This window comes from Primulina huaijiensis, chromosome 2 (genome assembly GCF_012295235.1).
Source record: "Primulina huaijiensis isolate GDHJ02 chromosome 2, ASM1229523v2, whole genome shotgun sequence".
Lineage (NCBI taxonomy): Eukaryota > Viridiplantae > Streptophyta > Magnoliopsida > Lamiales > Gesneriaceae > Primulina > Primulina huaijiensis.
Window position 1 is genome coordinate 30,380,477 of NC_133307.1, and position 70,048 is coordinate 30,450,524.

Genomic DNA, 70,048 nt, shown 5'->3' on the forward strand with positions numbered 1-70,048 from the left:
TGCTGGAGAAATCTAAACCATCAGTTGCATTGCCTAAGAATCGACCATCTATGCCCCCTCCTGGTTTTTTTGATAATCATGAGCCAAAAAGGCGGAAAAATGGTAACAATCTGATTTAATATTACCATTTAATTTTTTTGGTATCATATTGTTGGATGGGCTCATCGTTTGTTTGATTTTTTATATACTTGTGCCAATTTGTGACTGTAATGAAGTCAAATGAACCATAGTTTATCAATTATAAATTTCTTGAATGTCTTGCACATTGGCTTCTCAATCCCCTCTATTTACTGCCTGATCGTATATTTTTCAATGCTGTATGTTTGACGTTAGGGATTTCATTCCAATCCTTTGTGTGAAAACATTGTAGGAACCTTCAATCTTTTGTGCATAGGGTGTAGATGAGAAGTTGATCTGGGAGAGTTGTTAAATGGACGGGCTTCTGTTTTCCAAAAGAAGATGTATGATCATGTCCACCTGGTGAATAAACTAGTATTAACTAGGGGCAGCTTGCTGACAGTGATGGAAGACTTCGAATTTTTGTTGGTGTTCCACAATGTTCCAGTGGTACAGGATGAGCTAATCAATGTGGGAAATAATTTTTAATAGTATAACAGATATTAAAAGTACACGACACAGTCTGACATAATAAATGGCAGCACCATTTGTCTGAACGCTCACCTTTGTCACCTTGATCTATTAGCCAGCCCTATAATGAATTCTGTTTCCAAAATTTCTTGAGTAGTTTGTGTTATAATGTGGAGTGCTATCACAGTTCGAGAAATCCGTTATATACTTTTTCATTTAACATTTGCAATCCTAATGAACAAGCGTTATCTTTTGTGGTTTTATTCATTCAAGTAAACCCGTGTTTGAGTTTGTTCTATTCTTGTAGAAAGGGATTCGGGAAAGTTGAGAGACCGTGAGTCACACAAAGAATCGGTTGCTGCAAAAAGTCAAATAGTGGAGCCATTTGTCCTAGCTAGTGGGATAGACAATGTATCAGCTATGGCTCCGTATGAGAGTGAACACGATCCTGAATTTCAATCTTCCAAAGATTTAAGGCGGGGTTCAAAAATAGCTGTTGGCATTGAAGACAAACAAGTCAGAGGAGCTCTTCCTGAAGGGTTTTTTGATGACAAAGATTCTGATTTACGTGCGCGAGGCATTACTCCTGTGAAGCCAGATGTCAAGTGAGTTGCCTCTCACTTTTCCTTTATTTATTTTTTCACATGCACATAATGCATCTTTATTTTCATTTAGTTTCGCGGGTGACAACATGTTAACCGCTGTTAGAGGAGTGTGACAATATAAGCATGCTACTTGTTTGTGGAACGTATATTTATTTATTTTTGAGAAACAAATAATATAATAATGTGGTGGACCTTGGGATTTAAATATACAAATTAGATCAATACATTTAAGTGAGCTCGAGAATGGTTTTTATAGTTGTTCAACTAGTGTTGAGAGGAAATGGGCTCTACAATTTCATGTTCTCATTTAATATCTGATGTGGAGTGTTTGGGAATATTATGGCTTTTATGGATTGGACGGTGGTAGTTGATCCACAATTTTTGATGCTAGAGACTTTTCATTTTCTTGTCAAGGACAATGCAGAGAAATGCTTTGCTCATATTAGCTGATATTAGTGATTTATATAAAAATATATCGACCGGCGGCGGCCTAAAGTTTGTCATGCAAATAGGTGTAGCTTTAACGATAATTATTACTGCTATAAATTGATTTCCGTGACCCGAAATTACGTTGAGGTATGATCTCATCTTTCTTCTTTCAGTTTGAATTAATACTCCATTTCTAATCCGGGCAGGGATGAATACAAGGAGTTCGAAAAGTTAATCCAAGATGATTTGCAGGAGATAGACAATCGTTTGGAAGAAGAAGAGGTGCGACTCATCTTACATATTACCAACCGTTTGATTCATATACTAATATTGTATGTCATATAAAAGTACGGGTGTTCATCTTGCAGTTTGATGCTGCCGAGATGATCGAAGAGGCAGAATCTGTAGAACAAAGGTAACTTGTCAATGTGAAACACTATACATGCATGTATATATGAATTTTTATTTTATCAGGATCTCACTGCATTCGAGCATCTCTACTCAGATACTTATGTCACCTTTCATCTCGAGTCTGCAGGTCTTATAGGGATAGGGTGGAAATATTGAGAAGGAAGAAAATGGAGCTTAAAGTTTCTAAGACTGTTGCTCAAGTTAGAGATCCCAAAGTTGCATCTGAGGATTCTATTCGGGAAAATTCATCAAGTGATGAAGAAAACGATGAGAACTTCACAGTCGATTGGAGAGCAAAGCGTCTTTGAACACGTTTATTTGTGGGGTGCTGTACCTCCATCCAGTCTAAGAAAAAGGACTTCATGATGCGGCAGATTGAAGAATTTGGAAAAATAAAATTCTGGTTGACATCAGGGTGCTTTTGCTGTTTTTCTTGATATAAAATGAAGCTCTGGGAAAGTTCGATGGTTGTGCCTTTACCCATCTGAAATGTTTATGTGGTATAAGAGTTTGAGAGAATGTTTGTGCAACGCATTTGAATTGGGACTTTTGATTGGTGCTATCCTAATTGCGAACAAAGTATACTTATGATACGTGAGTGTTACGAGAACACCCACTAATATTTCACAACACTAGAACCCTTTTTACAACATGAATGTGAGAGATATGGAGATATGAGATCTCTAGATGAATGTCTTATCTTATCATGTGATCTGATCAAAGCCCAGGTGGGTGATTATCAGTTGTTTTGAGGTTCAAGTATTTGGTTAAACTTGCTGAAAATATTTTATAAGCTTATTTAAAACAATTTATAAATTAAATAATTTTATTTTAAAAATAAGTTATTAATATGTTTGGACAAATTTATTTTAAATAACTTAAAAATTGTGTGTGAAGCATCATAAGATATTTATATTGTTAAAGTTATTGAAGTTGTGTTAACAGTTTTATGAATCTAAATTTATCCTTTACATTGAAAAACAATATTTTAAACATAAAATTAATATTTTTTATTCAAATCAAAATAAAAAAACAATATTTTTTACTTATATCAATATATATGATATAATATTTTTGGGGGTATATTCTTGGTTATGAATGCTGATGATTTTACACAATTTTAATTTTATCTTGATTTTTTAAAATCCATATTTGATGTTTTCCGGCTAAGCCTAGCAGTTGCATTCGAAGAGGATGACTAAGTTTGCTGCTTCAAGTCAAATGTTTTCGCAAATGTTCTTCAGCTTGGTGGTGGATCCGGAGGTGGTGGTGGTTCAAATATTTCAACTTCCACTTTGAAGCGGAAAACTCCCTCGGAGTTACGGGTAATATCTGTGTTGTGAAATTTAGACAGCATGTACAGGGTACAACAATGCTTTTTTTTTTTTCCTGGTAGGGAGAACTACTGAAGAGAGAATTTAGTGGAACTTGTTGATGAATCTCCAGCCCCAGTTCTTAGTTCCACGAGGTAAATTTTATTTCTTATTTTTATGGTTTTCTATGGATTTCTTTGCATTAGTATTGAATTCCTTGATTACTGTGGAAGTGCAGATGGAGGGCTTTCTGGGTCTAAGAAATCTGACTCATCTAAAGCACCACGATATATTGACACGCGAATGGACAAACCGTTTATAGTCATTAAAAACTATGTCATCCTTAAGCTGCTTTCCAGAAATAATATTAAGGTTACTTTGGCTGTGCCCCTTTTCACCTGCATTGCACACCCCTTTTTACTTGCATCATATACTTGTTATGAAACGAACACTGGCAGGAAACTGTTTGTAACGAGTATGTTGGCAGCCTGAAGACTTCCATTTTCCCCATGGATTCAAATGGCAATCATCAAGCTCAAAACTCATGGGACCTTTTGGTTTGGGTTAGCAGTATTGATTGGACTATGCCATTAGATTTATGATTAATAGATTAGTTTCTGTGTTTCCTCGAAGTTTGGATGATACCGTTGGCGGGAAAAACATCGTAACCATTAAGAGTGCACGGCCAAAAGTCTAGACACGTGCCTTTCAAAAGTAAGCCACAATGAGAAAAAACGAATGAAGAAGTTAAGCTCCCTAATTAAGATTGTAAGTGATTAATTATGCATTACACCAAAAGTTTGCCCCTACGATCAAAATTTTAACCAATAAAACCAAAATAATTTGCATAAAGTTTAATAAGGTAATAAATCGATCAATAGAATAATTAGAGATTTGGGTCTCAGGAGTTGCCAAACATATACAAATAGATGGAAGAAAAGAGAGAACCATAGAGCAAGCATCAAATGAACAGAATCCTAACTAGATTTCTTCCATTTCTCCATCAGATAAAGCAGTTTAATAATTTCTTGTTATTAAATTTTGGAGAGAAGAATAAAAAGCAAGCAGTGGAAGCCTTTTACAACCTTGATGGCAGAGGGAAACTGGGTAATTAAGCATTCATGATAATTAAAGGAGCCAAGCTGTGGGTGGGATTGACAATATTTTTCTTGGGCGAGGGAGAGAGGGAGATGGAAGATTCCTACTCATTCTATGAAACTTGTGTCATTTGGTAAAGAAGAAGCAATTTCTGGGGCAATAAGACTGGAAGTCATTTTTGAAATTATGTTAACCTGTTTCCCTGAGCTATAAATATGTTGTGTGCCACAATTTATGCGTTCATCCACTGTATTTCATGGTCCGAATGGACTTCACAGGTTAACGAATTGTGGTTCCTCCAATGGTTTGTCTCAATTTACATCAGTTGGCTGTAATAGTCAAAGCACAGGTTGCACATCTCAGCCTGCCTCTAACTGCCAATCAACTAATCCGCGGACTTCTCATTCTTAGGTTCACCCTCTATCAATCCTACCCCGTTCAGTTATGGCAGCATTGACCTCTGCTCCAGGAGGTATCACTGTTGAAACTCATTGAACTTCTGTTTTTAGATGTTCCCATCTTAATGTTGATTTTGTTTATCAAGGGAAAATGGACTTGCATAGCAATCGGCAGCAGGCATGGGAGGATTCATTTCGATGTTTTTACTACATGCTTTGGAAAAAACTGTGTAAAATATTTTACGGTAATTTACACCTGGTTCTGGTTCAGGAAAGGGTCAACGCAAGGATCTTACTTCGAAGCAATCTCTGGAGTTTTACCTTATCCGAACGGGTTTTGCAAGAAAAGAAAATTTCATATTGAGCTCCAAACATACGCTATTAGGATGGGATGGCTCGTACTAGCTCCCCGCCTAAGAACCGCACGTGCGAGTTGCAACATTATTTTAATATTTGTGAATATACTTTCAGGAACTCTACTTGTTAATTGTGATGTTCATTATTTCTTCATCAAATAAATGCTTTAAATAGACAATATTCATCTATATTATACACACACACACATTATATTAAAGTTAAATATCCTGTATGAAATATTTTTGTGTTGTGTTTAACATAGTTATAAATATTTTATACTCGCGTTTTTCTTCTTTCATTAAAATTAAATTAATTATATANTAATAGGACACTATTTCTTGTTCGGTCTATCCTATATAGGTGCAAGTCAAATTTTCGTAGACCAACTAGGAGGAAACATTTCCAACCCACTTTTTGTCTAAATTCCGAAAGCCTCAGCCTCGTTGCATGATCCTTCAGGAAAACCTGTTCGCCACGGATTCATAGGTTTTACCCCATAATTTAGTGAAAACTAGGTTCTTTGTTGGGGACAATCTGCTTCATTACGAAGATTGCTAAAAGTGACCTTTGATTTGCATGATGATTCTCCATGGGACCATGACTGCTTTCCGTCTTGTTATAATGTTTGCTTTGTGACAGTCATATGATCAAACTAGGAAGACGTATTTATTAGGTCAAAACAGTCGAAGGTGATCAGATTGTTTTTTGAAGTTTACTATATTTGAATTTCCTCGTCAGGGAGAAAAATCATGTTAATTTTGCCTTATCAGTTGTACTTTTGCAATGTGCACTGAGCAGTTTGTAGTTAGTCTGGGATAGACAACGGTCCACGATCTTTGCTGATGTTTACGGGAACAAGGGCGTTCATGCATTGTATGATTTTCTTTTGAACTATGGGTCAGTATCTGGTAGAATTTGTTTTCTTCAGTTATCATATGCAGTGAAAGGACAAGACGCACTGGGATTTGTCATAAGCGAACTGAAAAGAACTATTTTGTTCTATTACTCACCCAAATTTCTTGTTTTGTATGCTTGCAGATTCTTTTTGACCTCTTTGACTGGTGGTTATGTTCCCATGCTTTATTCACCTGTTGCTTTTGAAAATGCCGCTCTTTCTGCTCCAGAGATTGGTCTCACTGACATGTGGTTTTACTCGAGAAATAATAGAAATTTTTTTATCATAAGTAAAGCAGCATTGATTACATGCAATCAATCAATTGAAGTTGTAGTTGATTTAAGCCAATCTTCAGAGATTAGATGATATCCAAGTTTGTTTGAATGGATTGATACTTTCTGTAAAACCTCTTGAGAGCTTCACGTTTGGATCTATATAATAGTCTCGCCTTTTATTATTCAGGTGAGATGTAGACAACTGAGAAAAGCATACTACATATCTTTACAGCAAAAGGAATCTGAAATGGATAGTGCTCCTTATAGCGATTCATCTAGCGTCATCTGCTATAGTATTGAAATTAATGATGTCTATCTCCCACCATGGATGATCTCTGGCATCTGCAAAGCTATGCACTCTAGCGGGGTTGACTTTCTGGCAAGGTATACAAATTTTCATTGTTAAAATTTGACTGCTGAAAATTTATTCTTGTTGCTGTTTTGGTAATGTTATATTCTTAAATAACAACCTTGAATGAGGTCCATCTTACTTGAGAAGTAATTAATGTATGCTTATTATGTCTGCGTAAGCGTTTAGCTTCTGTTTTTGGTTAATTTCTGCAAAAATCAACGTATCTTAAGTGACGTTGCCCTACTTAAATGTCTTGAATACGAATCTATGTTCTCAAAGATAGAGCTTTACTTATTGCATGGAGTCAATTTCTTATTTAATTTTCTTTTTTCACCCATGAATTACAACAAGAGTTTATACCTTTACATCTCCCAAGGATCCCTACACTGACTTATCACCGAATGTTTGATTACATTTCATCTGATTGATATGCAGCTTTGTGACGGAATGGACGTCAATTGGCTTGAACATTGGTCTAGGCATAGCCAAGGACCAACCTGCTCAGCAAGCTGTAGCAGACGGACCATTACAAGAAAGCAGTCACTCTTCAATTTTCCTTATGCGACTCTTTCACCTCACACAAAATGCATTTTTAAAAAGATTGAAATACAGTGGCGCTTCGTATACAGCCTCTGTATCACCAGTTATATAGGTAAAAGAAATTGATATGTTTCTGGGTGTAGCTGGATCAATTTGCATCTTGTGTTAATCTTGTTTTATAAATTTGGACAAGACCCTTCTACTCCACTTAGATTTGACTTGTATAGTTCTTCAATTTTGCTCTATCTGGAAATGGAAGAGCTATTTTTTGGGGATATTGCACACAAGTCTCTTTGGCAGGCCACGGCTATCTTCCTTGACTAATGTAACTTTAGGCCACGTTTGGAGTGCATGATAAAAATGTGTTTGGAGTTGTGTATAAATAATATCTTAGGCTTTAATAGATGAAGTTTGATTAACTTCTTTTTTCCTATAATACCCTCAAATATAAAACAATGACTAATTAAAAACCAGTAATACGCACCATTGTTTTGACTGAGAAAATATGAACCATTGTTTTGACTGAGAATTCATACATAAAACCAGTAATACGCACAATGGAGACTAACTAAACATATACCTCGAACTAAATTATCAACAAGACATTGATGCCCGTAAGGATCTACAATATACAATCCACAGTGCTTCTCAACAGAATAAAGGTTTCACACTTGCATAAGATAAACGCAAACCCAACCCACATCAATTAGGAAGCCAGCGAAAGTACGCAAACATTCGAAGAAGAAAATGGCAATCAAAATCACTCAAGAGCACAAATTCAGTGGCATCAATGTTATTGACTGATAGAGGGCATTCATGTGCTAGATATGGATCTCCACTGCCCCACACGAGGACTTCGATCTAAAAGCATTAACAAGCCTGCATTGTTCGCTGACAGCCCGAGTGAGTACCTAAATATGATGAGATTAGTCATTGACTGCAACAAAGACTGTCTCTTAAGTAAAGGTCTCATAAATGTGGACAACAACATTCTATCACAATGTTTAAAGAACCAATGGCGAACGGCAGAAAGGGAGCCACTATGGATATCTATCTATTTCCTCGTAAATTTCAAAATACTTGTATGCTGTTCATATAAAATGTATAATGTAACATGCGTTTTCCTCCTGATTTTAACATTTTAATACGACCTCATGAGAATACATGACCCTGCAATTGTATATGATTTGCAGCTATCAAGTAACATAAATAAGGGGTAGCAAACATATGGATACAAGGGTAATCCACACAAAAATCGAAAATTTGAAGCAACGAACATGTAAAGGTATGTGGAATAGTAAAATAAATAGGTACTCACTTGCATCTGTGTGTTTTTCTTCTCCAGAAAATAAAAGAAAGTATCCACTGTACAAGAATGGGAGAAATGGTCAGTACTAATGAAACAGCTCGCTCTAGGGGTGATAGAAAATCAGCACATGCTATATCGACATTTAGCGGTGAAAATACAAATTTTTTGACGTGATAATTCAAGAAGATCGGCAATCTCAAGATGATGAGAAATGGAGAAGAATTTATAACATGGAGGTGTAAATGGAAAATTATATTAAAGATGAGTTCGGTTTAATCCCTCCATATTATTGAGATGAAAGGATGGTTATTAAGGTTATGATTCCGATCTTAAGATTGTCCAATCCTATAACTGAAGAATGATTTATATCACCCTAAGATTTGCATTGTGTAAAATCTTTATGATCTCATTCACACAAGGGGATTGGAATCTGGATGGATCCTACTTCTTAACAACAGGAACTTGAAATATTTCAAGTTTTACCTAAAAGAGATCTTTGTAATTACCTTGAATATTGATAGGAAGGAAAAAGTCCTATTCACCAATTGCTTCCTCACTGTCATTCTCCCTGCTGGTGACATTTCTTTACATAAGTTTTGAGCTATCTCCTTCAACAATACCAGTTGTGCGTTTTTGCTCCCAATGGATACAATTGCTTGCCTCATTGATTCTCTGTCAGCCTCAAGAGCATGAAGCCTGGCATAGAGCTTCTGGATCTCCAGGTCCCTGCCTTCAGAATGATTTGGTGACTCCTTAGACATAACCGATAAGTCATTACCGCAGATACCAGAAGCAGCCCTGTGATCCATGACACCTTCCACTGATGCCTGATGAATAGAATCAATAGTGTAAACCCTGTCGCTCATGTCATCTCCGACTTCTGATGCATTATCAACCTTCCCCAAATTCAAATTCTCCTCCACATGTAGAAAGTTCATCTCCTTAAAACTGCTACCAGAATTTGGAGAATCTGGGGTAAAATCTAGGCCCATGTCTTTACTCATCAGGTTTGAACAGTCAGTTGAGAACTCTCGGATATTCCCGGCCTCCCTACGAGAGTGATCATTCACTACCTTTTCAAGCACATCTATTTCTCCAATGTATTCCCCATCAGGCTGAATGGTCCTTGGACTTCTCTCCAATTGACCAATACGATATTCTAAATCCTTCAATTGATCCTTCGATCCAGGAGTTTCTCCAAATGCATATTTCTCAACATCAACAGTTTCATCATCACCATCAGGATAAACTTGGGACTCGTTCAATTTGCACTTGAGTGGAGGGTAGAAAATCTCATAAGGAGGAAACTCAAATTGGCCCTCAAAGTTCTCAGTCATGCTAGTGTTTCGGCTCATACCCTCATCTTCATAGGTCCCAACATCAGTGATCCCATAACTGGTCATCCTGTGTTTACAGGCCTGCACTTCATACGTAAGAGACTGAATGACCTGCTCTCTCTTATACAACAAATCATCCAATGTCAACAATTCCTCCTGATCATGAGCCATTTTCTCTTCAGCAAACCTCTTGAACTGCCTTGCTTCCATCTGAATATCTGCCTTCTCCCTTTGCAACTTCAGAATCATAGACATGGCCTCACTGGTAGCAGAAGACGAGGCATTTCTCTCCTCATCTAACTCAGAAATGAGATCCTGAATGGTCTGTTGCTGGTTGCTGACTGTTTCACGTAGTGCCATACATTCATTATCGATACCTATACGGGCATTCTGAGGAACAACAAAACCAGGGATAGTGAAAACGCTTGCCTCCTCTAGTTCTTCAATTTTTCGTTTCACAGACCTCGTGTATTCCCCCGCAAGATTCTTATCCGAGCAACTGCATCCGCAATCGTAACATTTGAATGATGCTTGATGGGAATCCTCCGACTCCATAGACCAAAAAACAACCCAAAATATCTCGACCCAGCAAATAAAAACTCGAGTCAAAAAGCAATCTTTACACCAACACTACTGAAATCTTGAACAAGTATCAATAATTAAGTCACAACCCACGAACACCTTCCTCAGCAATAACTAATAAAACTTTCCCCCTGTCTACCCATCATCAACACCCAACAACGAATTCAGATCAACATATTCACACCACAAAAGCTTACCTCGCAACTTGTATAAAGAAGGATGCAAATCCCGGGAAAACGTTTCCTATCGTCTATTTTTCGGGCATGGATAAATTTACAAGAGTTTATCGGCAGCAAATTCTGATCCGGAGAAAATAGTTAGCCCGTAAATTGAAGATTACGATTGGGATCGAAGGGAAATCGAGGGAAATCAGAGGATGTAACGTGGAGGGAAAGCTGGGAAAACAAAATTTGAAACCCTAGATGTCATATTCTGACTGCAGCACTGCCTCGTGCTTCCTGCCATGGTAGATTGGTGGGTTGGCTTTATGGTCAAGTGAAGACGGCAGTTGAATCAACTACTTTAGAAGAAAACTCTTTACTTTAAAATATTCATTTTATTTTAGCTTTAATTTTTGATATTAAAACACTAATTTCTGTACCAGAATAAAAATGTTTAATAGTTTAATATTAAATTTAAAACTTGATGTTATTTTATTTTCTAGAAAAAAATTTCAACAAAATAAAATTCAAATATCAATTTTTTTTAAAAAAAATGAAAAGAAAAACTAATGAACTCAATTAGATAGATCCATTCAAGTACAAGAAAACACAAAAATTCTCGTGAAACGGTCTCGCGATTCAATTTTGTGAAACTAATATTTTATTTGTGTCATCCATGAAAAAATATTAATTTTTATCTCAAAAATATTATTTTTTATTGTAAATATATATAAAATAAACATATGAACCAAAATTTTAATTTTTCTTATATTAAGTCATATTTTTATAGCGGATCTTTATATATGTAATTTTAATAATTTATATTATAAAATTTCAATTTTTGTTATGTATCTTTAATTTTTTTAAGTTTTATTTATTTTTCCACAATATTGTTAATGTGATACTGCAATTGTCGGCGGTATAACATCACTTTGTCAATCATATTAGTGTTACGTTGAAAAAAAAAAGAAACAAAAAAACACTAAACTAAAATTTAATAATACAGAAAATCAAAATCACGAAAACTCAATTAATAAATTACCAAAATTGCAAATAAAGTAAATGAGTTATAATACATTAACTCAAAAATCATTTTGAATTAAAGTGGCACCAAACGTCCAACCACCAAACAAGTCATTCCATACATCAAATTAAAAACACTTGGTAAAGATGAGGCCTACTTGTTAATCATGTTGGATGAATTGATGGCACTGTTTCCAAATTTTATTTAAAACTTATATTTTTAACCATACAACGATACAAACTATATAAATATAATGTTTCAATAACTCAACGACAATTATTATTATTATTGTTAAATAATTACTCTTTCAATAACTATACCGGCTTATAATTATTGAAGATTGAATACGTAATCTTGATTTTGATATAAATTATAGAATTCAGGAAAAACTGTATCAAAATTTTTGCACAATCATTTAAAAAAAATAGTTATGGACATTTACCAATCACACTTCCTGTAAAGTTCCTTGAGGGCAATTTAACAGATATATAGTATTTTTTTATATTAAAAAAAAATTGTGGCTCATTTGTTTGTTAAAATATCCCTTTATTACATTAATTAGTCCATTAAGCTCGTATTTGACGCGGTTTGGTCTCTTCTTTTCTAAATTTTAAAATATTTTTATTTAAATAATGGTCTCTCTAATTAAGTTATAAAACTATTAAATATTTTTTATGTCATAATCTTTAATATGTTGTTTTAATTGCAAAATCTCTCTTACAACGACAATAATATAACAAATTCACTTTCACAAAAACTCACGTGAGACGGTTTTATGAGTAAATTTTTTTAGACGAATATTCTATTTGAGTCATTCATTGAAAAATATTAATTTTTTTATTTCAAAAGTATTACTTTTTATTCTAAATATAGAAAAAATTTGATATGTCTCACGAATAAAGATACGTGATACCATAAACTTTTATGTATTAAAATACATTTGTGTTACACACGATTAATTTATACATGTTTATGCCGTATGCACATCACGTTGGTTTTATAATTAAAATTAGTACCATAATAGATGGGATTAGACTGTAAAGTTTGTTTGGCCTCACTTGGTATGAATTTTTTCAACCATCCCTTCTATAAAATTAACCCTAATAATTTATTCAATTTTTCAAGTATTTGTTTCAGTTAAAAGGACATATGATATATGAACAATTCGTTAACAATAAATACATGAAAATGAATTTTTATTGGGGAAAAGAAAGAGAGAAATTCAAAATTCATCGGTGCGTCAATTAGCGTGCTTCATTGGTTGGATTATTTAATAATAATTAATATCGCCTTGTTGAGTGGGTGACACGATCAACTAACTTCCAAGAAAATATCCATAAATTGCATTATCCTTGTGAGGGAATTTGGTTGAATTTGTACGGTTGCGTTGGGTCGATGAATTTTGAATAAATTTTGTGATTTGTTTGAATGAATAAAATTTAAAAATATTTTCATAGTAATCGTGATTGATATTAAATACACTCAAAATATGTATTATTTGATATTCATTCTTCAATCCTTCTGTTCAAATGCCACTAAATTTTTTCATCTGAATTAGAATAATTAAATAGAAAATAATGAACTTTGGTACTTACAATATTATTTTAAATTGTACAACTAATAAGCATTATAAATAAATAACTATAAAATAGTGAAAATACAATCAGAAAAATACAGATTTTGATAATCATCTATTTAAAAATTTACTGCACTAAAATAATAATAAAATTTAATATAAAAAAATATAAAAACATGGCGATAACTCTAATAATCATGTCGATCAAGCACGAACCGTGAGTAACTATCCACAGTGCCCTTCCACCAAAATTAGCGTTCGATATTAATTTCCTCCATTATATGTTTTTATCGTTTTTTTAAAGAACATAAAGTATGAAAATTAGTTTTAGTTGAAAACTAATTGAGTAGCTCTCTTGTGAGACGGTATCACGAATATTTATCTGTGAGACAGGTCAACCATACCGATATTCACAATAAAAAGTAATACTTTTAACATAAAAAATAATACTTTTTCATGGATGACCCAAATAAGATATCCGTCTCACAAAATACGACCCGTGAGACCGACCGTCTCACATAAGTTTTTGCCAAACTTAATCAGGCACATACACACAGGTTTAGGTTGCCTTTGTAAATCACAATAACTAAAGTGAAGCATTCCCACTTACTTAAAGGAAATTAGGGTTTGGCACATTGCAATTATTATTCTTGATGTTGAAAAAAAAAAAGAGAACAATGTCCCTTAGTACATAATCGGGCATGCCCAAATTACTCCAAAGTTGAGTTTGATAGCGACTTCTTGACCCATTTCTCATTTAGTGCCGCTTTTCAAGTATCAAGTCGCCAGAATTTTGATGCATGGATTATTAGCACACGAGTGTTAGAAAGTAAAACCTGGAACGATTATTCTTTTTCTTGGTAAAATAAACTTTTTAAAATCAATTAATAATACATACATAATACTCTGCAGGAGAAATATAATGCCAACCATCTAACTTTATCACCATTGACGTGTAGCTGAATTTTAACAAACTATGGATACCAGTAACAGTATCAATGTTGTTTTTAACTGCGAGCAGTCCAGGTGGAAACCTCTGTACACGAAAGATGAGAATCCAAAGGGATGATTGCCAATGATTCCCTGCCACTTGCCAGCCACCGTCCGGATTCTTTGACTTAAATTCTAAAAAAATTAGAGTTATAAATCATCATGTTAATCCATATAAAAACTAAATACTAACAAATCCCTCAAAGCATTAGATACTAATGATGTCAGCATCACGATCCTCATAGATTATACTTAGAACAAGGGAAATGTACCGTATGAGCCACCCGAAGAACCAACCGTAAATAATAGTTGGGTCAATGAGAAGATTTCCAGAACTCACTTGACAAAGTTCTAGACTTCACCTTCCATTGAAACACCTTGTCTCAAAAAGAGAATGGGTCGTAAATTGTGATGTGTAAAGGTAGAGTCTACATTGCATTCAACATAAGACAATGGACAAGTCTCCAGTACGACAATCCAACCTGCAGAGCGTACTCCAGTGGTGCTGCTCCTTCCTTAGAGGAGGGACTTGACAAGGAAAAGCTATTTGTCATCCACTCCCAAATGGCATGTTTAACAGATTTTTTTACCTAGAAAACAAAACATGTCATTTGCTAAAATTCTCATTACTACTCGTCAACTTGTCATTTTCAAGTGGAACAAATGTCTGAACTAGACAAGATACAATAATAAGATTCTCAACTGATAGGATTTATTTATAGCATGGATCTCTATGAGAACACTTATTTCATAATCACATTATTCCATTAGAAATCATGCATGGGCCATGGAGTATCCTGTAAAGTAACAGACATGGAACTTGAATGGGAGGCAAAGGATGTGTGGTAGTCGGTACTACTTTTCAAAAGTCCAAGATTAGCTTAAATACAAAATAACGGGAAATCCTTATGAAAAGTTCAGAAAAAGAAAGAAAAATTTCTCATACCATAATGAATTTAAAGTATGATGTGTCACACAAATGCATATACAGCAGCGGCATGATCATTATTTTCCCATCTTATATGTTGAATCAAGCCATCAATGAGAGAATAAATCAAGCATGCCTGCTGATGAGTTCTGTCTCGTGAGAGAAACAAGTGCACTCGCTTGTTTATTTCGATCCAACTATACCCAGCTTCTTTTAATACATTGTTTCTGTCCATCTTTTCCATCACCTTCATACCATCGGTCCACATGCTTTTAGATGCAAAAATATTTGAAAGTAAGGTATATGAACCACTGTCCTTTGGATCAGATAAAATTGCCATCTCACCAATGTGCTGACCCAATTCAAGATTGCCGGTATCTTTACATGCGCAAAGTAAGCTCTTCCAGATTATTGCCGTTGGTTGAATCGGCATATTCTCAATAAGTAATTTTGCTTCATCTAATTTACCTGCTCTGCCTAAGAGAGAAACTATGCAAGAATAGTGTTCTATTCCCGGCTCAATGCCAAATTTCGTCAGCAACTTAAAGTGACGAAATCCATCTTCAACAAGCCCCGCATGGGCGCATGCAGACAGTAATATAACAAAAGTGACATAGTCGGGTTTCACACCCTCTGAGTTCATTTCCTCGAATATTTGAAGAGCTTTTTCTGCATCTCCATGTTGTGCATATATTGATATCATTGAGTTCCAACACGGAATATCTCTATGGAGGATAGAATTAAATAATGAGCGAGCTGCATCCAGGCTTCCACACTTTGCATACATATCCATCAATGCATTTGCAACGAATGAGTTAAAGCCTAGACCTATCTTTATAGCTTGGTTGTGAAATTGGAGCCCATGTAATAAACTTGCCAAACTACTGGATACCGTAATGACGGCCACATAAGTGAAACCGTTTGGTCTTTCTCCCGTATGCAGTAACCTTAAGTACAGCCTAAGTGCCTCCTCATTTTCTGACTGAATTGCATATCCAGACAACATAGAATTCCACACCGCAATGTCTTTTTCTTCAATCTCCTCAAATACATGTCTCACATCTCTAATGGAGGAGAACTTCGAGTAAACATCTATTAAGGCACATCCACAAAATCTTTCCAAATTAAAACCAAATTTGATCATGAGTGAGTGAAGCTGCATGCTTACTCCCAGTGCAGCTAGTGAAGCAGATAAACGAAAAAGGCAGATGAATAATGATAAACTTGGTGGTGTGACATTATGATTCAATGCATTAAAAAGACTAATCGCCTCATCCAAACTTCCTTGTCTTGTGTATCCATCAATCATTGAATGGTAACAGAGGGCACTGCATTTTGCAGTGTCAAGAAACACTCTTCTGGCATCAATCAAGAAATTGCATTTACAATACATGTCAATCAAGCTGCTTGTCACAAACTCAACAGAGTCAAGATTGATCTTCACAGTGTAAGCATGCACTTGCATGCCCTGGTCTAGAGCCTCAACAGAACCACATGAATTTAGAACCCCTTTGCAAACAAATTCATTTGCCATCCACCCTAATCTATTCATATCCCTGAATAGATCCAAGGCTTCCCAATGAAAACAGTTCTGCATGCACCCAAAAATCATCATTGTCCAAGAAATAGCATTTTTAATCACCATATGATCAAAGATTATTCTCCCCACTTTCGGCTCTCCACACTTAACGTAGAAATCTATTAGCATGTTACTCACTGATACATCCCTGTCGGCATCCCTTCTCAGCACATAAGCATGAATTTGTTTCCCTTCTTCAATAAACTCAAGCATCGAACATGCACTCAAGGCTCCAGAAAGGGCATACACATCAAGAACAACATCACTACACACCATTTCCTTAAACAAACCCAGTGATACATCACTTCTTCCATTTAAGGTAAATCCCATAATTATCGCAGTCCATGTTACCACACTTTTCATTTCCAGCTCATCAAAAGCCAATTTTGCTGCATTTAAATCACCAGTTTTTGCATAAAAATCAATAAGAGAAGTACCCACATGGGAATTTCGATTATAAGCATCCTTAATCACTAGACCGTGCAAACCCAAACCATTTTCAAGACTAACCAATTGACTGCAAGATTGAATCACGCTGGCCAAAACAAACTCATTTGGATTCTCAAAGCCACCTTTCCTCAACTCAACAAACAACACCAAGGCTTCTTCATAACATCCATTTTGATTATACACGGAAATAATCGAAGACCAAGAAATTAAATTCCTCTCAGGCATTCTACCAAACAGGGTAGACGCGGACTTTAAATCGTCACATTTTGAGTAAGCTTTCATGAGGACGTTAATAAGAAAAATATTCGACTCAAATCCTGAGGTAATGATCTGGGCATGCGCTGTTTTAAAGTAGGAAATAGGATTAGCGATCTTTTGAGGTGGCGAAAGCAAAAGCTTGCCCAAGTATTGCCTATGCGTTTGTCTGTTGTGTGCCGTAATAATCCCATGGTTTTCCCACTGAAGAAGCCTAGAATCTTGAGATGATAACAGGCAAAGACTTCTATGTTGCAGCGGCTCGTGAGCATTAACACGAGATTTTCGGAGGTGAAGAAAGACGGATTGCCTCAACCATGCTATTCGCATAGCTCATTGTGGTTTCGTTAATGCTAAAAGTACGTGTCTTGTGACTCTTGTGAGACGATGTCACGAATTTTTACATGTATATTCATAATAAAAAATAATATTCTTAACATAAAAATTAATATTTTTTCATAGATGATCAAAATAAGAGATCCGTCTCACAAAATACGACATGTGAGACTGTCTCACACAAATTTTTGTTTAATGTTAATTAATGCACTATGAGTTTATTAGAATGATTTTTCAGTTGCCAATGTATTTAAAATATTTTAGGGAGAATTAGTATTTGGTTTCTTTCAAAATTTTCGGTTTGCATGACCTCTCACTCGATTGAGTAACCCAATAGGTTGTAGAAATCTTGATGTAAATTTATGGTATTAAGGAGAAGGAAAAAATAATTTGATATTTGATCATATAAATAAAGAGGTCTTTTGTTCAAATTTGAACTATTGCATTTGTTTTTGCGTTTTAATAATTAATCATGTGGATTTTTTTAGGTTTAATTTTTAAAACTTTACGTGTGAAATTTAAGATTAACTCACGTATACAAATAAATTGCTATCAAAACTGAACATTTTGATATAACATACTAAAAATGAGAAAGTAAACTCGCCTGCTCTTTTCGACTAACTTTCTCTTTTTAAAACATACCAATTTTATTCCAAAAATGTTGTTTGCCATATCCAAAAAGCAACATTCAAATGATATTTTAGATATAAGGTGAAATAGTTCTTAATTTATCACCATATATTAGATTTTTTTTATTAATAATTTTTATGACTTTTTTTATTAATCATTCAATAACCTGCCTAAGTACATTTTAATACATGCCACCCTCAATTCTGCAAGAATGTAATATTTAATAACCCATGAAAGAATCTAACATACCATTCATTTTTATAAACTGCAACGTGCAGCCATGCACTTATTCTTTGCAGTCAACCCTCATCCTACAAGCAAACTCAATCGATATATTTATAGGAGAAAACGAGGCTAGCGAGCCTAATAATGGCATCCAAACCCCCTAAATCAAAGCACTTCAATTTTTCCCTCATCCTCCTCTCCATTTGTTTCATATTTCTCACCATCACCTATATCAAGATAGTCCAAAAGGAGCTCCAAAATACAATTTCCTATTCTAACATAGCAAGAAATCCGGAATGGTTTGATGTCATTACAGGGGAGGTGGGAGCCAAAAACATAAAAGTCGGATTGGTGAACATGGATGAAATGTTAGATGAACTAGGAACAAAAGCCAAGCTGGTTGTGAAGGTAAGCTTCGAAAAGGTGGGGGACGATATTGGGTGGCAAGATTTGTTTCCCCAGTCGACCGATGAAAGCAAAGGTTCGAACTGTCCACAGATCCCGATGCCAAGATTCGAAGATTTTAAGGAGTTGGATGTGATAGTTGCCAAAGTTCCTTGTAAAGGATTTAAGGGTATGGAACCGAGGAACGTGTTGAGGTTGCAAGTGAATTTGGTGGCAGCTAACTTGTTAATAAAGAGCAGTAGCAGGCAACATAGAGATGTTTATGTTGTGTTTATAGGTTCTTGTCTTCCAATGTGGGAGATTTTCAAGTGTGATGACCTATTATGGCATGGAAAAGGTTGGAGGATTTATAAACCCGAGTTGAACAAGATCAAGCAAAATTTGCTGATGCCCGTCGGGACGTGCCAACTCGCGCCTCCATTTGCTCAAACAGGTTAGTTTTTTTTTTTTTAGCAATGTCGTTCGTGTTCCTCCAATATAAACACGTCCCTACCCTTTAAAAAAATTATTGTATGTATATAATTCCAATTGCGATTATATCTTTTTGACAAAAATATAATGTAATACAATAATAAAACATCAGAACTCATACACGCGAGAGGCATTAATATGTGGTCCTTTGACTTTCTGGGGTTAATGTTTTTTTATTTAGAAATAGAGGTCAAGCATGATTTTGGTTTGTTTGTTCCCATGTGCATGATTGTATACCTTATAATCACAATTTTAATTAATTAGTTTGTCAAATTTTGTATTATCAGCGATATTACTGAATTAAAAGAAATAATAGTATCTAATTAGAAGACAAAAAAAGGGATAGGATGAGTATAGTTTTAGATCGTAACTGATTCGACCAGTGTGTGAAAAACTAGGTCTAAAATTAGTTTTGCTCAAGTGTAATCCAATCGAATATCACAAAAAATTTAAGGTTAAAACTTGAGCTTGGCTCGAAATATTCTCACTTGTTTATGAGTTATATGAACTATTGCTTGAAAATATATTTATATAATACATAATTACATTATATTAATACAAAATAACTTAAACTTAAATTTGATTCAATAAAAAAATTCGAGTACGTTCGAGTTCAACCTAAAGTATACTTGATCAGTTCGTCAGCCGGCTTGATAATTAATTTGCATCCCTAAACCTACCCCATAACTTTGACACCCGTAATCTCATAAAATAAAGTTTTTTTAAGAAAGAAATTATTTAGCTGGTTTGGATCCAATCGACTATTTTATTCAATTTTAGGTGAAGAAATATGGAGAAGGGGGCAAAGTGACAATCACACCATTCCCCAGTCAAGAGAAGCTTATGTTACTATACTCCATTCTTCAGAGGCCTATGTTTGTGGCGCCATAGCTCTTGCCCAAAGCATCATCCTATCCAACTCAACCAAGGAACTCCTACTCTTAGCCGACGAACATATATCTCCAAAGTCCCTCGCCGCCCTCCGTCTAGCCGGCTGGAAAACCAAACAAATCCAACGAATCCGCAGCCCATTTTCTCAGAAAGACGCCTACAATGAATGGAACTACAGCAAACTCCGAGCTTGGCAACTCCAAGAATACAGCAAAGTCCTCTTCATCGACTCAGATTTCATCGTGTTGAAGAACTTGGATCACTTCTTCGTATACCCACAGCTCTCAGCTTCACTCAATGACAAGCATTTGTTCAATTCCGGGCTTATGTTACTCGAGCCATCTAAATGCACCTTCAAGACACTAATGAAGAAAAGATTGGTGGTGGCATCATATAATGGCGGTGATCAAGGGTTTCTAAATGAAATGTTCCCCTGGTGGCATCGCCTCCCGGACAAGTTGAATTACATGAAGTATTTTCCGGGTTTGACGGATGATTATATTCGTCGAATACCAGACGATGCTTATGCAGTACATTATCTTGGTTTGAAGCCATGGATGTGTTACAGGGACTACGACTGCAACTGGGATCAGGTGGTGTATCGAATTTTTGCGAGTGATTCGGCTAATGAAAAATGGTGGCGGATTTACGATACTTTACCGAAGAATCTAAAGGAATTTTGTTCGCTGAGTCCTGGGATGAATGCCAGGATTCGGCAGTGCAGAGATGCAGCAAAGAATGCTAGTTTTAGCGATGGACATTGGAAGATCAAAGTGAAAGACCCGAGGAGTCACGCGACATGATTTATCCGTAGATAAATTAAAATTATATACACCATTAAAAATTAAAATGAGTTGGTCTTTTAACGAGCTATTTTATTTTTTAACCAACACATGAAAAGTTATTTTTTTAAAAAGCAATGTTGACTTGGAGGTAGTGACAAAAACTTGTGTGAGACGGTCTCACAGGTCGTATTCGTGAGACGGATCTCTTATTTGGGTCATCCATGAAAAAATATTACTTTTTATGCTAAGAGTATTACTTTTTATTGTGAATATGGGTAGGGTTGACCCGTCTCACAGATTAAGATCCGTGAGACGGTCTCACATGAGACCCACTATGAAGTATTTTCTCAAATATCACGTCTTGTTTTAACTAGGATAAAATAACACGAAATAAATTTATTTTTTGTTAAATAATTTTTGTGAATTATATTCAAATTTAAAACTATATAAATTGTTTTTTAGTGGTGATTTATAATAATTTTTGAATGAATAGTGAATAGTGATATGGTGATTTACCAATTAAATATAGAATAGTATAGATTTACCAATTAATTTTGACAATATAAAATTTACTCGTTAATTAATTATATAATTAACGTTATGATATATGTATTTAGAGCATATAAAATACCCAATTAAAAAAGCCCTCGACCACAACAAACCCACATTGATCAGAGACACTGCGACTGTTCCTCCGCCATTGCCGCCTCCACCTGCCGGCAGTTGATCGCCTTTTACGACTCCTTGCGAGAAACTTTTTCGTTTTTCCAACTCTGCACACTCTTGCTGGGTACGTAGAAATACAGATCTTTGTCTGGGATTTTTTTTAATGTTTGTGCCAAAATATGAAAGTTAATTCAAACCCAGCTCTCACATCATAGCTTTGGGATTGTGGAACGTAGGAAATGGAAGAATCGAGATTTTCGTTGGGTCAATTAAGCCATTGTGGTAGACTGAGGAAGAACGATGTCATCTACCTCTAATTAGACAGAATACTGTATGAATTCAGTTATTGGAAAATTATTAAAAAAATTACCTTTTGTTTGCTGGTTTTTAATTCAAATTAGTTTGTCATAATTTTAACGATAGACCCAATTCCATGTTTTGAAAACATTACTGATTTGTTATTTTCAACTTAAATTATGTCATTCAATTCATGTTCAGACTCGTAGTTATTTTACAGGTTTTAAAAAATAAGTCAGTCACGAAGTTGAATGTTATATTTTTGATTAATTTAATTGTTTAAATTATAGTTTTGGAGTCCTTAATTGAATTCATGTTTTTAGGTGAAATTCCATCATTGAACTTCGAAGGTTTGGAATTGCAGGACTGAATTAAATTGTGGTAATGGGGAAAACCAGCTCAAGGTAAAATTGATGCAATGTCCTCCGTTTGGTTTATTTTAAAGGTAGTTCGGATTTTAGTTTACTTTTTTTCTTGTTGTTGATTTTTCAGCTCAGATACAATGACTCCTGCGGAACGCAAATTCAAGAAGAAAGTGCAGTTCTACGAATGTAAGAATATGCCTTTTTTATGCTGTCAATTTACGGCCTTCACCATTGATTGTGTTGTCAGCCTTGTCTATTTTCTTTTTCTACTGGTGTTAGCTTAGGAATTTTGATGAATGGTGCAGCTTCGTTAATTTTGCGTCAAATTCCAAGTAGTGCATCCATTCTACCTTGCATTTCCCTGCTTGGTTAACTAAATATTTTATGTGAAATAACATTGCTGGATGATTATTTTCGGCTAAATATTATAATATTAAATTCTTATCATGGTTTTATTGTGTTCGCAGCGGTTAGAAGTTCAGTTGTCCATAAAGCTATTACTAAGGTGCCGTTTTCCACCTGCTTTTTCCATGGATAAATTGGATATTCTGAAATTGATGTCATTGGTAGTTTGTTCGGTATTATTGGCTCCACATTGAGGTTGTAGTATCTTGATAATGACAATCCATTTTACTTTTAGTTATGGTATATCTAAATTAAGTTCTAAAGCTTTGGTGGGTTTTGTTGGTGGTATATCTGAAAATTATCTAGGTTTTTTTGGTCAATAGTGCAATAAAACCATTTTTTTTGTTTGACCCTGTGAATTTGTGTATAGACGAGTAAGGAACTATGTTCGGTTGTGTCAATTTCTGCAATAAACCTTAAAGTTTGTGGTTATTATGATCTAAATTTTGTATCTGGAATCAATATGTTAAATTGTAGCCAATCACTGATAGCTGAGACTAAGGCTTGTATCTGGTTGAGATATGAACAATCAATTGTCCGTTTTAGTAGTAATTTTTTTGCCATATTGGCTTATGTATGTTCTGCACTACAGGGAAAACAACAGAAGAGACGGAGTAGACAAAAAAAGATAAAGGCTTATGATATGTCATCCCTCTCAGAGTACCTTCCCGAGTTAAAGGCTCCCCGGGGGTCTAGGCCGACCGAATTCAAACTTAACAGTAAAAGAAGAAATAGCCTTGTGTAAGTGTATGCTGCCATGGTCTCTTTATATTCACTATGTTTTGACTTTTATTATGGTGATATTTCACAGGCTGAAAGAGAGTAATCAGTTGAAGGCGGTTATTAACAATCCATATTTCCAATCCGATCCCTTGGGTACCATTTTTCAACATTTGCTGAGTACACAGCCTGCGATGGATGAGAAGCCTAAGAGAAGGGACAGTAAAACTGGGAAAAAGAAAGCAAGAGCGAACAAGTTGAAAACCTCTCAATCCATGGAGATCTGAGTTCTGTACACTCATGTATGGAATTTTTGTCGCAGTTTCTAATATTTCATCACTCTCTCTTCATCGGTATTTTTGTTATTGATTACTTCAGAAATACCATACCTCAAGTTGGTTGTCATTGATCATGTGGAACCATATTAGTTCGACTTTTCTGCCTTTACACGTTTCTTCTCCCTTGCACCCTTGAGGTGCTATATATAAATACAATGGGGCTGGGGTCGTATCCAATCTAATATAATTCTATTTTATCCGCACAGTTTTGACTACGAGTTTTGGGGCATCACTTTTGTGCTAGACCTATAGATCCTTGGTAAGTTCTATATTCAGAGTTGTAATGGAACGGTACGCATTCAGCAAACGAAACAGGTTTTCAAGCCAGATGTGGAAAAATAAGTTTCGATGAATTTTGTACTGGTTGAATGATTATAATAGATTACTATACATGATGCGGATGTCTTAATAACAAGTAACAATTATGCCATAGTTATGCAGGTAATGTTGAAACGCTTAATTGTGGACATCCCATACCATTTAGCCAACTCTTTGATCGAACGCTTCTCACATGCGTGTTAATGATAATGATTTAAACCTGTAAATTCAATAAATAAGGTAGCATTTCCATTTATGCGTCGAAAGATGGAAAGAGGCATTCCCTCTCCGAAAGCACGATGGATTTTCTTTCATGCCTAACAATATTTGAGAAATGATCAAGGGGTACAATCCCACACGAAAACTTTTACATAATGGCAACATCCACTTAAAGAAATCCACCAGTCCCATCGCACAGCCATATTATTATTAATTCCCTTAAGACCACAAAAGCTATTGAGAACATAAGCAAACTGAATCAAAATTGGCACTCCATGCAACTAATACATGATATTTAAATAGTGCCCCATCTATAACTTAAGGTAAACAAACTCCTCAATAGCTGGGATATCTCCAATCTTTTTCAATGACTGCTTGCTTGGCTCCTCGTCGACTCCAATAGCCATTACAGCTTGCTTCCTCGGACCGATCCTTCCAACGCTCATGAAACTCACATTCACGTTCTCCTCGCCAAGAATGCTACCAACTTTTCCTATCATTCCAGGCTGATCAACTTGCCTGCAAAGTATGATACTTCCTTCTAAACTGACATCCACTTCAAAGGATCCCACCTTCGTTAAATGTGGAATTCCATCTTTAACTCGACCTTCTACTTTGATCTCCCCGGAATCGGTCATCGAACTTGCAAATTTTGACTCCACATCAGCTATCTGAACTTGGATTGACTCGAGTGGGCTCTCAGGGGAGCCATCAAGGATAACTCGTTCTTCAGTTATGCGGAGTCCTCTCTGTTTGGCAGTGAAATCAGCATTCACTAAATTCACAAAAAGGTTTGAGATAGGCTCGATTAGACCTTTGGTGATCATGGCACGAAGCACCCTCGTGTCAAGATCATCAGGAGCTCGTGCAGATGTGTACGTGACTTTCACCGATTTCACCCCACTCCCACCTGACACTAATTGGACAGCAAGCCTACTGAGTTTTTCGGAAAGGATAACATAAGGCTTCAGCTCGGTGAGAACCTGTGAAAAGAAAATGATACCACAAAACATTCAATAGATTCATATTGCTCATGTCTGGATAAATTTACTAGATCATGACCCTCCACATGCCCCAAAACCACATGTGAGAACACAGTGCCTTGTAAAGAACTTGTATCAGAAGGCAATACATGCATTATGTATACCATAAATTCACAAGTCAGAAACGAAAATGGGGAATAAAAATAATTGTGCATGAGAACAAGTAAAGTACCTGAGCAGGAACCATAGGTGCGTTGACAGCAGTGGCAGAAAGTTCCCCCTTCAATGCACCGACGACAGCTTCAGCAACTTCAATAGCCACCCCTTCCTGGAAAACGGATTAAAACAGAATGGTGCTGGAATTTAAACAATGCACAGAATCACATAAAAAAAAAAAAAAAGAGAGAATCATTCAGCAAACCTGAGCTTCCATTGTACTCGCACCAAGATGAGGCGTTGCAGTAACTTTCTCATGTTGCACCAACTTGCTGTCCTTTGCTGGAGGTTCTTCCATGAAGACATCAAGGGCCGCCTGATAATAACACTCCGAGAATTATTAAATGCGAATAAAACTGTTGTTCACTTCATTGTAGTTCCAAATAAAGTGGCATTTCATAAATCAATTATTCTTTAATCAAATTAGCAAAAACCTGGGCCACAATGCCGGCATCAAGGGCCTTCACCAATGCTTCTTCATCTATTACTCCTCCACGAGCAACATTAATGATTCGAACACCTTTTTTCATCTTCGCAAATGTTTCATCGTTCATAATTTTTGAAGTAGCCGCAGTCAGGGGCATGTGGAGGGAAATGAAGTCTGCTGATGCGATAGCTTCATCAAAGGTAACGAGCTCTACACCTATTGCACGGGCACGGTCAGCAGGAGCATAAGGATCGTGCGCAATGACATGCATACCAAGACCCTTGGCACGCCTAGCAACTTCAGATCCAACCTTCCCAAAACCCATCACTGCAAGCGTTTTGCCAACAAGAGATACACCAACATATTTGGTCCTCTCCCATTTACCTGCATTGGTCACAGTACATTAATTTGAGAATTTAGACGTTCGTGCAACAAACAAGAGTCCACAAGCTTCAGCATAACATAGGGAAGTATGATCTAACAATAAGAACATAATTACACTTGCCATAATGATGCATGAAGAATTCCATATTGAAGAACTAATTATTAGAGGGCAAAATTGGTAAGACGTGTATAGTTGGGTTTTGACTGTTTTTGCAGCAAGAGATACACGGGGTTATGGGAAGTCAAGATGCACAAGCAAATACCACAATTACGTGGATATGGAAAAAATTCATTGTCTTCGACAAGCTATCAGGAGAAGCACAAATAAGTAAAATGAAACATGAATAAAAAGAAAAATGATAACTTTAGAGCAGATACCCTAAATAATTAATAAATTGAATATTTTAAAAACTAGTACTGCTGTGAACCCAATCAAGATAGAACATTACTGGGCAAACAGAAGCATTGTGTAATTAGTTATCATAGTCCTCTGTATTGAAATTATATTATTAAATATATTAGGAGTCTATCGTACCCATACGAAAGTACAAATGTCAGAAGTGATAGCAACTTTTACAGTGAAAAGATTTACCAAAACAATATACATTATCATGCACAAGTATGAATAGGGAATAAAGCAAGTAAATACTGAGACTTTCGGAGAAAGATTTGCCAAAACAATATACAATATCATGCACAAGTATGAATAGGAAATAAAGCAAGTAAATAATGGGACTTCCGGAGAAATGTATTTCTTCCCAACTCTGTGTTCTTCTATTCTACCCTTCCCTATTTTTTTCCCAAAAAGTTTGAGCCCCAAAAGCGTATGTAAATCAATCAACAGAAATCAACTTCCAATTAGCGCTGCTTCCACTGAGAAATTATCATCGAAAACAAAAAAAAATTGAGGCATGTCGTTGGGAGAGTTCTGCAATGTTTAAAGAAATTTCCGAACAGAATTGAACACTTTCATTGTTCAGAAATTTTGTATCAAAAAAATTCAGTGTATCATTGTAAGATTTTCATCGAGATCACAAATTTATGAATGATTTGGATGGGTCTTTGGTTTCTGATATCACTTTGACAGTTCATCCTTCGTGATTTCAGATGTCAGAAAAGGTTAGTGAGGATGATAAATATGTCTAGATTAGATGGCAAATATCTGTAGCATTGAATCTTTAAAGATGATTAGATTTGTACTAATCACAATCCATGTCGGTAACAAAGCATGACAATTGCATCCCTGTGCATAAGCTGGTACCACAGGATGTGTCTCGATAATCAAGTTGATGATGCAATAAAATGGTCTGCACCTTTTTAGCAGATCATCCAATTGTTTGTGATGCAGGTGTAACATATTGTTCGTCAGATAGATCGTACTAGGTAAAAACTGATCAACCGTAAAAACCCAACATATAGAATTTAGCCAACAAACAAAGGCATATCAATTCTCATTCATCTTTGAGGACCAATGAAATACAAAAATGATGAATCACACGAATAATGTGCCTCAATTTTTTTTGGGGAGTTCATATTTACCCTCCGTCTTTTGTCATTTACACTCCATTTGTGAATAAATTTGACACATATTTTACACTTGAAGTGGAGTATATATAACACAAAATGGATTGTCAACTTTCTTTAACCCAGTTCTTCCCAAGACCATTTCTTTGTTTGCTTTATCCTCATTTATAATTGCAAGTGATATTATTCAATACTGTTTTGTAAAGATTACATCTGTATACATTTTCATCATTTTGCAATCAGCTTTTTCCGGTTATGCACCTTAATCGAACTGATGGAAATCATTTCTGAGGTCACTCCTTTCATTGCTTCTAAAATTAACAAAAGTATTAATGATAGGCCATAAGCGAAGCCAAAACCCAAAGGTATAGTTGGAGAACTTCCTGCACTTGTTAAACACTCAGCCAATTGTGCGTACGCTGTACATAACAGACAGACATTATCACAAGATCTTTACTTTCCACGTTAAAATTTTCCCTGTTTTGCAAATTTAAAGTTAGGCTGATTTTTAGAGTCAATTAGACCATCTTTAGTCCATGGAGAAGAAAAGGCTCCACCATCGTTATTCATGAACGAGGCAAAGATTTCAAGGCCGAAAAAATCTGATATCTAAAAAATGAATAATCTCAACCTTATCACATGAAAACAGCAAAGAACAAATTAAAAAATAAAGTACCCGTCGGAAGGAAGGAAAAAATTAAACATTAATTCAAATAGAAATTTAACCCAAAAAATGGAACAGATTGATATGTCAAAAATTGTTAATAAATCAATATGACAACTAACCAGCTTTAACAGAGGCATCAGCTTGAGCAATGTTCCTTGCCATGGCAGTTAGAAGTGCGATCCCATGCTCTGCGGCTGCAACAGTATTAGCCGTCGGCGCGTTTACCACAAGACACCCATTCTCAGTAGCTGCGGCCAGATCCACGTTATCTATACCAACACCAGCTCGTCCGACAACCTTCAGCCTCCCGCCGGAGGATTCAAATACGTCGCGAGTCACTTTGGTCCCACTCCTCACAATCAGCGCATCGCAAAGCGAGATTTTAGTGTTTAGCTCCTCCGGGCTGAGGTTATACGAGCAATCCACATTAGCAAATTCTTTAAGAAGCTTCAACCCCGAATCACCGAGTTTCTCAGCCACGAGGATCGTCGGCTTGGCGTCCATGGAGAGGACAACGAGCTGGCGTGGCGCGCGGGGACCGGTGTAGCGTAAAGAGAGAGTGGTGACGCCGAACGTGGCGGAGAGACTGCTTTGGCGAAGACATGAGATGGCGGCCGATGGCGTCGAGGGTTTAAGGCTGGTTGAAGATGCTGAAGCCGCCGCCATTTGAAAGATGCGAGATCCGGCCTTTTGTGATGAATCAAGAACGAGTGTGCAAATGCGATCGAATCAGTCTAATCGAAATATTTAATAAAATAATCTTAATCAAATATTATGTGTATTTGAAAACATTTAAATATATTTTAAAAAATTATTTTTAAAAATAATATTTTATTAAAATTATTTTTCCAAATATCCCGTCGTAATTGTCACTGTATATTCCACTTTGTTTTTTTAAGATTAAAAATACTAAGAAAACAAATTAAAGAGGTAAATTTTTAATGATATTGAGATTATCAATAATTATTTTATTAGTAAATAAGAATATATTAATAAAATTGTTTAATTGGTTTTTTTTAAGCCAAAATGGACAATTTAAGTTATTATATTTCTTTTATTAAAACATTTGTTATTCATATACAAAAATAAATTTTTCTGATGAGCTTGATGTGTGGAAATAAATACATAAAAGATATATAATACGATACTACATTAATTGTATTAAATCACCAAATACCGTCACACATGTAGCCTATCATTACAACGATATTTACAACCATTATATCGCGAGATTTTACTGTTATATCACGAAATTTTGTATCCTATAAATAATGAGATTTTGACAAATAGAATTTTTTGTTTTGTGTAAATTGATGTACATGTCAATTTATTCATGTTCTTACCTTCCAAGATCTCTTCTCTCTCTATCATTTTTATGTTTTTATAAAATATATATATATATATATATATATTTTATATGATTTGTTGGTCAAGGTTTTTCTTGCCCTTTTCATCCGAAATAAAAGAGGAAATATAAAAAAATTTCATGAGTGATAAAACCATCACACCCTCCTTCTATGATATTTTCTAAAAATTATATTAAATATGTTAGGTCAATGACTAAGCATATTCTCTTGATATTGCCAAAATTTTAATTATCAAAACAATTTTTTTGATACTGAGAATATCATGTGATACTATTAGGGTTGAAATTTTAATTTATTTTATTATTGTTATAAAGAAAAAAAATTGTAGTAATTTTTACATAAATTTACATAATATGGTTGCAATTATTAAAATTTATAATTAGAAACATAATATTATATTATTTCATGAATGGTTTGTAAATATGAAATTATGGATTTCAAAATATATAATCGTGTGATATTTATATTTGGAATAGTTAATTTGAAATTTAAGATAATATTTCGATTTAAATTTATAAAATTTGTAGAATTTTTATTTATATATAATTGATTATAAATGTATTTCAATTAAACTGAGGACACGAGATTTGATTTTTTTTTTTTTAAAAAAAAGATATACAATTAAGAATGTAAGATCGTTGTATAATATCAGATTTTGGATGTTGGCAATACTCAAGACTATTTAAGATTCGCATAATTGATGCAAAATAGTTAAAGAACATCGAGAGAAAGAACAAAATAGCACATCATCGGTCAAATGATCAAAGAAGCAATCGGTCAATCAAGAGTAGTATGCACAACAGTATATCAGAGTTCAAGTAATGTATCAAGAGTAGTTAAGCATATACAAGAGGATTAGAGCTGTACTTTTTATGAGGCCAATCAAAGGTTGCTTCAAAGCCCGGCCTAATAAGGGGCCCAAATATATATATATATATATAGTTTTGATATTCTGCACACCTACCGTGCACAATTATGTGAGCACCGATGAGATGTCACTCACCCATTCCAAATCTCAACTCTGATTTTTGTTCTCATTCAACAAATAAATTTTACGGTCCCCTACTTCTTTTAAGCATGAAGGTAAGTAATTTTCTTCATTAAATAATGTTTTATTTTCATTTCAAATCTTCTTTATAAATACACATTTATATTTATATTTGTAGATTATTCTATTAAAACATCCTTACTGAAAATGAAATTTACTTGTGATATGAGCACTATAATGTGCTTAGAGATCATGTTAATTAAATATATAACTAAAGCACACATCGTATGATTTAAATTTTTTAATGAGTTATAATTGAATTATGAGTTTTATATAAATTTTATGCGCGATTTTTGTAGTTTCTACAATTATTGGACTAAAAGTTTAGTTTCTACGATAATTATGTTCGATCAACAATGTCGCAAGATAGACTAAATGGGCTAACTATGTTGTCGATTGAGAAAGAAATGATCTGACAATTGGATTACACAGATTTGATAAATATTTTCGTCTCTAAAAAACTAGACGAGTAGTATTTATGTAGTTATTTTAAATATTTATTAAGTTGTTATTGATGTAATATTTTTGTTTTGATATATTTATGTATTTATTATTATATTTGTTATTTGGAAATTGAATTTTATATTTATTACTGCAACAAGAGGGCCCATTTTTCATTTTTTGTTTCAGGCCTCATTCAACACAGATACGACTCTGAAGAGGATCATAGTGGTTCGTTAACTCGATATATCAGACTTGAGAACGAAATAAGTGTCTCGATACTTTAGTATTTTAAAAAACTCTAGACATAATGGTAAAACAAATAATAAAGTCTGTATACAGACCATGTCTCAAATACAAAGTTAAATCAGAGAAGATCGTTGAATCCCAACAAACTTAAAAATCACGACTCTTAGGACTTTAAGTGTATTCAAGATTCATATCAAATAAGCAATCTGATAGGTTGCGGCGCTAAAGAAGTATCTTGTAATATTATGACTATCAGAAGAAAGAGGAATTAGTATACCATGAGCTGGAGCAAGGCATGAACGAAAATCTCCAAGGAAGCCAACAAGAAGCCCAAATGTGATCATCCCACGCAATGAACAAATAGAAAATCAAGTTGCAACTTGGTCGAAAAAGACGTTTTTTCAATGTATTACGCAATATTTTTCATAATATAACTAATAAAAATAATATTTTTACACTAAAAAATAATCAAACAGATATAAAAATTAATAATTTTAATGAGTTGGAGATTCATATCATAAAGTTGTACGTAAGATGGTGTCATTGAAATTTTTGCATTTAAAAAATAACCTTAATGTTTGGTTTTAAGAAAAATGAAGGATTTCTCTATTTCATGAGGGAGGCCCTCTTTTTTAACACACACACAAGGGTTACTTTTTTAAAAAAAAAAATACATACGCCCCTCCGAAACCCAAAACTAGGTTTCATGGTCATTTAATCTGGAATTTTGTAGCGTATTATTACGAAAAATAATATAGAATTTGCCCAAATATAAATTTAAAAATTAAAATCTGAAAAAGTGATTTTTCGATAAAATTTTTTATAAATACATTTTTGGAATATCAATTTTTTTTAAACTATGGGAAACCCTAAACGCTATATTTGGTGTGCTCTAGGTAAAGCCAAAAAATAAATACAATAACTTGTAAATCACGCTGATCAGGTAAACCACTGTGTGACAGATTCAAAGCTGGAAAGCATCGAGGGATTGAATCTCTAATCTTTTTTCAGAGGCTCACCATTATCTACTGTCCAAGCTACCTCTTGTGAGATGGAATATCAAATTCTTGATCCGATTAAGCAAATAGTAGGGGTAATTATCGGTGTTGGTGCTAGAGTTGGTGCTTCTGTGGTTCATAAAAGGTAGTATAATTCCATCGGTTCATGAGACACTGGATGAGAGAGTTGACTATTAAATCCAAAAGCAACGTACACTTTGGTTAGCCAACGGTCGAGTGGGCTCCAAATCCTGTTTTTTCCTATATGTCATCACTTGAACATAATCATAACCCAACCAAAACGAGAACAAATGAGTCATCCATTCCCATAATTTTTTTTTGAAACACGACATGTCCTTTTAACTAAATTATATATTTTTATTTATTTTTTCCGTATCGTCATCCTCTTAAAAAAAATACATAATAGTCCCATGGTCGGACAATATTTACACAAAAAGGAAACGAGGAGAAATTTTTTTTATAAATAAAAAAATTTGAATTTTGTAATCTGTCAAATTCTTGTGATTTATTTATCGATAGAAAAATTCAAGTTTAATGCAAAAACATGCAGCAACTATAAAATGTTGGTAAATTGGTAAAGTAATGTGATATAGCATTTAAAGTTCTTGATGCCCGTTTTGTTGCGAAGCTAAATATTCTTAAAGAATTTTCTTTACCACACCCAACAAGATTCCAGAAACGTGCTAACGTTAGTTGTCCGCCAAACTTTTAAAAAAAACACACCGATAGTTAATTAATGGTCCAAAAATTCAGTTGGTGAAGAGGTATGAATTTGTAAAATTTCGTCACAACTAAAATAATTGACCATAAAGAATTAGTTTACAAAATTCCATAGCTTTCAGCGTAGTTTGTAAATTATTGTGTTGGTTCAGACATTTAACTAGCTAGTATACATCAAAAAATAGCAGTTGCGAGTTTACAAATCATGAAAAAATCCAAAATTCTATTTTTTACTACCTTCTGATTTGATCTTGTTTTAACTTAAATTTTTTTTCCTTCAACGTACGTCAAATGACATGAAAAAATAACAGTACAATTTATGTGATGCGTAAAAGTAATGGAAGTAAATTATTAATTAATTATATCAACACATATTACAAATATTTAATTTCTATTAAAATAAAAATATGGTTAAACTTAAAATATATAAATGAAATATTTCAATAACATAAAGTAAAACGTGTATTATATAACTTTCAAATTTAATATTTTTAATTAATATTAATTTTGGGTTTTATTATTTATGATTTATTGATTTAACAAAGTTACGGCCAGCTAGATTCCACACACTTGCTATTCCAGTTTTTTTATGGAGTCAGGCCAACCCATAAAAATAATTATAAATTTAATAATAATAAAAATAATTATCAATTAAAGAAATTATTTTTTGGAACTTACCCGTTAACTTATGATAAAGTTGCAGACCTTGTTCCCACCCTACATACCATTTTCATATTCTTCCCAATGTCTTTCCTTTTATTTTCCTCTTTTTTATATTTCTTGACTCTCATCTCCCCTTCTTCCGCCCGCACGACCACCCTCTCTCTCAAACCCTCAGCCGCAGCACCGCCGCTGACCAACCCATGGCAGAGGCTCAGCCACCTTGCCGCCGCATCAGCCAGCAGAGCTCACCATCTCAAACACCCCAAAACCAACATATCTAACACCAATGTCCCCGTCTTTCCCAGAGCCTACGGCGGCTACTCCATCTCTCTGAGCTTCGGAACTCCGCCGCAGACCTTGTCTTTTGTCATGGACACCGGTAGCAGCCTGGTGTGGTTCCCATGCACGCCGAGATATTCCTGCAGTTCGTGCAATTTCCAGAACGTGAAAAATGTATCCACTTTCATACCAAAATCATCTTCTTCTTCCAAGATTGTTGGATGCAAGAACCCCAAGTGCAGATTGATTTTCCCCGATGTTCAATGCAGAAACTGCGATAACAGATCCACCACCTGCACTGAATTTTGTCCACCGTACATAATTCAATACGGTTCCGGTTCAACTACCGGGCTATTACTATCTGAAACCTTATTTTTCGAGAAAAAATCCGTCGATAACTTCATCGTAGGTTGCTCGTTGTTTTCATCCAGGCAGCCGTCCGGAATTGCAGGTTTCGGACGTGGGCCGGAATCATTGCCAGCTCAGATGGGGCTCAAGAAATTCTCTTACTGCCTGGTTTCTCACCGGTTCGACGACACTCTTGTGAGCAGCGATCTAGTTCTGGTCGGTGGCGCCGGCGGCGCTGAGAAAAAGAGTGGCATCAATTACACTCCATTTGGCCGAAACCCAACGACTGGGAACTCCGCATTTCAAGATTATTACTACGTGACGCTTAAAAGAATCACCGTCGGGGGGATTGAAGTGAAAGTGCCACGCAAGTTTCTACGACCGGACTCCTCCGGCAAGGGCGGGGCGGTGTTGGACTCCGGCACCACCTTCACCTTCATGGAGAATCACATATTTGAACCTATAGCACAAGAATTCGAGAAGCAAGTGCGTAAAAATTACAGTAGAGCGGTTGAAATAGAAAACCAGTCGGGATTAAGGCCATGCTTCGACGTTTCAGGTGAAAATTCATTTACTTTACCAAAATTAAGCTTCCATTTCAAAGGCGGTAAAAGAATGGAGCTGCCGTTGGCGGATTATTTCTCGTTCCTCGGAGATTCCGTGGTTTGCTTGACTATGGTGACGGATAACCCAGACGATGGAGGAATAGGGCCGGGGCCGGCGATAATTTTGGGCAATTATCAGCAGCAGAATTTTTACGTGGAGTATGACTTGGAAAAGAGCATGCTTGGATTCCGGGGAGAGTTGTGTAAATAAGGTTAACATTTTGTCTAGATGCGCAAGTGTTGTTTGGTCACGCAATGCAAAAAATATAAGTTCATATTTATTGTTACAAATGCTTGAAATATTTGGGTAGGTTGAACGAGTGGACAACCCACGCATTTTCAAAACAATAATTTTAAATAATAAAATAGTCGATGCACACGCATTGTAATTCTTTCTAAAAATATGTTGATTTTATACCAATTTTAGTCGGTGACACTCTTGTGATTAATTTGTCTTCAATACAACACCGCATGAGAACTCTTTGAAACTTAAAATCTTTTGTTTTTTTAACGGATTCTGACTTCTCAATAATTTTTTGCATCATAGTGGAACCAAGATGTCTCAATAGATCATGTCAAATCATAAAAATATTAATGTTAGTGAACTTATGATTAATTATTGCATTCGTCTCCACTACTTTTGTTTGTGTAGTATACGTCATAAATAAATATGAGTAATTTTTCAGCCATATATTTTTTTCTCTACGATTATTTTGTACTAAAAATATATTCTTAGTTAATTGTCTTAATGTGACATCTATTTCAGCGAAAATATTGAAAAATTAATAAATTTCTTTGAATATAAGGAAATGAAAACGCATTATTGATTATAAAATGTGTCCTCCAGATAGTAAAATATGTAAAATTGTGTCGCCATTAATTTTCCTCATTTGCAAATATGATAATATTTGTTATTTTTAAATATAGAATGCTTTGTTGCGGTGTGAACAAGACATAAATATTCATGATCGATTTCATGTTCAAAATTCATATTCTATTCTCAATAATAAAATCGATAAGAATAAAAAGAATTTATAATAACAGATAAGAAATAAATATTTTTATTCATCATAAAAATAATCAAGAATAAATTCGATCAACAAACATAAAAACTTGAATAAACTCAAATCCTAAACAAATCATCTAAATGAGTTATAAATATGATACCAAAATAAATCAAAATATCCAAATAATTTGTCATGCTCCATCTTCAATCAAATGATCAATTCTCCATTCGAGTCTTCAAAGAAATCAAAAAGATCCAAGCGTGTTGAAAAATAAGGATATTGACAAATCTTATAGACAAAAGGGTGGCCATGATAAAAAAAAAAAATTAAGGATATTGACTTAAATCTTCACCTTGATGGGGTGGCCATGATATTGCAAGTAATTAATGTTATGATTATAGATACAAGAAATTTTCAGATATAGAAATTATGATATTACAATTAACACAAAATCTCTTGTGAGACGATCTCACGGATCAATTTCGTGGGTCGAATATATATCTTATTTGGGTCATCTATGAAAAAGTATTACTTTTTATGTTAAGAATATTATTTTTTATTGTGAATATCGGTAGGATTGACTGTCTCACAGATAAAGATTCGTGAGACAATCTCACAAGAGACATAATTGGATATGATGAATACAATTTTCTCTTTTTACCAAAATCTTTGATTAACTCAACATGGTTTACATGTGTTACTACAATGATTTACAATGATTTATCTAGTGTAATAAAAAAATAGCTATTGCAGTTTCACCTCATAAAAAATAAAATTATATATTAGTGCCCCAATTCGATTAACCCGGTTTACAATTCAGCAAAAACCTTCGACCTCAAACGTCTTTGTCCTCTCAGTAGGTTTTCATGCTCCTATTCTACTGCAGAGCCATTGAATGTGTTCCTCCGCCGTTGCCGCCTCCACTTGCCGTAAGTTTATCGGCCTCATTTGCCTCCACCAGAGTCTCGTCTTCATTCTTCTCGCTTCGTTCTCTTGCTGGGTACGTTAAAAATAAGATTTTTCCTTTTTTTGGTATTTCTGTGCTAAAATACAAGATCTAATTTATAATTTTTTTCTCAGTTTGATCTTTTTTCATAAGTCCAATTTTGTTTCTCAGCTGCTATATGATTTCGAGCTTCCATAGGACGCCCAAATACTGGGCAGTTAATCTTCGAGGAAAAATGGTTTAAGTTGCGTTTATTGAATCTTCTGAAAATCATTAATCTATTTAGAATTATTAAATTAAAGGTCGAATGCAAGGTTCCAAAATTCGATTGCGTTAATCTATTTAGAATTATTTCAAATTGTTCTTTATCGGACACCATCTCAATATCATAATTATGATCTTCCTCATCTGCGTGAAGTTCTCTCAATCTAGATGTTCAGGCCAAATTTTAGAAACAGTACACGGCAGGCCGCTCATAGTAACGGCGGGACCTGCAGACTTTAGTCACGTTAAAGAAAAAGCGAAGGCTGCGACGTTCGCCACTGATGTAGTGGATATTGCAGCCACTGTGTCGACTGATGCTTTTTGACTAGTTAACACATGAAAATCAAGTGCAAAATCCCTGTTTTTTAGAAATTTTCCCTAAAGCCTTCAAATTGTAGCTTGATACGAGGTTCGAGATATTTTGTCACCAAATTCGGTTATAAAGTTTGTAAGTGATTGATATTTTATCAATTCATCGCCTGCAAAAGTATTTGTGCAATATCAATCAATTTTTATTATCTTTATTCTTTTTCCACGACACTTGTTTAGGTTTAACACGACAGAGTACCTAGCATGTATAACCAATCCCTTCTATGTTGGGCGAAAGTGTTGGTGGAAAAATGTGCTTCAACCTTGTGTCAACAAAAATCCAAAGCCTATACTTTGCAGGAAATTTTTATTTTTTATTTTAAGTTTGCATCAATTTTTTCTATGTTGACTGGTAGAAAAGTCATTGGTCGACTCTGATCCTGCAGTGTCCGTCTGTGGCAACGGCGGAAGCTGCACGGCACCATTCACCATCCCGAATGACGTTGTATCATACTTTTACATTGCCTCACATTTTACCTTATTTTGATAGTTAATTTTCTTTTTTTAATTATTTTTTAAAAAACCCATGATGAAGAATCATATTTGGTGAAATTTGGTATAGAAGGTTTTTTTTAAAAAAAAATTAATGAGAATCATATTACTGTATTTGGTGGTTGATGTGGGTTTGCCTATTTTTGCAAATCCTTGTGCTTTTTTTTACATCAAATAAAGAAAAACCGTATGAAAAAATCTCAGTCCTGCACTGGGAAATCTCCTATTGGTAATGAAAAACTCGTTTGATTTTTTATCTGAGCATTTTATATTCGATATTTGAATTCTGAAGCTTCAGTGATTTGTGTTGATGGTATATTTACGAAGTCTTTAGCTCTTTGGTCGTTAGCACTCAGTGCAATGGTTCAGTATCTTCTGTATCCAAACACACTCTGTGGCTGGGTATCTCTCTGTATGCATTTGTCTGTGTACACAATGTGCTAATTTTCAGACTCGAGTATCGTGCAACACTTGAAAAATCTTACGAAAAAAAAAATAAGAAGCCTAACACAATTTGATCCTACAGTGGGATAGCATTCTAGAATGTTCATCGGATTCTCTATGAGATATTTGATCTCTTTTCCTAGGCTTGATTTTTGTTTTCCTGATTTAACATGATTTGGAATTGGAGATTATTAGTCTTTTTTCAAAATTGATTTCAATATACTCGATGATACACCTCAAATGCTAGGTGGGCGGATAATATGGGAAAAAATGATATATTCTCGTGTTTATGTTTTAAAAATTTTAAATTTATTTTGAATTATAAAATTGTGTAACATAAATTTATGGACATATTGATATAAATTGAGCCTTTAAGTTAAAAAATGAAGAACAAATAATCTTACCGATGTTTTATCGTCCATCTGACACCAAGTTTTAGGCATGATCTATTTTCGAGATCCATTTATAATAAAATCTCCGCGGGAAAATAATTAAATAATCTTATTACCTGGTAAGTGGACTGCAGAAAAAACCTATTTGCAGACTAAGTTAGGTTTGAAAAGACTCATTGTTGGAAATAAAATCTAAAGCTCCGATCTTTATTTCTTATTGTTGCCTCACCCTTCAAGCCCAACATTTAAATCACATATTCAGAATCGTGGAGCGAGATTGACACAGGAAATCGAGGGATGAAGCTTCTCGTCGGGTGAATTAAGCCAGAGATAGACTGAACCACCACCTTTTTCTACCTCTATTTTGAGTTGTAAGATGTTATATCTTTCAGAAGTAAACTATTGTGATGTTGAAAATTGATTTCAAAAACTACTAAATTCATGTTGATTTTGTTTGTTAGAATTTAATTTATTTCCCTTAAGTTTTAATTCTAGAATCCAATTGTCTGTTTCGAAAACAGCGTTAACTTTAGATTTTTGAGTTTAAATTATGACGATTTAATTCAAGTTCAGATCTGTTGTTATTTTTCTACAACTCTCCAAGAATAATGAAGTTATAAAGTTGAATTTCGTGTGTGTTTAATTGAACTTTTTAATTTATAATTTTGGAAACCCTTTTTCATGTATGTAGCTGGCCAACTGTTGAATAATATCAAACACATATTTATTGTCATTTGATTGGGGATTATCAAATACATCTTAGTTAACTCGTTCCAGAGTTTTCAAATTTTTATTACCATTTGATTGGTTCAAATCGGTGGTATTTGGGTGTTATTTTTCATCATCACGTAGCATACACTGTAGCACTGTTTCCACTTTCAGAAATCATGGTTAACGGTTATCTGTTCAAATTTTGGAGATTTTTGTTTCATTATTCTTTCATGATTTGTATGGAGGAAGATTGCTAATGGGTCATGAAAGCTTTATACCTTGTTCATAAAAAATTGGAACATAGTTTGGTTAGACCTAGACGCAGACTAAAATTTATTATCTAAGTTTTGACCCTCTAAGGGGAGGGGTGTTATTTGAAGCCAAATGACTTTCTCTTGGTTGAGCGCCATCCAGTCCATGTCAACTTTAAGGAAAATAAAAACTCAGGTTTAAGTAATCAGGATCGCCAAAATTTGTGGCATCACTTCTCATGACTTCGATAAAATTGTTTGATACACTAAATCCATCTAAAATAACAATTGGTTCTTGTTGTTCTGGCACTCATGCAATCCCGCGAACATGGAGAAATATGATATGAAACTGAGAAATGAACTTAAACAGTGCAACTCTTGTGTCCATGCAAATATAGGGAAGCATTAGTCAAGATAACGTTTCCTAATTGCTTTTCCACTGACCAATAATAGGACAATGAAAAGCATCTAGAATTCTTTGATCAGACTTGATGATATTTTGTTATCATTTTGGCATTGCAAGTATTATCAGGGCCCTTTTCGTTGTTTGATTGGCATCCATCTTTACTTAGTTTTCAAATTTCTGATTGCAGACATGGTTTTAGATGAAATCTCGTTGTGATGCTTGTAAGATCGTGCTATGTCGCAAACTGCTGGTGCTGAAAATCCCAAAGATATATTAGCTGGTTTGATATAGTTTCTGATACAAATGGAATCCAACTCAAGCAGCTCATCTCCAACCTATCCTAAATGGAGAAAAGTTGCATACGGAGGGATGCAACCAGGTTTCGCTGACAATCATACTGATGAATCTTTCCTAGAAGACATGATTACGAATGCCAATGTTGTGAAAAGAGACTTGGTTAAGGTGATTCTAGACTCATTTTCCATCTCACAATATCTGTGCATTGTCGCTCTCGTTGTCTTGGTTTGGACTTACACCCTTAGATCAATATTCAACGGAACATCCCTCTTGTTACTTGACATCGTCCTCCTTGGAGTCGGGTTCTTTGTCGTTCTTTCAACAGCAGAAATGTTGTCTTTCAATCTTTTACTCAATTATGTTCTTAAAATCTCATTCTTCATAACAGGTTTATATCTTTTGTCGCCTATCTACCAAACACTTACCCGATCCATAAGTTCAGACTCGATTTGGGTGCTAACAGCCTCTCTTGTCATACTCCACCTCTTTCTGCACAACTACTCTGATTCCAATGTTAAGCCACCTGGGGCTCTTGAAAGTGCAACCTTTACGAGCAATATCTCTCTTAATGCTTCTATAGTCGCTTCACTTCTAATTGCTTCTCGGCTTCCATCGAGGCTTCACGTTTTTGCTATCGTACTATTTTCCTTGCAAATCTTTCTGTTTGCTCCGTTGGTAACCTACTGCATAAAGAAATTCTCTTTTCGATTGCACCTGTGTTTCACGGTAACGTTGATGGTGGTAACGTTGTTTTTCGTTGCTCGGTTGCATCTGTTGCTCTTTATTTTATTGTTCAGTGTACTGGTTTTTGTTAATCTGGTTTGCCCCTACTGGCTTATTAGGATTCAGGAGTATAAATTTGAGATCAATGGCCCTTGGGATGAGGCTAAGCTCTGTTTTAATGTGACCGAGTGAAACTTCATCATTTGATGCAAGTAGTTGTGAAATGATCTAACGTTGAGACGTCTAGTCTCGAATTTTTAATTTATCCTTAGTGATTTCTTGCGAAGACATGGAAATTTGCAATCATCGGAATAAATCTCCTGTGGATTATACCGGGAGATAGTACTCATAGGCCACCAAAAAAAAAAAAGAAAAAAAGCACTCGTATGGGATACACCCTCTTTGAAATGGGTGGTTCCCTAAAATCTCCCTGCATAAAATGACCAACGTTACTGCTACATGATTGAAAACATACTTTTAATGAAAAAATATTGTGGCATAACATTGAAGCTGATGTAATTAATATAAATTAGAACACTGCTTCAAAACTCTTTTTCAAGTGACATTTCTGATCTCGGTTCATTTTTTTATACAAGGTGTTTAGATGAAAATCTGAATTCAAAACAAAAAAGTGGGCTTCATAAGAATTTTTTGTTTGAATCGAGATGTTAATATCTCGTATAAATACGCTAGTACTCATGGTATATCATAAATCAACCTCTCAAAATAAGGCAGCTGACCACATTATAGGGCATAAAATACTCTATATTTTATTGTGAGGTCAGCCAAAAGCTTTTGTTTGATTTCATTATCATAAATTCATCAGCAAGTAATTTGAGCTTTCAAATTCATGTTCTTATAGTACTAGGTGTCTCAAAATTTGTTTCAAGTATGTTTGGCTTTCAACATATTCTGACTCGAGCTTAATAAAAATCCAAATCCAAATTTGAGTTAAACTTGACATATTCTGGTATACTTTCGAACCCAATCGAGTCAAGATACCTCGAGCAAGCTTGCAAGATTTCCCTTCCGTTTTCGAGTATAGGACAAATTGTTGAACGACTTGACATAAAATATTAGAGAGAGGTTAAATATTGGTGGTAAGTCCAACAATTTGAAATGCTAAATATAATATTTGAGGCAACTGAAATTATTTTAAAAACACTATTGTATGGTGTTATAGCTAGTGGAATAACATTTTTGTCACCATATTAATATAAATGGATAACTAAAGTGGTAGAAAATTGATTTAAAATGTCCATTTCTATTTATTATTATAAAATTATTATTAGCGAGTGGAGAGCGTTGGATGGAAAAGGACTTGTTTAGCTTATGGACAGAGAGACCCCTACATTCTATTTCTTCATAGCATTCAACCTTTCTACATTCCTTTCTACATGTAATAATGATCTTAAGACATTTTCTTTCTCTAGTTAAATTACAAGTTGAATTTATAAATTGTATCAAATTCGAGTGCAACTACTCTTTTAATCTAGGTATGTATATAAACACAACATTTGTTTTGTAAAATTTTAATTTTTTTTTTACAGGATATTGTTAGGAATTATGATTCTAATTTTAATTACCGAAACAATAAAAGATGCGAAAGATAAGCACTACACAACACAATATAACAAACCATTTTTCATGTCTGCTGCCCAATTCTTCCAAAAAAGACTACAACAAAACTATCTTTTTACTGGCTTTTGCTACTGTCATACTTAACATCTGATATAGAAAGTGCGACTATCTTTTTCAATTTCAAAACCCAAGTAACCGCAACCACCGAGAGTGCAAACAAATCTAGTAGCACTCTTTATACCATTTAAATGACCAGTCATTTCAGCATCAACATATCCATACAAGTCAAAATTCAATTGTAAGTGAGTAATAATCACAATTTAGAACTACTAGCAGGATCAATCAATCGAGACATGTCCCAACATATCTACAGCCGATCATTTATACGACAAGCATGGAGATCCACTCTAATTTGTACAACTCCTATACTTCATATCATTGAATTGAACTATTGTGAAGGTTGAGTTCATGTTGTCACCGAGTACTAATGATTCTTGATGATCTTATCTGTAAATGAAAGCGCTACTCTGATGCTCTGATGTACTCTTTGAACTGAGATGATTAGACAATGATTTGTAAGCATACGATCTGAAATTCCACATTTCTATATGTAATAATTGCCTTGAGAATTTTTTTTCTTCAATTAAATTATATTATGATTTTATAAATAAAATCGAATCTAAGTGTGACCACTCTTTTAATCTGTATATATATATAAAAAAAATGTATGCAACATTTGTTTCGTAAAATTTAAATTTTTTTAGAAGAATATAAGATTGAAAATAATATCTGTGTTAATATCAGTTTAAGACACTTACATGTGCTTCATGGTTAGCAACCAATAAAGAGTTTCTTGATCTAAACTTAGTAGTCGAGTACTTAGTATATAAGTGTGGAAATAACTCGAATCGATATAATGAATATTTAACCAAGCTTATGATCATAGACAAAACATGTAAACCAATAAAAGGTATGAGCTAAACTGATTGTGTAAAATAAATAAATGAACATGCACATTTGTTTATGAAAGTTCGAAAGTTAAATCTTTCTAGTCTATAATTGTTTCATTATCAAAAAGATTACAGTAGAAGACTTTGGTTATACAATTATGTTGTAGAAATCTGATTCAATTGAAGTCATACTCTGAGTTAGGATTCCTAAAACACTCAATAAGTCGAGATGACAAGTTCCAACTAATCTACAAGCTCTCACCCACATGAGAAGCCTAAAGATCCACTCTATATTCTACAACCACTCTATTTCATCTATTGGAATAAAACTAATGTGAAGGCTGAGCTTATGTACAACAATAATTTTATGCATTGTTAGAACTAATGATCCCCGATAATAAAAGATTTTGTTTGTTTTGTTAGAATCATACAAGTTTAGGTATAATAAAAAATTTATATTTTATGGCACACATAAACTTTTATATAAAAAATAACTATAAACTTTTAAATTAGTAATAGCACTATATTTATTTAATTCTTGACATTGGATCCCTTATATGATTAAATTGTTGAATAACACAACAAAATAAAGTTGGAATTGATGATTATTAAATGGATTGTTGGAGGTTGGCGTCTTGGGAAAGGAAAGCGTACATCTCCTCACCTAGCCTACGCACAAGTCCACCGCTCGGGAGAATTTTTTTAGCACTTTATAATATTTTATTTTAATTGTCCTATTTTTATATAACTATTACCTAAAACAGATTTCAGTTTCTTCCACGAGGCAAGACAAAATATAAGGTCAAATAATTTATTATAATTAAAAGTGTTCATCTGTCGATTTTATTCGTTTTATATAATATATTTATGTTTTAAAATACATAATCTTATATTCGAATCATTTTTTTCGGTTTGGCTCGATTCTCTAGCAAAATAGTTCAGTAATTTCATTTGAGTTTATTATGAAAATTATAAAATTAGTAATTAAAAATATATTTTAAAATATAATGTATTATTTTTAGTTAATTTTTTTAGTAAAAAATTTGAAATATAATGTGTAAATGAATTAAATAAATAATGATCAACAAAAAATCAACCAAAAATTTTTAAATTCAATAAATATCATTTAATAAAAATATATCATCCAAATAAAATATAAATAAAGTTATTAATATAATTAAATTTTGGTTTTTTTTCGGTCGGTTCGGATTTGACATATATAATCCGAAATCGAACCATATAAACTTTGATTTTAACATTTATATTAAAATTGAAAAAATTCAATTTATTTTTTCGTTTTGAATTTATGAATTTTCGACCTAAACCAAAGTTTTAACACTCCTAAGCGCAGTATATAAGTTGAATACTAATACCTAATACATTATATAAATGGAACAACTTAATACTAAGCAATCAAAATGTATACTTATGCAACTTTCGATTGGGATAATAGAAAAATCGATCTTGTAAGCTGAATTAATTTTGATTTTGGTCATACAGTTAGTTAAATTTAATTTTCAATGTAATATATTTGTATTTTTTATTTTATTAATTTCTCCACTAGAATGATACAGACAAAGAACTAAAATAAAAAAAACAAAGCTAATGGACTAAAAAAAGACTAAATTGCAACAGAAAAGTCCTTTTTTTTATATATAATTTATGCTTGTGTTTTAAAATCGAGTTTAAAGGTATGTTAATTTAAAAGAGGGATATCATGCTCTCTTTTTTAACTTTTTCCACGGATTCAAGTAAATAAATGGATCTGGGTCGGGCATTTTGAGATAAGAAATTATAATATAAAAAATAAATCGAGGAAAAGGTGAAATTTAGGTTGGCTCTACGTGCCATCACATGGCTTGTCTATTTTCTATTGTTGGCTATTTAATTTAATTTATTATTTTTTTGTAAGTTTTATAATTTCCAGCTTTAATGCCAAATTGTATTGCCGAAAACATGATATTATGTCTGTGGTCTGTATTCATTCAATGTCAATAAATCAACAGCACAAATTTTCTTATGAGTTCAAGGACTCGCGAGAAAATCTCAAAATGAAGACTGATATTTTCGATTTCTCCGAAATAGTTCGAAACGAATATGAAGATATTATCTCCATCTCGAACTCGTCTTGAAAATAATATTTAAAATTATTATTAGTATTAATATCATCACTAATTATAATACATAATAATAATTTTGGTTTGGATAATCTCCGTACTCGTCTCTCGTTTTACCTTATTAATAGTTTTGAAACGAAGATAAGGATGTTGATTTGACTCAAATAGAAGGGCAAGAATGGAGTAAAGGATGAAATTCGAAAACCGAGATGGAATGGCAAATCCGTCCCTCTCAGCCCAATTGTAATCCCCTACCAACTTAGTATATAAATTGCATGAGCTCTTCAAGTAAAAATTGACTTGTGTAAAACGAAATAAATTTGAAACCTTTTGTTGGACATAAATAAATGAGATAAATGTATTCGAGTTCAAAAAACATAGGTGTTAAATGACAGATGAATATAAAAAAATAAATTAATTTTATATGAAAGTTTTGTGATTTTTATATTGTTTCACACAATAACAGAGTTTTGACTCTAGGAAGAGAATAATTTGTAGTATAGGCAAATTTGCCAATTCACGTTAGCTCGCTAAGTTGACCAAAAAATAAATGCGAGTGGAAATTAACGACTTAATATATTGGGAATCGATCGATTATTGATTAAAATTCAATAAGATTCCAGTAAGCATTAAGTGAGAATAAACAATCAACGTCATCCTAAATAGAATAAATTTTAATAATATTTTTAAAAAAGCTAAAACTGCGATAATTTTCTTAAAAAAATTGCTTTTTAACATATATATATATAAAAAAAAAACTAAATGAAGTAACAGCTTAACAACCACTAGAAGCTAATAATAATTTCAAAAAATTATTGCACAATATATTATGTATTTAATTAATTCAATAATCATACATTATTCTTACCAGGATTTACAATTCTTCAGCACCATAGTAATTAATTATAAAACCCAAGGAAGCAAGATTAAAAAAGTAAAATTTCATCGAAATAATTCGATGCCAATTCATGGAAATTATCGTGTATCATAAAATTTGCATCAATTTTTATTATATTTTTTGGAACTATATTATGCATCAAACGCTGACACTACAGCTCTGTTGAAGTTGATACTTAACTGCGGTTCCGATGATTATTCCGGTGCTCTTGCTGTTTCCGATCGGAATATTCGCCGGGCAGCTGACGTGAAGATGGTACCGGCCGGTGGTGAAAGACCCGACCTTCCACTTGACACGGCCCTCGAGCTTGATCACCATCGTCACCACGCCGTTATTCAGCGCCATCGTGAGGCCGGGGCCGTTGTATGGCGCCACCGGGACGTTGGTCCCGTAGACAAACGGCGACCATACGTTGACGTCCTTGTGGCCCTGGTAGACCGCCGGGATGGCGGTGAAGTAAGTGATCTGCTGGTTGTTGTAGGTGGCGTAGATGTACATCCTGTCATAGTAAATGCCGATTTTCGAGTTGGGGTTGCGGGAGAAGACGGTGACTTGGATGGTGGTGGAGATGATGTTGGGCGCGGAGACGTTGAGGCTGAAGATGGTGGCGTCTTGGAGGGTGAATCGGGGCTTCTTGGGTTGCAGGACGGCCCACACGATTAGGATGGTGAGTAGGTTGATGAAGATGATGATGAGTACGGTGGCGCAGCAGCGCTGGAAAAACTTCTTCCTCTTGTTCTTGTGGTGGCTGCAGACTTTCTCATCCATGGATGCGGCGGCGGCGGAGTTTGGGTGGTGTTGTTGGTAAAAAGTGGGATGAGAAATGGAGATATGTGATTCATATAGGCATTATTTAATTTATAGGCTTTACAATGGGGAGGAGACGGTGGGAGGTGGGGAATTGATTCGAGAATTTTCGAATGTCAATTTTTACATCTATAATAATAATAATAAATAAATATATATATATATATATATATATTTATATATTTCAACTTCTGTAAATATGTGAATGACTTATATTATGTGTGATATTTGAATAAGTGAAAAAATATTTCCATTATAACAAACTCTAATCCGAGATAGAACTAATTGTGACGTTTTTTTTTAAAAAAATATCTTATTTTGTGACATACTAATTGGTAATGTTTATTAAGTATTTCTATATATAAAAAAAAATTTGTGGTGTGTTTTTTGCTTGTCTTTGATTTCACTAGATACATCCTTATTGTTATGCGATCTGGACATGAAGCCGAATCGTTCAAAGATGTAATCCATATTGTTGTGTGATCTGAGCGTGTGTTAATGATAGTTTTCGAGTTTGAAGAATAAGAGAAAACGCAAAATAATTTAGTTTCAAACTTCCATAAACAAACTCTAGCTTTTTTATATTTATGTAGCTTACTTCCTACATATTATACTTCATCAAGGAAATATTGTATTGTTTTAAATGCTACTTATTTTATTTTCACAATCTTAAATTTATCTTTAAGAAAAAGTTTATATCAAGTTTTGAAGCTTAAACATTTAAATCATAGTAATCTAAAATCCGCTAAATTCAACTAGTTTAATTTTTGAAAGAGTCTACTCACCTACTCTAGACCGCTATTCTTGTTTATTTTATCATAATCGGTATTTTTTATGTCTAAAATATTATTTTTTACTGCAGAAATATTTTTTTTATTCATGTTCTAAACAAATATTGTTAATATATGTTGATTTGAGTGAAAAATATCATTGTTTTTATAAAAATAATAATAATTTTCAATTTAGGTATGGACCATGTTGGCTGTCTCTCATTTTGAGAATATATATCCGAGATATCGTTGCACATGAAACCTACTCAAAAGTTTTTACTATTTGAGTGATGATGTATCACGGTATTTAATTTAACAATTAGCAAAAATTTTCAATTGTGTTCCCTTTTTTTGTCTAATACTTGGAAAAAAATTAAAAATCAGTAATTTTAAAAAATGTTTGAGCNACATTAGTGGTGAGCTTTGAACTATGCATATCTAATAAATCTACGAAAAGGATGGGTATATAATATATATGGGTCGAGTCACGACTTTTTATAAAAGAAAGAAAGCCACCTTCCAATAATCAATTCCAGGAAATATCAAAATAAAAAGTAAAACAACATGCAAGTTATATTAATTTTAAAAAAAATCACTGTTAACAAAATAAAAAATAAAAATAAATGGGAGTTATAGAACTAAAAATATAAATACACCGTTAACATAACCATATATGAAAAAAAATATACAAATTACAATACCAAAGATAAATTCATTGTCAATAAGACCGAAAGTTAAAAAAAAATGGAAATTGCTAAAACAACATTTAATTTGAGGCTAATTCAATGTGGATCTGTTTAGGTAGAATTTTAAACCCGATATTTAGCTCCACCAGATCTATTTGGATAGTCTTGAATTCGATAAATTTGAAATGATCTCATTCCATTTTTAACTTTTTACTCTTTTTTATTCATCAAAATCAAAATTTTGTATATAAAAAAAGGCGTAAACAAATACACAACACTGACGTCATGGATTTCAAATTCTAGCAAAAATAAAGTGCTCCGAAATTCATCTATCAATCATGTTCTCAATTGCAAATTACTTCGTTCAAACGTAACCACATTTTTTTCCTGGGTGTCGCTATCAGGTGCCAGCTTTTTTGGCCATGGTTGATCAAGCCATTCAGGCTCGAGTACTCGTCAAATTATTTCAGTTCCGTTCGTAATTTAAGAATTTTTCGTAATAAAATTGTAAATAAAATTAATTTATTTACAATGTTCTATGTAATAATTTCATTATAATTTTATTTAAGAGATTTGCAGTTTCATTAAAAATTATAATCGATGGTCACACAATGTGTGGAACTAACTAAATGGGCAAGTAAAAAAAAGTATATATAGATTACAATTTTTTTTAATAAATGAAGTGTGTGTATAGAGATTGCTTATTTTGTTGAGAAGAAGAGAGAGTTTTCCTAATTTTGTGTATTGAAAATCGAAAAAAAAAAAAATTAGCCATGTGGACGCCNTCCCTGCCGATATTTACAATAAAAAATAATAATCTTAGCATATAAAGTAATACTTTTTCATGGATGACCCAAATAAGAGATCTGTCTCACAAAATACGACCCGCGAGACCGTCTAACACAAGTTTTTGCCAAAATTTTAAATTTTTATCTTCTAATATTGCATGCCCAATTCACCACACAAAACTTAAAAAAGAACAATTTTTTTTTATAGACACAAAATTTAGACTCGAGCTTTAAATTTTTACTTGATATTACTATCCTGATAGACAATTTTAAGGTTCGCATTTTTATTCAATGTTCTTCGATCATTTAATTGTTTTTAAAATTCGTCTTTTTTGCGATTGAAAATGAATTCATGCATATTTTTCGATTGTAGAGTTTATATTTTCTATCAGATCTTATCTTGATTGCGTGTTTTGTACGCGTTGTTCTTCGTTATTTTTATGGCGTTTCCCATCGGCATTAACTAACGGTGCAACAAATTTTTTATGGGAAAATCATTCTTTAGATTAACCACTAAATTGTCCAATTTTGAATTTTGATTTACTTAGTTTTCAAGTTTTAGTATAATAACTTTTATTTTGGTTATTTTGGTTTTTGATATCAGAAAAGTAATTATATGTCTGATGATGCCACATCATCATTCTAACGAAATATTAGCGAAAGACAAAAAAAAAAAAAAAAAACAAAACAAAATTGTGATGAACCAAAATCCAAATAAAACCACACATCAACTCAATCACTGTGGTTTTGATTAATTTCTGGAAAGAGGCATCAATTCAAGTCATTACTATTGACTATATATTTTGACAATTATTTTATCACAGATGAATGCATTTTCTGAATTTAAATTAAACACCAACTCAATAGATGTCAAAAGCCATGGAGCGTCTCTGAAAAAACAGCCACGGATTGAAGAAAATCAATATCTATAGCCGTCCAAGACGTCGGCCAATACTTGACAGAAACCGTCCAACGACTATTTCTAGGAAATTTTTTAAATGCAACTCATTTTTAGATATTAAAATATTAATGTGTTTTTCCTCTTCCAAAAGTAAGCCTTCCATCACCAAGTTTGGGCTGATACAACACTAGCCTGGCAATCCAAAGATCAGCAAAGCCCAATTTCAACTACCCGCTGTCAAGATTAAGGCATTGGTTCCCTCTCCTGACTACAACAAAGATTCAGTGTCTAAAAAGAAAATATAACTTCAGCCCAAAAATCAAAACAGCTCGTGTTTTGCTTCAACACGAGGGACACATTGGGGGGAAAAATGATCATGGAGCTGTGAAAAGCAGTTTCCGAAAACGTTCAGAGGTGATCTTTTAGCCAAATCTAACACATTTCCTAGTCAAATGTCAGCAGCAGTTCATAGAAGTCTAACTGAAATTTAAAAATCATGCCATTTGAAAGATTTCAATGCGGCTAGCTGAGGTTAAAAAGTTGAGGCAATAACATAAAACAACAAGCTATGAAGTCTTTGAAAAGCAACTGCACATCATAAATTATGACAGATTATAAAATTCATACATATTTTTCACCCAACTAGAAAGTGCAATTTGTTATCTTGCGATGATCTGTAACCGATGCATAGAATTTCATGAGGCCAGAAGAATCGACACGTGTCCAGACGACAGCGACGTTGTCGGACATTAAAAAAAGGCAGTTGGCATCTTCCACACGCCTGCGTTTCCCATTGGCTACTTGACTTATAGCCCATTCCGAATTTTCTCTGGGCTGAGCCCACGTAGGGCCCAATTATTCGCTAATAACATTACACGGCTCTTCAGACAGTCCAGAAAAGTTTGATTGGACTTGTTGACTTCCCTACAGCTGATGTGCATTTCACCGCCGCGTGGTTATAAATCAATCACTAATTTATTTATTTGTACATTTTTTTTTCAATGAATTTAAGATTTTTTGTATTTTCTTTGGGAAAAATGTCATTAATTATGAGAATGAAATTTCCAATATATTTATGAGATTTCATAAAAGATGTAAACATTCTATAAACATAGAAAAATTACAATTAACCCTATTTTAATATGTTTTTATACTGATAATATGGCATGTTATAAAATTAATACACCACGATAGATGGGATCATAAAATATTATTGATTTGATGTGGATGATATATTTGTAGACAAAAAATTAATGAAAATAAAATCAAATATATGTAGATAATTAAAAATAATCTTTCAAAAAAATTATGAAAATTTGAGACGTTTTCTATATTTTAGCTAATATAAACATGATTACATTTTTTGCGTTCTAATTTATTGAGTATTTTAATCGTGGTATTTTTTTCTCTAATACTGGTTAATCATTATTTTTTAAAAATGACATTCTGTTGCGTATTTGAATGTATTTAAAATTCATTTGGAGAAATTTTTTTTAAAAAATAGTTGATTAAATTTATTCCCAATTCTCCTTGTTTGAATCACCGGAAGAAATTCCAAAAATGTGCGCGTGAATTAAACTGCTGGTTGATGCTGGGGAGACGGCTAAAGTGCAACCTAATCGTATCAATTGATACGTGTTTTTACTACATATCATAAACAACGTTTGTATATCCAATTTGAACACTTAAAAAATTCATTAATATATTAATTTATTATATACTAATTTTTTCTTAAAAGACGACACTTTTATAGTTTTTAATTATTTTTTTAAAAAAAATTAAAGTAGAATAATAACATTCATGTTCTTCGGTTTCAACCAGATATTTTTGGTTATAGAAAAGTAAAACTTATTCATCCAAAACACATTTAAAACTTACATTCAGATTGTGTATGGATGGAAATATTTGAAGCTGTAAATTTTAAATTCATTTAGTTATTTCGATGAATTTATGTTTGGTAAATTTCAAATAATCAATTACTACTCCATGTAAAAACAATGCTAATCATGGTGAATTTAAAATGAAACGCATATCTCTATCAAAATCAAATCATCTCATCCAAGCTAATTGGATGGATTTATTTGAAATTCTAAATTTAAAATCCATCATTTCAAATTATTGGTCTTTCTTGGATGAACAAAATTCAAGTAGATTTCAAAATCCACTCCATATTCAATACTAATTATAATGGATTTCATAGAGATGTCAATGGGGCGGGTATGGGGCGGGTTTGGCTAAACCCAAGACCCTCTCCATGAAAAACTTTGACCCATTACCCGCCCCACCCCGGTTAAATATTCTTCGAACCCACCCCACCTCGAATGCGAAACAGGGCCGGGTAGACCCGTGAGATCCGAATTTTTTTAAAATAAAAAAGTAATCTTTCTTCTCACATGACTGAATTAAAAAACAGACAAGCCTCTAAACACAACATTGTGGAAAATTAATTAATGTCTTCGACCACACTTAATAATAACAAACAAAGTATTTTCACGACATAAAGAATTGCATAAAAAAGATTTACTAGCACTCCAAAAAAATCTTGACATAAGTCATAACATAATTTAAACAGATCAATATAAAATCAGCGAGTATGCAATATTTCAGACACATTTTTCGGGATCATTTTCCTCTTCATCAAGAATGATGGTACAAGTTGGTAAAATACTTGAAGAATTAACTATAAAATTAAATAGATAAAGTACAATGAAAAAATAAAACTGTAATTTCAAATTGTAAAAAAATATAATTTAAAAAGAGAAAGTACAGTAAAAAAAATTAAAATGAAAGTACAATAACAAAATAAAACTGTGATTTATTTACCTTTCACCTCACCTCACAACCATCTTCGCGTGCACATCAATGCCTCCAAAGTCGTTGGATTAAGTCTAAAAAGATGAGAACCAACTATTCTTCCACTATTGCAAAAGTAGATTTAAATGCAACAATTGACATATAAATAACTAAGACCGTTATGATTGATGTGAGCTACTAAAAAATTGAAAATTAATAAAAATAAAACCCTAGACTATTTATATCAACATATATGGGGTGGGTATGGGGCGGGTTTTATAGGACCCATGACCCGCTCCATATCCGGACGGGTCTGAAAAATTGGACCCAAGACCCGTCTCATGACACATTTAGTATGCCCAAACCCACCCCATACACGCGGGTATATTGTGGTACTCGGACCCATTGACATCCCTAGGATTTCAAATGAATCCAAGATATATGTCATTTGATCAAATTCATATGTTAAATCTTTTTTCAAATCAAATCCAATAAATCCGAATGCAACATGAGTATTTTATCATCATAATGTTATACATTAATACATACATGAATCACACGGCCCTTGCAATGTTAAGAATAGAGCATCATGTCCTCGTGTCTAGTGATAAAATCAATATGATGGGGGTGTTGATAAATGGTGAGATGACTCTCAATTCCAAACCTCTTCGATACTTAAATCAATATAATGAATTGCAATGCAAAAATAAAATTGAAAGGTGAATGATACAAAGAAACGTTATTAAAAAAATAAGCTCATTCCTTATCTAAATACGTACGAAATTCTAAAGGCATGTGTTAAAAATGAAGTCCCACGAATGGAAAAATGTTGCTTAAATCTGAGGATTTTTGGCTGGATAATCTGATTTTATTTTTGTGTTGCGTATTTGGACAGGTTTCTAGCAAAAGAAAGGATCACACGAGAGCGACGAGGGCTATCCTTTGTTATGGATAAAATAAAGACGCGGACCCACTTGACAAAAAATATATATATACTTATAATCCTATTAAATCAATATTGATTTAAATACCTAGACATATAAAATATTTTTTATTTTAAAATTATGGATAAAATAAATATTTTTAAAAGTAAAATATACATAAAAATATTTAGAATCGGGATATTCTCGAATACAATAGTGGGCCTCAAAAGATTATTGTAGCAACTTCACTTATTGGTGTAAGTAAAAAAAAAAAAAACGTGGAGAGTTTCAATACAAAACGTGATAGCGTTTGGAATATATTCATGTAAAAATAAAATAAAATTAGTGGGTCAAAAGTTTGTTCAACTCATTTAAATACTCAAGCTACTAATAAGTAAGACTTACAAAATTTCTTACAAAATTTCATGTACATAATTTGACCTTACACTAAATTTACAATTAATATCACCCAACACTTTGTCGCTTACCATTCATTTTTCACGTTTGACATTCATGAAAATTGAGGAAAACAAAAATCTTGAGAGTATAATTTACCTATGCAACGAGAACGATTAAAATATGGAGTTAGACATCCTAGACGATTTAAAAAATTTGAATCATTATATAATCACGCGAGACACTTTATCATGTAAGTAATATCATATGTTCAATTCCAATATGTTACAAGGAGATAATTTTGGAACAATAATTATCAATATTGAACATGGTATTTGTAACATATGATTTCAAAGATTCGAGTCACATCGTTTTTATCAATTGTATATATCAACAAGTGTTATAACGTACACTAATACATAAAAATTCATATCTTTTAGAATGACATTGTTTTCGATGTATAAATTTTTTTTTTAAAAAAAATATCCAATCACCGTATTTATTTCTATTACATTTTTAAATCTTGCAATGTCACAAGTACTTGATATAGCACGAACTTACAAACAAGGCATGTCAGGGGCATCTCATGTTTTTGTGGCTAAAAGACATTCCTATTTATCTTTGCACTCTTTCCTACTTCCATTTAATAGAAGGGGTTGATGTTGAGTTTTCGAATTAATAAAACTATAGAGTAAACTATCTTTTGATCAATTTATTACCTTTGGTTGTCTCTTTCTCATTGAAAAGAAAAGAGAAATTTTAATAAAGTTCTATAAAAAGGCTACACAAAGCTACGTGAGTTGGTTAAATATACGATCGTTTTCCATCAATTTTTTTTTCCTTTTTAATTGATTTATAAAGTTTTTGACTTATTTTTATTCACGATCTTGTCAATAAAAAAAAAAAAACAGTCTCCTACATAAAATAGATTATCTCTCATGTGCGATCGTCTCACAATTCTATATTCGTGAGATGGATCGAATCAATCCATAATCGCATCGAAAAATAATATTTTTCACTCAAATTAACATTTATTACACAATATATACTTTTAACATAAAAAATAATAATTTTCACTCAAATCAACATATATTACACAATATTTTATCACATCATAAATAAAAAAAAATTGATACTTTTGCAGTAAAAATTTGATTTTTTGGATATAAAAAATATTATATTCATGGGTCGGTTCAGAGATACGTATCATAAAATTGATACATGAAACAATCTCACAAGAACTTTTTATAATGCTTGAACATTGACTTGTCATATAAATATAGAGTTGTGACAACCAAACCGACCCACTCTATCATGTAAAATAGGTGGATTAAAATGATAATATCCGGAACCTCAAAATGATGTGTCAAAATAGCAAGTTAACGTGTCCTTTTATCTTGTTTTGACATGTATATGAAAATACATAATCCTAAAAGTAGGATAATATTTAAAAATTCAGAAGATCATGAATCAAAATCTTCGTGATATATATAGACACACACGTCTATGAGCGAAGACTCATGATATTACACAATATTGTCCCATTGAATATAATTCCCTTCAAGTTATTAAAATTATAATTGCCCACGATCTTTATTGATTTGCATTTCTGTTTAATATAACCCACCAATAAGAGAACAAAATTTTCAAATATTTTTGTTTTGATACAATGGGGTGATGAAATCTTCTATCTTATCTACCTACTATCCAAACAATTAAGAATTTAACTTAATATTATCCGGGCTTGAGACCAAAATCTTCAAATATTACACTTTAGATACTTGTATCCATTATTGAAACAAGGATTCATAATTAATATTTTACTGAGATAAAGCGTGCACAACTTTGGATTTCAAAGATGTTATGTGTTTCGTTAGTATATTAGCAGGCTTTTTATTAGACTAGCCAACCATTTTCATATTTATATAATAAGTAATAATTTGATATATAAAGTAATATTTTTTTTCATTAATGATCCAAGTAAGATATTCGTTTCACAAAATTGACTAATGAGACTTTCACAAAATTTTTTGTGTTGGTGTATAATACTTAACAAAAAAAGTTTTCCACTAAAGATAGATGGTACACAAAAATTACCCATAATAGCGGCATGCCCTTTTGTGCTTAGAGTCGTTTAATTTAATTATGGTGCCTAATATTTTAATTTACACGTGGGTTAAATCTGCCGAAAATCATATCGTAATGAATATTAAATTACATCGTATTCCGTTCCAGCTGAAATACATTAAAGCAGCTAGGTACTCACATAATTTTCAACACAATATTAATATTTTATAGATTGCATTAAATGGTACTGATTAATTAGTTGAGGCATTTAAGGATCATGTCATATTTTAACAGGTTAGTTAGTGTAATCCTGATTAAATAATTTATTTGGTTTATTACTTTCTTTGATTTTTTTTTTTCAAAATAAAGAATTTTAAATTATAGGCAAAACTTCTTCCAGGTATTTTTTTGAGCCATAACATTAAAATCATGAGGGTGGGTTTATTGTACTAGCTTGTTTTAAAAAGATAGGCAAAAACTTGTGTGAGACGGTCTCACGGGTCGTATTTGTGAGACGGATCTCTTATTTGAGTTATCCATGAAAAAATATTACTTTTTATGCTAAGAGTATTACTTTATATTGTGAATATGAGTAGGGTTGACCCGTCTCACAAATTAAGATCCGTGAGACGGTCTCACATGAGACCCACTCTAAAAGATATCTTCAACATAGTAAAATATTTAGATCCTATAATAAATATATACATATGTATATATTTAATTTTGATATCATACCTACTGCTAATATAACACTCACATAATGAATTTACAAGTTTAATATTTTTCATCACATCAATGATTGTTATCTCAGCGATGGACACAGATACGGATGACATATCAAAATATATATATATATTCACTCAATAAATGTCATTTTATTGATTGACACAGAGACGATTAGATAAACAATATATCAAAATTATATATATATATATATGTATATATATATATATGCTCGATGATTAGACATATATCCATCCCTAAAACCTATATATGTGTATATTAGCGCTCGAGGATTAGACATATATCCACCCCTAAGACCCCATAATTTCTTCTGTTTCATACTTATTATTGTGATTAATTTATAGATGTCGGTACCATCTTAATAATTACATGCATGGGAATGTGATATAAAAAAATTTATTTTCACAATATTTTTAGTAGTATCAATTGTAAATCTATTTCACACACACATGTAATAATAACAATAAATATATTCAAAAAATAATAATAAGAATAATTATTAGTATAATTAGAATAATAATTATATTCTTTTTTATATATATATAATAAAACTTATGCTTTCTTAAAAATTATTCATAAATTCGTTATCCTTACAGAGTATATTCTCCAGCAGAATTTTCAAGAAGCCCACTTATTAAATAACTCCCACAACCATATTGTTTAGCTCGTTAATGAATTTGAAAGTAGTTTAGTTGCTAATTAAAGTTGTGGAAATGATGAAAAAACGCATTATTATTATTTATTACTACGACAAAACATATTATTATCATTATTTATTTTTTATTACAATTTTTTCCTTTGGAAGCTCCAGATGGGTATATATGAAAGTAATTTTAGGGTGTAATTGAATCAAGTAATTTGAAAATTCCAGAGTTTCAATTTCACCACCTTTCAGTTTAATAATAANAATAATAATAATAATAATAATAATAATAATAATAATAATAATAATAATAATTATTATTATTATTATTATTAGGTTGCATTTAGATTTAAATTTAAGGAAGGATTTTAAATGAATCAATATTGAGGTGTATTTAAAATCCTCTAAAATATTTAAAAAAAATAAATAATTGATTATTTAAAATTCATTATCAAATGAATATATCCATACAAACCAAATAATTTTTTATTATGGATTTTAAATCCTTAGTTTCAAATCCACTCTCAAATTCATTGTATCAAATTGGTTCAAAATTAAAATGAAAGATTTGGAAGATGTTGTATTGTTCAAGTATATTTTTATTGTTCAAGTATATTTTTTACTTTAATTTTAAATTCACTATCTAACCTTATCATTTGACATTCATGTATTTCAAATCATTTAAATCCAAATCTTTCAATCGGTACGTATACAAACACAAGTCATATTCATTTGATTGCTTGAATTAATTTTTGTTGCGCGAATTTTAAATCCATGCTTTTTTTTATTTACGTAGATGTAATTATAATTGTAATGAATTACACTCAAGATTAATGTAATTAATTCAAATCCCCTCAAATCAAATATATTCCTCCAAATCAAATCATTCTTCTAAATCAAATATTTTCATCCAAATACAACCTAAATGTTATCAAATCAAATTTCTTCTTCCAAATGAAATCATTCGACCTAAATATATATTATTAGTAAAGTGACGATAATACAGAGTTTCAACTGTCATAACATTTAAAATATTTAAGATGTACTGTTATCAATATGTATAACTTTTGATAACACGAAACAAATTTGATCATACAAATAATATCAGAGGTAAAGTTGTATGTTAGATTCCTATTATTTGCAAAATGTCCCAATTAGTAGGAGCATGATTATTGAGAAACAATTATTGCTTATGTTAAGATCTCAACATGGTAATTAGATTGCTAAATTGTCTAAAAGATTTCAATTGCAGATTTATAACAAATTAAATAGCTTTTAATTAATAAAATGGTTACGTTAACCCTCGATTGTACGTTATTTTATAACATTTTTCATTGCATATTATCGATTAACTAGATTATTTATTCCAAGCACGGTTTCTGCATAAAACTTCTAAATTTTAGTATCAGTTAAATTATTTAATAACTCACTTCAAATGAATGAATTCAATAATTGATCCAGCTTATATCTTTTATATTTTCAGAAATAAATAATATCAAGTAGATAAAACACATCTATTAAATGAAAAGTAAAAAAAAATTCAAACACTCAAGTACTTTCTCTGAGTTATTGGCTTTCCAAGGACCACACTGCCTTTGATTCTTAAAAGTTGTTGACCAATGAACATGCACATGGGGTCCTTTAGCTGCTCCCTGTGATTGTGAAGATGGTGTTTATTTCAGGTTTTTGAATATAAATATAATTCTTATGCTATGAAAATATGGATAATTCATAATTATAATTTGTATTTATTTTTAATTTGTTCATCTGGTTTTTCGTGTACTGATTGTATCCTTAAAATTTTATATTGTCTCCTGTTTTCATCCCAACCGTGGGAGAGTTGACGGGAAGCACACGCGGAGAACACATGAACTAACGAATGAGATGAAATCGAGACACAATCTAAAATTTTAGAGATATAATTAGCACATACAAAATTTGAAGGATAAAATTGTGAATAAGAACAAACTATAGGGATATAAATACGAAATATCCCTGTAAAATAATACATTCAATATATTTANGCGATAATTTTTTTTTATTGTCGATTAGTTTATCAAATTTTAATATATATATATATTTTTCAAACGATATTTATTAAACTAAATTATGAACTTTATTAGGTGTTATGGTAGTTGGACCCGACTCCATTGGCATTTAAATGACTTTATCTTCAAACTATACCATCCACCACAAAATATACCACGATTTTTTGGAATATATTGTGGAAATATATAATGAAACGAGACAAAAGAGAGATCAATAATGAAGTAGGGGACCCCTTCCCCCCACCCTCCAAATACCATTTAATTTTAGATAAGAAAAATAGCTAACCCACATAATAAAACCAAGATTATCATCATAATTTTATTCTACATATATCATTGCTTTAATTTCTGTTACCATTCAATTATTAAAATACAGCTTTTCTTTTAGGTAAAATGTATAGAATTTTTTTTAATATATGTTTAAATCAACTAAGCACGTTAATTCGTTGACAAGCGTCATCCTATGCAATTCTAAGATAATAATTCATATATTTAGATATTGGGAAAATTGGAAATATGTCTCTAGTTAGGATCTTGGTCGAACATGTCATCAGGTTTAGTCTCAATGACTAGGCATTTTATGGGATGTATATATGTGAGACGAGTCGATCTAGTCCACATTTAGAGTAAAAATAATACTTTTGTCCTAACAAGTAATATTTTTGTATGGTCAATGAGTTGGATCAAGTAGAAATACATATAATAAAATTGAACCGTGAGACGGACTCATGAGAGTTTTTGTGAGTCTTAATGTGTTATTATTATTATTTTATTATTGTAATTTTAGTCATTTTTTCTGGCATGATGTTAATGTGTTATCAATGAGACGCTTATGTGATCCTGAAATGTGTAGTGACAAAATCTCGAATTATGGGACTTTTGTTGAGACTTTTGAATATTATAAACACATTATATTTTCGTGGGCATTTTGTTGAGCCATTTTTCCAAAATCTCGAATTATGGGAGATGATACGAAAATGATAATCATACTTGAATACATCCATCGAATGTAAAATTGAGACCTGGGGATGTATGCTCAGGTTTTAATCTAAGACGTACACATACGAATTGGTGGAATATTATCTAATAAAAAATTTCACTAAGACTAACTTAACGAAATATATGGGATTTTGTGTATCAAACATTTTAAATAATTGTCTTAAATTAGTACACTTAGCTTTAGAGTTTTTTAAGTCACATGCTCCCAAAAATAAAATTCATTTTGTTGATATGAGTAATATAACTATCAAAATGTTTAAGTCATTCGCAACCGTACAGTTTCATACCAGCACTGTTTTGAAATCCATCTCATTCTGACGTGAGATTAGTTCATTCAAGTTTCCTTCACCTAGAAGTTTGCCAGGAGTCACTTCTTGTCCTTGCTAGCTCTTCACAACATATTCTGCTTGATTCTTGCCTGAAACACTCCGTACAAAGAGAATTCGTCTTTGATACCATTATTTAACGTCCTATATTTAATGAATATCACCACTGGACACATATGTTTTTATAGCGTGTTATATTTTCACTCACACGCACCATAAAAAACTTCGCAAGGGTCACAATTGTTACTTCCATATTATATTCTAGAACCAATTTACGGTTTCACACACAATGTCTTGGATTAGTTTTACATTGAACAAATTGGAGATAACTGCAGAGTTTCCAGTAGTCAAACAAAGAAAATACTCGGTAGCTTGATTTTCAAATTTTATTTAGTTTTTTTTCTTAGGATTGAATAAATAAGAAATGCGGTCTAGAGAGGTAAGAATAGACTTCTTATTACATTTTAATCATCTTTAAAAACATTTAGTCACAAGTTGATCTAGGCTGTTAAATTTCAAATCTTTTTATATAAAATAATACTAATTAAGTTTGCAGAGACTATGTTTTGCTAATAACATACATGTATACATAATTAGCATATAAGCACAATAAAGTAAATGGAGATTAATGTAAAAATTAACATACAACGTTTGTTTATGGAAGTTTGAATCCAACTGCTTCTAAGTCTCCTCTTCTTCATCAACCCAACGAAGAAAACACCAGTAACATTCGTATCACACAGCAGGAAGAATTACTCTCTATGTTATAAAAGTTACGTCCAGATCGATCATACACTAGGTTAATTTACAACACTTTCAAACATCATGAAGCTGCTGTACAAGTGAGAAGAACGCAACACAAATGTGATGTTTGCAAGATGATTTTTGGCTTGTTTACAAGAATTCACTCTTAGGATATTTTAAGTGGTTGAGTCAATTAGGGGGAATCAACACCATGGGTTTGAAGCTTAGTTTGAAATGACTGAATCTTTGAATTTGAAAAAATCTCACTTTTCTATCTCTGATGCTTCAAATGTATCTTTTTATGCACCATTTTGTAAACTCTTTTCCTCTGTATTATTCTTGTATTTCTCAGGAACTTGATATGCTTTTCCAAGGATGTATTCATAGGGCCCAAGAGTTGGATGGTTAATATTCTTCTATATATCTCCAATGTATGATCTATCTTGTCTCATTAATGATCTTTTTGGATGCTGATCTCTTCTTTCTTCTGGTAGCTGATAAGATTACAAACCGCTTGTTTTAGCATATCAAGATATCATGCAACTTTTCTAATATGAATCTTCAAGAAACTTAGAATTCTTGCAAGTGTAAGAACATTTGAAGCTTGTTTGGACTAATGATTGCCATTTGCATATGTCGTGAACGTCACACCGCCACTGTATGATCTCATTAACCTTTTCATATATAGTTTTATCAATTTTAATAAGAAAAATTGCAATTTTATATTTGTTCATTTTGATTATTTATGTTATCAAATGTTAATTTTAATATGTTATTTTTATTATTTTACAATTTTGGTTCTTTTCCAAACATGATGTTGCCACGCGGATATGACCTCATCATGTGGTATAAAAACACATTATCACTCTCGATAAAAAAATATTAAAGTATCAAAAATTGAAAAATATAGGTACAAAACTCAATTCTATAACATAGAAGACCAAAAATTACAAAAAATATATATAATGAGAATTGTAATTCTCTTTTAATATGCAATAGAGATATATTCCGTTCATTTAACTAAGAGAACAACCCCAAAAGACATAGACGAGTTAGTAAGCCTGAGGTGACTTGAGGAGATATCCCATCAATGGATGATCAATTCTCGTGTAGGATATGCTTCATTGAAATATTGTGGATATGATATGAGAATTGATGTTTGTGATCTTCTCTCTATGGTACTTGTCTACTCACACACATCTCTAGATTTATCATCCAACTCGGTCAAGGATTATGTCCCTCGAGTTACACATGATGCGGACGAAACCTCTACCTTAGCTTTCACCCAATTTTCTCTAGATCAATAAGTTGAGAGTTATACATGATGCGGACGAACCCTCTGGACAATTAATTTTCACATGATATTTTGAGTACAATGCTGATTTTTACATAGGCTCGGTAATCTTTAATGGGAATGGGACGTCACCTCGTTATTCACCTGTTTGTATGTATATGTATATCTTCTGACACATGATAATGGCGTTTACATACATCAATCTTAGCAACACACACTCCCCCCATCTTTTTCACTCTGCAAAAGTTTCAATTTTTTTTTTATTTCTTTCTCTCTTCGTAAGATGCAGCATCAAATGATTTGAAAGGGAGAGGGTCAAATCACTGAACTTCAATTCCCTTGTTTCGATCCATTCGCAGGTACATGACATTAAAATACACCAGAAAAATTCAAGAAAGAAACAAATTCCACCTGTATGTATGCATACGTATACGCCAATATAATCGATCATATATATATATATATATGTATGTATGTATGTATATGTATGTATGTATATGCTTTTCTTGAAGAGCCCTTTAATATTTTCATATGATTTTTTGAAAAAAAATATAGTGAAAAGCGGAAGAAATTAATGCGTGGATAAACGAGTGAATAAAGATAGGCATCTTTTTCCCAGCCTTTTAAGGCCATCTATCTCTCTTCAAGTTCTTTCATTCCTAATCAATTGCTGTGAGAGTGTTGCAGAGATTGTAGAGTAAATGTTCCCGAGTCTGACATACAATTGAATTGACGGGACTGATCATATATATGGATAAGCATATATATNTATCAGATCTGTCGAAAAAAGCTTGGTCCTGTGCGGGTATAAGCGCATGTTTCTGCGTTTTTTGTTCATATTTCTTCAGCTGGTGAAGACGGTTTTTGTGTGCTAAAACTTGGTTTCTTTGTCTTTCAGATAGAGGAGATGGAGCACGTGTACAATCAGATTGCCGTCGCACCAGGTGCTAATATATAATTATATTAAGCGAACCAATCCCTTTCTTCCTCGCTCAATCAAGCTTTCCTTAACTATGTTCATATATGTCGTTGTATTTATATATATATATATATATATAAATTATATTTACAAAGATCATATATGTCTTTAATTATATATGGTTTTCAGTATGGAAAAGCAAATCTGTTTTGTAAAGAATTCTTGATTTGATTATGGTAGCATACTTGAAGAAGATAATTATTATTGTTTGTATTTGTTTAGAGTGTTGGATTTCTTGGATTCCAGGGTTTCTGATGAATTTCCCTCGGAAATATTATCATTTGCTTCTTCATGTTCATGGGAATTTCATCCGATCATTCTTGAAATTTTGGTATATATCTCTCTGTGTAATCTGAATGATCGGATGTGAAATGGAAGCTAAAGTGATTTTGTTTTTTTTCCTTTTACAGTTTGATTGAAGGGATAATAATTTAAGTGGTACAGTGTATTTTCCAAGATTTTGCACATATGGCTACGTACTTTCATGGGAATTCAGGAATCCAAGGAAGTAGCGATGGATTACAAACCCTGATCTTCATGAATCCTGCATACGTCGGATTTTCAGACAGCCAGCCGCAGCCAGCCACCAGCAGCAACTTCGTGTTCCTCGATCCCAATTCATCGGTAAATACTCTTCACCTCCCCCACGCGCCGCCGTCTCAGAGCCAGCATTTTGTTGGCATCCCTTTCCATGGTGCCACCACTTCCGCAGCCACAACGCAGGATACCAACCAGCATGACGTGTCGGGCGCCCTCCAGCTCCAGGGTTTCCTCCCACATGTGCACTACAATCCTTACACCAACCCGACAATGGACCTCGAGGAGGCGCGTGAGGTCACTCGCGCACAGCAGGGGCTGTCCTTGAGCCTTTCTTCTCAGCAACCGAGGTCGGGGTACGGGTCTTTCATGCTCGAGAGGGAGGTGACAGCTCAACCGCTGGTCACCGCCGTGTCGCAGCCTCGGGCGAATGATGTCATGGTTTCCGGAGGGTCAACTTCTCCGGCTTCCGGTGTTTCCAACAGCAGGAATGGAGTGCATAGTGTGATCTTGAGTTCAAAATACTTGAAGGCTGCGCAAGAACTTCTTGATGAAGTTGTTAAGGTTGGGAGAGGAGCAAAGAGTACAGCTGAATTACCAGCTGGTGAACAGCCCAAGAAAACGGGAGATTCAGCCGCAGCCACGGCGGCGGGTGTTGGTGGAGAAGAGGGCAGTGAAAAACGTGGAGTTGAGCTCACCACAGCAGAGAGACAGCAAATTCAGATGAAGAAAGCAAAGCTTGTTAACATGCTTGATGAGGTAAGCTTTGACGAATTTGATGAGATCATATCTGAAATCTCAAGCCGTACAGCCATATGTTTCTTTATTAAAATTTTCAGACTCCAAACATTAAAAACCCGGTAAAAGATCTGTTTTTTTTTAATAAATAAATCTGGGATTTTTGTTTGCTCAGGAGTAGGAGTTGAAAGAGACTCATGTCTCGATCATATCAGTAGCTTTCTTTTTACTCCATCAGCCCTGTTTCTGTAATTTAAAACAATTTTTCCCAAAAAAAAAAAATATTGGGTTTTAATCTTCTTTCTTTTGTTTTGTTCTCTTGAAGGTCGAGCAAAGATACAGTCAGTATCATCACCAGATGCAGATGGTAATATCTTGGTTCGAACAAGCAGCCGGAATTGGTTCTGCTAAAACTTACACGGCTCTGGCTTTGCAAACAATTTCGAAGCAATTTCGATGCCTGAAAGATGCAATCTTCGCCCAAATCCGAGCCTCGAGCAAAAGCTTAGGGGAAGAAGATAGTTTCGTAGGGAAAATCGAAGGCTCCAGGCTTAAATACGTGGATAATCAGATTCGGCAGCAGAGAGCGTTGCAGCAATTGGGAATGATCCAGAACAATGCTTGGAGACCACAACGAGGATTACCCGAACGGTCTGTTTCCGTTCTTCGTGCCTGGCTTTTCGAGCATTTTCTCCATCCGTAAGTTTAACAAAGATTTTCCTTCAAACTCATAAGTCATGATATTAACTGAATATTTAAATTGAATGTTGGATTCAGATATCCCAAGGATTCAGATAAGCTCATGCTTGCTAAACAGACAGGGCTTACCAGGAGTCAGGTAAAATCATAGTGTCTGTCAATTCTTGATCAATATTTCTGCTAAAATTTGCAGAAACTTGAAGTAGGGCGGTTCAAATTTAGGTCTCCAATTGGTTTATTAATGCTCGAGTTCGGCTATGGAAGCCGATGGTGGAGGAAATGTACATGGAAGAGCTCAAGGAACAGGAAAAAAATGGATCAGATGATAAATCTGGCAAAACCGAGCAAAACGAAGTTTCGACCTCAAAATCCACTGCTCCACAAGCCAAAAAGCCAGCCATACTCAGCCAGAATCAAGTTTTTACCTCAAAAATAGACAACCCCATAAATAACGCCGCTGCTGCGTCACTCGCAACATCCACAGCTCTAATGTCCCCTCCTGGATTCAAGAGCAATCACAGCTTCCTCCTCATTGGATCATCATCCGAAACGGGGACCGTTACTCAAGGAAGTCCAAAGAAACCGCGCAATACAGACATGTTACATTCCCTTGGCACATTAATGGGGGCACCCACAAATTTCAGTGCCGGGTTTGGCTCATATCAGATAGGGGAACTCGGGACATTTGTGGACGATCATATCCAAGCACCATTTTCAGGAAATGGAGTATCTCTCACCTTAGGTCTCCCACATTCCCACCAAAACTTTATGCCGAATCAAAGCATACAACTCGGAAGAGGCGTTGAATTAGGTAAGCCAAATGATTTTAGTGGCATGAATAGCACTCCAAATTCTTACACACTCAACCATTGTGTGTGAAAACATCGACAATCAATGCCAAGAAAGTTTGCTATGCAGCCGTTGCTCGACTTTGCAGCTTATTGGATCCACGAGTTCAACACACGTTCTTCGCTATTTTTGTCCCTTTTAGTAACTTCGAAGAAAGGGGTTGCATGATAGTGCAGATAAGGAAAGATACTCTGTACACACATTTGATGAGGAGAAGAATTTGAGTTCTTTTGGACAGCATAGGATTTTAGAGGATATATAATTGGGGAATATTGTATATTAATTTTGTTATCTATAGATGACTGTGATCATATGAATATCGAAAAACTAATGGCTTTGGGTGGTATACAAGAATAGAGCCATGAAGTTTGTAATTTTAAAAAGGATGTAAATTCTCTGTCCTGATACGCAAGACAATGCATATGCTGCATACTTTGTTAAATGTTGGATATTTATCTACCAAAAGTATCATATTTTAGAGCATGACTCGACTCAATTCTAACTATGATGTTTAGAAAGTTTGATGGGAGGCTTTTTGCCCCATGGTCTTGTCTTATATTAGAATAGGAGATTTGTCCACAAACCGAAATGAAAGCTCAATGCTCCTAGTTGCTTGACGATTTGTACAAAGATAATAAAATGAAACACATGATATTAAAGAAATGATGGAGTTTGATAGATGTTGGGACTGTATTTTTGCAGTTAGAAATGACTTAGATTTTGTTGGAATGGACAAGATCAAGATGGAATATGTTGTGAAATGAATAACTGTGAGAAGCTAGCCTAAGAGTCTTAGTAGGATCAGGAGCAAGAGTCTTAGTTCGGCTAATGGTCAGAAGTGTCGCGGTTTCTTTAATTGAAAAATTAATGAAATTTTTAAGTAAATGACTAAAATTGTCGAAAAATATAAATCCTAACTCTGATTGGTATTTTGTTCCACAAATGTGAGAATCCATATTTTATTATTAAAATTGCATTAAGATAAACACGGAGGACGAAAAAATCCATTGTTCCAAGAATTGTTTGCCCGGACCCTTGGAAAAAAAATTATTTGATCCATTTTGTCAAAATTTTGAGACTTTTCTTATGAAATTCAAACCGACAATTTAAAATGTTGCTAATGAGTTCATTTGCTTTCACTTTTCCAAAGTCGTTTTGTAAGTATACCGTTGTGAAAGGTCGAAAATATGGTTTCCTATTATTTTCCAATGTTAGGCCAACCATCAATTTTCTTTTTAAAAACAATATTTTGTGTTGGATGATAACCGAATCAACATTTTGGAAAAGAGCAATATTTCATTTTCAAGTCAATGGACTTATAACTATTCATGTTTTCAAAAATTAAAATTATTGGAAAATTTTAAGTGTCTATAAATTGCGTTGAGATGTGGCGAGATTATCTAATTAGTCGAACTTTAATTTTAACACAAAAATTATCACTTTTTTTTGCGTATTTAATTAGTTTCTAGTTGGAAGTGTTGACCAATATTGCTACCATTATTGTCCTGACACGGAATACCCATGTGTATTTCGGCTAAAGTCATACTAAATAAATTTTTTTTATATGTAAAAAAAAAAACAGTTTGCAATATGATCACATTTGACCAATTAGACAATTAAAATAAATTTTACACGGAATACTATCGTTTTTAAAAAATTTCCAAAAGATGGATTGAAATATAAATGCCTTGAACTTTATCTAATGCCAGAAATTTCAAAACTTAAATTAATCAATTTCGATATTGTGCTCACCAACAATGCTCACTTCTGGATACATCACTGAGATGACATTCACCTATCAAACGTGATAAAATATATTAAAATTATACATTCACTATACCCGTGTTATCTTAGTTGTGAATATAAAGATTATGTATACATTAGTCAGAATATATTTTTTTATTCAAATATGACTATTTTCACTGTCCCACAAATTAAAAACTATCTAATTGACTCTCAAATAAAAATTTAAAAATTGATGCCGCTTGATTCCCACTGTCAGTGAA

At 33.3% G+C, this 70,048-nt stretch overlaps 10 protein-coding genes and 1 long non-coding RNA gene across 20 annotated transcripts in view; 7 read left to right on the forward strand and 4 right to left on the reverse strand.

Moving 5' to 3' along the window:
- The window catches only part of LOC140971533 (protein ABA AND ROS SENSITIVE 1), a 7,028-nt gene extending 4,301 nt beyond the window's left edge, over positions 1-2,727 (forward strand). For all 3 annotated transcript variants that reach the window (XM_073433839.1, XM_073433841.1, XM_073433840.1), the window contains 5 exons: positions 1-102; positions 896-1,193; positions 1,829-1,904; positions 1,991-2,037; positions 2,161-2,727. The exon at positions 1-102 is cut by the window's left edge and continues 103 nt beyond it. In XM_073433839.1, coding sequence (XP_073289940.1) covers positions 1-102; positions 896-1,193; positions 1,829-1,904; positions 1,991-2,037; positions 2,161-2,341 — 704 coding nt within the window. In that variant the 3' untranslated portion in view covers positions 2,342-2,727. The remainder of the gene's footprint in view (positions 103-895; positions 1,194-1,828; positions 1,905-1,990; positions 2,038-2,160) is intronic.
- Positions 2,728-3,110: 383 nt separating this feature from the next.
- Positions 3,111-4,709, forward strand: LOC140961527 (uncharacterized). The gene is made up of 3 exons (XR_012172367.1): positions 3,111-3,358; positions 3,430-3,501; positions 3,585-4,709. It is a non-coding gene; the product is annotated as an uncharacterized lncRNA (long non-coding RNA).
- Positions 4,710-7,830: 3,121 nt separating this feature from the next.
- On the reverse strand, positions 7,831-11,003 carry LOC140971530 (myosin-binding protein 7-like). The gene is made up of 3 exons (XM_073433836.1): positions 9,077-11,003; positions 8,580-8,626; positions 7,831-8,172 (listed from the first exon to the last, which is right to left on the reverse strand). Exons 1-3 carry the CDS (start codon positions 10,460-10,462, stop codon positions 8,076-8,078), a joined length of 1,530 nt encoding a protein of 509 aa, XP_073289937.1. The 5' UTR covers positions 10,463-11,003; the 3' UTR covers positions 7,831-8,075.
- Positions 11,004-14,130: 3,127 nt separating this feature from the next.
- LOC140971531 (pentatricopeptide repeat-containing protein At4g39530) lies at positions 14,131-17,803 on the reverse strand. Of its 2 annotated transcripts, XR_012174319.1 has the most exons (3): positions 15,187-17,803; positions 14,513-14,830; positions 14,132-14,375 (listed from the first exon to the last, which is right to left on the reverse strand). XR_012174319.1 is itself a non-coding variant. In XM_073433837.1 (2 exons), the coding sequence occupies exon 1, from the start codon at positions 17,780-17,782 to the stop codon at positions 15,212-15,214; it is 2,571 nt and encodes an 856-aa protein (XP_073289938.1). In that variant the 5' UTR covers positions 17,783-17,803; the 3' UTR covers positions 14,131-14,830; positions 15,187-15,211. The 2 variants fall into 2 exon arrangements, 1 of the variants encoding a protein (XP_073289938.1); XM_073433837.1 differs by having other exon boundaries at positions 14,131-14,830.
- A 984-nt stretch (positions 17,804-18,787) lies between these two features.
- LOC140958350 (putative UDP-glucuronate:xylan alpha-glucuronosyltransferase 4) lies at positions 18,788-21,213 on the forward strand. Its single transcript, XM_073415766.1, has 2 exons — positions 18,788-19,481; positions 20,300-21,213. The coding sequence occupies exons 1-2, from the start codon at positions 18,788-18,790 to the stop codon at positions 21,211-21,213; spliced, it is 1,608 nt and encodes a 535-aa protein (XP_073271867.1).
- A 633-nt stretch (positions 21,214-21,846) lies between these two features.
- On the forward strand, positions 21,847-24,095 carry LOC140961531 (uncharacterized). 2 transcript variants are annotated; one of them, XM_073420115.1, is made up of 6 exons: positions 21,847-21,985; positions 22,482-22,562; positions 22,651-22,709; positions 22,991-23,028; positions 23,521-23,669; positions 23,740-24,095. In XM_073420115.1, exons 2-6 carry the CDS (start codon positions 22,543-22,545, stop codon positions 23,933-23,935), a joined length of 462 nt encoding a protein of 153 aa, XP_073276216.1. In that variant the 5' UTR covers positions 21,847-21,985; positions 22,482-22,542; the 3' UTR covers positions 23,936-24,095. The 2 variants fall into 2 exon arrangements, with proteins under 2 accessions (XP_073276216.1, XP_073276225.1); XM_073420124.1 differs by having other exon boundaries at positions 22,523-22,562.
- Positions 24,096-24,639: 544 nt separating this feature from the next.
- LOC140971532 (D-3-phosphoglycerate dehydrogenase 1, chloroplastic-like) lies at positions 24,640-29,458 on the reverse strand. The gene is made up of 5 exons (XM_073433838.1): positions 28,844-29,458; positions 26,157-26,533; positions 25,928-26,038; positions 25,739-25,834; positions 24,640-25,506 (listed from the first exon to the last, which is right to left on the reverse strand). The coding sequence occupies exons 1-5, from the start codon at positions 29,388-29,390 to the stop codon at positions 24,835-24,837; spliced, it is 1,803 nt and encodes a 600-aa protein (XP_073289939.1). The 5' UTR covers positions 29,391-29,458; the 3' UTR covers positions 24,640-24,834.
- A 4,687-nt stretch (positions 29,459-34,145) lies between these two features.
- On the forward strand, positions 34,146-35,882 carry LOC140971534 (probable aspartyl protease At4g16563). Its single transcript, XM_073433842.1, has one exon. The coding sequence runs from the start codon at positions 34,313-34,315 to the stop codon at positions 35,672-35,674; it is 1,362 nt and encodes a 453-aa protein (XP_073289943.1). The 5' UTR covers positions 34,146-34,312; the 3' UTR covers positions 35,675-35,882.
- Positions 35,883-37,257: 1,375 nt separating this feature from the next.
- On the forward strand, positions 37,258-42,110 carry LOC140971535 (phosphatidylinositol N-acetylglucosaminyltransferase subunit C). 3 transcript variants are annotated; one of them, XM_073433843.1, is made up of 2 exons: positions 37,258-37,470; positions 40,933-42,110. In XM_073433843.1, the coding sequence occupies exon 2, from the start codon at positions 41,049-41,051 to the stop codon at positions 41,955-41,957; it is 909 nt and encodes a 302-aa protein (XP_073289944.1). In that variant the 5' UTR covers positions 37,258-37,470; positions 40,933-41,048; the 3' UTR covers positions 41,958-42,110. The 3 variants fall into 3 exon arrangements, with proteins under 3 accessions (XP_073289944.1, XP_073289946.1, XP_073289945.1); XM_073433845.1 differs by having other exon boundaries at positions 37,258-37,399; XM_073433844.1 differs by lacking the exon at positions 37,258-37,470 and adding an exon at positions 38,436-39,748.
- Positions 42,111-47,199: 5,089 nt separating this feature from the next.
- Positions 47,200-48,188, reverse strand: LOC140971536 (NDR1/HIN1-like protein 1). The gene has a single exon (XM_073433846.1). The coding sequence runs from the start codon at positions 48,077-48,079 to the stop codon at positions 47,450-47,452; it is 630 nt and encodes a 209-aa protein (XP_073289947.1). The 5' UTR covers positions 48,080-48,188; the 3' UTR covers positions 47,200-47,449.
- A 16,203-nt stretch (positions 48,189-64,391) lies between these two features.
- LOC140971538 (BEL1-like homeodomain protein 1) lies at positions 64,392-68,520 on the forward strand. Of its 4 annotated transcripts, none has more exons than XM_073433849.1 (7): positions 64,392-64,599; positions 65,139-65,184; positions 65,466-65,550; positions 65,630-66,515; positions 66,820-67,193; positions 67,272-67,332; positions 67,416-68,520. In XM_073433849.1, exons 4-7 carry the CDS (start codon positions 65,688-65,690, stop codon positions 68,070-68,072), a joined length of 1,920 nt encoding a protein of 639 aa, XP_073289950.1. In that variant the 5' UTR covers positions 64,392-64,599; positions 65,139-65,184; positions 65,466-65,550; positions 65,630-65,687; the 3' UTR covers positions 68,073-68,520. The 4 variants fall into 4 exon arrangements, with proteins under 4 accessions (XP_073289950.1, XP_073289949.1, XP_073289948.1 ...); XM_073433850.1 differs by lacking the exon at positions 64,392-64,599 and adding an exon at positions 65,017-65,045; XM_073433848.1 differs by lacking the exon at positions 65,466-65,550 and having other exon boundaries at positions 64,393-64,599.
- Positions 68,521-70,048: the final 1,528 nt, after the last annotated feature.

Excerpts from the sequence above, each read along its gene's own strand:
- LOC140971530 (XM_073433836.1), bottom strand. The coding sequence starts at position 10,462 with ATGGAGTCGGAGGATTCCCATCAAGCATCATTCAAATGTTACGATTGC. Across the intron at positions 8,627-9,076 it reads CCTTCCTATCAATATTCAAG|TGGATACTTTCTTTTATTTT; the intron begins GTAATTACAAAG and ends ATTCTTGTACAG. Across the intron at positions 8,173-8,579 it reads AGAAAAACACACAGATGCAA|GTACTCACTCGGGCTGTCAG; the intron begins GTGAGTACCTAT and ends CATCATATTTAG.
- LOC140971531 (XM_073433837.1), bottom strand. The coding sequence starts at position 17,782 with ATGCGAATAGCATGGTTGAGGCAATCCGTCTTTCTTCACCTCCGAAAA.
- LOC140958350 (XM_073415766.1), top strand. The coding sequence starts at position 18,788 with ATGGCATCCAAACCCCCTAAATCAAAGCACTTCAATTTTTCCCTCATC. Across the intron at positions 19,482-20,299 it reads GCCTCCATTTGCTCAAACAG|GTGAAGAAATATGGAGAAGG; the intron begins GTTAGTTTTTTT and ends ATTCAATTTTAG.
- LOC140961531 (XM_073420115.1), top strand. The coding sequence starts at position 22,543 with ATGGGGAAAACCAGCTCAAG. Across the intron at positions 22,563-22,650 it reads ATGGGGAAAACCAGCTCAAG|CTCAGATACAATGACTCCTG; the intron begins GTAAAATTGATG and ends TTGATTTTTCAG. Across the intron at positions 23,029-23,520 it reads TCCATAAAGCTATTACTAAG|GGAAAACAACAGAAGAGACG; the intron begins GTGCCGTTTTCC and ends TCTGCACTACAG.
- LOC140971532 (XM_073433838.1), bottom strand. The coding sequence starts at position 29,390 with ATGGCGGCGGCTTCAGCATCTTCAACCAGCCTTAAACCCTCGACGCCA. Across the intron at positions 26,039-26,156 it reads ATGCCGGCATTGTGGCCCAG|GCGGCCCTTGATGTCTTCAT; the intron begins GTTTTTGCTAAT and ends TGTTATTATCAG. Across the intron at positions 25,507-25,738 it reads CACCTATGGTTCCTGCTCAG|GTTCTCACCGAGCTGAAGCC; the intron begins GTACTTTACTTG and ends TTCTTTTCACAG.
- LOC140971534 (XM_073433842.1), top strand. The coding sequence starts at position 34,313 with ATGTCTTTCCTTTTATTTTCCTCTTTTTTATATTTCTTGACTCTCATC.
- LOC140971535 (XM_073433843.1), top strand. The coding sequence starts at position 41,049 with ATGGAATCCAACTCAAGCAGCTCATCTCCAACCTATCCTAAATGGAGA.
- LOC140971536 (XM_073433846.1), bottom strand. The coding sequence starts at position 48,079 with ATGGATGAGAAAGTCTGCAGCCACCACAAGAACAAGAGGAAGAAGTTT.
- LOC140971538 (XM_073433849.1), top strand. The coding sequence starts at position 65,688 with ATGGCTACGTACTTTCATGGGAATTCAGGAATCCAAGGAAGTAGCGAT. Across the intron at positions 66,516-66,819 it reads TTGTTAACATGCTTGATGAG|GTCGAGCAAAGATACAGTCA; the intron begins GTAAGCTTTGAC and ends GTTCTCTTGAAG. Across the intron at positions 67,194-67,271 it reads TTCGAGCATTTTCTCCATCC|ATATCCCAAGGATTCAGATA; the intron begins GTAAGTTTAACA and ends TGTTGGATTCAG.